A 72,089-nucleotide genomic window follows, 5' to 3' on the forward strand; every position below is an offset into this window, starting at 1 on the left:
TAACTTTGTATCCTGAAACATTACTTATTGGTTCCAAGAGGGTTTTTTTGTTTTTTGTCAGTTCTTTCAGTTTTTCAGCATAGGCAGTGATGTCATCTGTGAACCAAGACAGTTTGATTTCTTCCTTCTCAATCATTATACCTTATTATTTCCTTTTTTTGTATTATTGAAAATACTAGGGCTTTCAGTATGATATTGAAAAGGAGTGGTGAGAGGGAATATCCTTGCTTTGTTCTTCATATTATAGGGAAAACTCATTTCTTACCACTATTTATGATGTTAGATGTAGGTTTTTGGAAACATTCTGTATCAAGTTGAGTAAGTTCCCCCTCTAATCCTAATTTGCTGAGAATCATCAGGAATGTGTTTGATTTTGTCAAATGCTTTTTGCATCTGTTGATATGATCATGTGATATTTCTTCTCTAATCTGTTGTTGTACTGAATTATATTAATTGATTTTTGAATATTAAACCAGCCTTACATTCATGGGATAAATCCCACTTGGTCATAGTATATAATTCTTTTAATACATTATATTTTGTTGAGGAGTTTTGCATCTATGTTCATGAGAGATATTGGTAGTTTTATTTTCCTTGTAACATGTTTTTCTGGTTTGGGTATTAGGGTGATACTTATCTTGTAGGATGAGTTAGAAAGTATGCCTTCTGCTTCTATATTCCTAAGAAACAATAGGTAATTGGTGTAAATTCTTCCGTACGTGTTTGGTAGAATTTATTAGCACACCTGTCTGGGTCTGGTGATTTCTGATTGTATAGTTATTAATTATTTATTCAATATCTATAATAGACACAGTCCTATTCAGCTTGTATATTTCTTTTCTTGTGAGTTTTGGTAAATTGTATCTTTCACAAAATTGGTGCATTTCATTCAGGTTATCAAATTGTGAGCATAGAATGGCTCATAGTTTTCCTTGATTATATATTTAATGTCCACGGTATCTGTAGTTACTTTTACTGTTTTAATTTCTGATATTAGTAACTATTTTTTAACCTAGTTAGCTTAGTTAGAGGATGATCAGTTTCATTAATCTTTTCAAAAAATCAGCTTTTGGTTTCATTGCTTTTCTCCACTGACTTCCTGTTTTCAGTTCATTGATTTCCACCCTAAATGTTATTATTTCTTTTCTTCTCCTTATTTGGGATTTTATTTGTTCTTCTTTTTCTGGTTTTCTAAAGTGGAAACTTGGACTACTGACTTTAGATCTTCTATTCTAATATATGTACTCAATGCTATGATTTTCCCTCTGAGCCCTGCTTCCCCGCATCCCACAAATTTTGATATGCAGTTTGAATTTTCATTAAAATTTTAAACTTAAATATTTTTTAAATTGTAAGTTAAAATATTTTTAATTTTTCTTGATATTTTTTTCTTGGTTCATCTATTATTTAGAAGTACATTTTTAAAATTCCATGCATTTTGGAATTTTCTATCTTTCTGTTAAGGATTTCTAGTTTGTGTTCTGAGAGCAGACATTGTATGATATCTGTTCTTGTAAGTTTAAAAAGTTTTGTTTTATGGCCCAGAATGTAAGGTTTATCTTGGTGAATGTTCCATGGGAGCTTGAGAAGAATATGTATTCTGCTGTTCGATGAAGTAGCTTATTGATGCCCATTATTTCTAGTTAGTTGATGGTTTTGTTGAGTTCAACTATGTCCTTAATTTTCTGCCTTCTAGACTTGTCCATTTCTGATACAATGCTGTTGAAGTCTCTGACTACAGAGTGGATTCATCACTTTATCCTTGCAGTTTCTATCAGCATTTGTCTCACATAGTTTGACTGTTGTTAGGTGCATACATGTGTAAGGATTTTTATGTATTCTTGAAGAATTGGACCCTTATCATTATGTAATGCCCTTCTTTAGCCCTGATAATTTCCCTTGCCCTAAAGTCAGCTCTTCTTGAAATTAATAGAGCTACTCTGCTTTTCTTTTTATTAATATTGGCATGGTATATCTTTCTCCATTTATTTACCTTTAATCTATTTGTATCTTTATGTTTAAAGTGAGTTTCTTGTATGCAGTATATAGTTGGGTCTTGGTTTTGATCGACACTGATGATCTCTCTCTTTTAATTGGTGTATTTATACACCTGATGTTAGAAGTTATTATTTTATATACTTGGCTTAATGTCTGCCATCTTGTTTTTTATTTTGGGATTTAAGTGAGCATTTTAAGTAATTACATTTTTTTCCTCCTGTCTTACTATGTGGATTATATTTCCTTTTAAAGAAATTGGGGTGGTTGCTTACAATTTGCAGTGTATATTTACAATTAATCTAAGTCCACTTTCATATTATACTATGTCATTTCACAGGTGGTATAAGTACCATAAACGACCAAAATAATTTTAACTCTTCCCTTCCATCTTTTGTATCACTTTTGTCATTTATTTTATTCATACAAAAACACATATAAACACATTTAAGTCTTTTTTTATATTGACACACACACAAATGCTTATACAGTCAAATAAATTGTTGCTATTATTATTTTGAACAAACTGGTATCTGTTAGTTCAATGAAGACTAAGAAAGGTAAAAGTTTCTATTTTACCTCCACATATTCCTTCTTTGATACTCTTCCAGTTCTTTATATACACCTAAGTCTCAAACTATTTCATTGTCCTTTTCTTGGAAGAACTTCTATAAACATTTCTTACAATTCAGATTTGTTGGCAAAAAATTTCTTAAATTTTTGTTTATGTGAGAAAGTGTTTTGTCCTTCACTTTTTAAAGAGAATTTTGCATAGTACAGTTTTTTTCCCCTCTCAACAATTTAAATATTTCATTCTACTCTCTTCTTACTTGCATTGTTTTTTAAGAGATGTTGATGTTATTATCTTTACTGCTCTGTATGAAAGGTTTTATTCCTCTGAGTTTTTACAGGATTTTTTTCTTTAGGTTGGATTTTTTGTAGTTTGATTATATACCCAGGTAGTATTTTTGGCATTTACTCTGCTTATTGTTCTCTGAGATGCCTGAATTTGTATTTTGGTGTTTGACATTAATTTGGGAAAATTCTCAGTGACTGTTTTCAACTATTTCTTCTTTTCCTTTCCTTGTTCTTCTCTTTCTAGAAGTGCCATTTCATGTATCATACATCTTTTTGTAATTGTCCCATTGTTCTTAGATATTCTGTTCTGTTTTATTTTCTCTTGCTTTTCAGTTTGGAAGGTTTCTCTTGAGTTATCCTCAAGCTTAGAAATTCTTTCTTCAGCTGTGTCCAGTCTATTAATAAGCCCATCAAAGGCATTCTTCATTTGTTACAGCACTTCTTATCCCTATCATTTCTTTTTGATTCATTTTTAGAATTTCTGTCTCTCTGCTTGCATTAACAATCTATTCTTTCATACTGTCTACTTATCCACGAGTCTCTAGCATGTGTGCTTTTAAATTCCCAGTTTGATAATTCCAACATCTTTGCCACATCTGAGTCAGGTTCTGATGCATGCTCTGTCTCTTCAAATTGTGGGTTTTGCCTGTTAGCACATTTTGAATTTTTTTTCTTGTTTACTAGACATGATGTACTGAGCAAAAGGAACTGCTATAAATTGTCCTTTACGAATATGGTGGCAAGGTGCTGGGGAGAGAGAAAGCATTCTCCAGTCCTATGATGAGGTCTCAGTCTCTTGGCTGTGAACTTCACAAGTACTTCTTGTTTACCTCCGCACCCCTTTCAGTGGGACGGGATGGCTAGAGGGAGATGGCGTTTATTGTATCTCTTCCCCAGTTCAATTAGGCTTTGACAAAAACTGCAGCAGGTTAGGTTCTGGTTAGATAGTTTCTCTTCGGGTCAAACTTTGTGAAGAACAGAATGCTCGTGTATTTCCAAATGATTTCTTTTCTCTTCCTCTGCTGGCAGCATGAGGGGATTTCTCTCTGATAGTCACTAAGTGCACCCAGTTAAGCCCCTAGAGGTAAAACTCATGAAAATATGAAGGTCTCCTACGACTGGATCTTGCTGGGATTTTGACTTGTCCACACTGAGCCTCCAGCAATTCTTCGATTACACTTCAGGTTTTCCTATCTTGCACTTGTTTCAGTGGAATTTTTTGCCTGAGGGTTTATGCTCTTGAGGCAGGCGATAGTGGGATGCAGGCAATAGAGTTCAGGGCCCCTGTAAGTTTCAAGAAGTTTCAAGGCTCTTGTAAGTTTCAAAAAGCTCCAATCCAACTCAGCCATTCAAAAGTACACTTAGATAGCCCTCTGCCCTGATTGGTTATGTGCTATGCAAATGAAGGCTTGTACTTTCAGCCAATCAGAAGTGAGTTGTGATGTTACTAGTTTAGTTTTCTATTAGGTCTGTGGGGCAGGACTTCCTCCCTTCAGGAAGCTGCATAAACCCTAGACACGGTAGCCTTGACAGCATCTTCCTCTGGAGCCCCTCTTGAGGAGTAGGATACCTTTTCTTTTCAGTCCTCATTACAGGAACTTGGCTGGTTGCTCCATACTCTTGTCTGCTGGCTTCAATTTTCATTGCCTCTGAGACACAATCCTGGAAAAAAAAACACTGCAGCCCATACTACTCCAATTAGAGTTGTTTCTTTGTATTTGCCTGTCTATCCAACTTGGGGCAGTGGCTTGCCTCCTGACCTTAAATCTCTTCACCAGTCTTCCCAGTGCTCCCCTCTGGCAACCACTAGTTTGTTCTCTGTGTTCATGTCTGTTTTTGGTTTTCTGCTTATCTGTTTTATTTTTTAAGATTTCACACACAAGTGAAATCATACGGTATTTAGCATAATACCCTCTCGGTCCATCCATGTTGTTGCAAATGTCAAGATTTCACTCTCTTTATGGCTGAGTAATATTCCACTGTGTATGTGTACCACAACTTTATCCATTCCTCTATTGACGGACACTTAGGCTGCTTCCATATCATAGCTATTTTAAATAATGCTGCAGTAAACATATGGGGTTCATATACCTTTTTCAGTCAGTGTCTTCATTTTCTTCATATAAATATCCAAATATGAAATTACTGAATCATATGGTATTTTTATTTTAAATTTTTTGAGGAAACTGCATACTGGTTTCCATGGTGGCTGTACCAATTTACATTCCCATCAACAGTGTTCAAGGGTTTCCTTTACTCAACATCCTCACCAACCCTTATTTCTTGGCTTTGTGATACTAACCCGACTGGTTGCAAGGTGGTATCTCCTTGTGGTTTTCATGTGCATTGTCCTGATGATTAGCAATGTGGAGCATCTTTTCATGTGCCTGTTGACCATCTGTGTGTCTTCTTTGGAAACATGCCTATTCACGGCCTCTGCCCCTTTTAAAATTGAATTTTGTATTTTTCAGGTGATGAGCTGTATGAGTTCTTTATACATTTTAGATATAAATCCCTTATTGGATAGATCATTTGTAAATACATTCTCCCATTCAGTAGGCTGCTTGTTCATTTCATTGATGGTCTCCCTTCTTATACAGAAACTTTTTAGTTTGATGTAGTCCCACTTGTTTTATTCTGGTTTTATTTCCCTTGTCTGGAAAGACATATTCAGAACAAAGTCCAAGAGTGCCTATGTTTCCATGTTTTTTAAATTTTGACTTGAAAAGATTATTCTTTCCCTAGTTACTTGACGACTTATTCAAAAATTAATTGATTATAGAAATTATCTGTTGACTCTTTTGTTCCATTGATATATGTCCTTCCTTACCCCTGTAGCCCAGTATATTAATTGCTATAGTACCATAATGTCTTTAGATTAAGTAATATAAATACTGTAACAGTATTTTTCTATTTCAAAATTATTTCCACAATTCTAAATATTTTGCTTATCTACATATATATTTTAGAATCAGTTTATTGGTTGCTAAAGAAAAGGAACTGCTGAGCTTATAAGTAGGATTGTATTAATTCTATAAATCAGTTTGAGGAGAAATGACATCTTAAAGTTATTGAGATATCCAATTCATAAGCATGGCGTATCTCTCCGTGTTTTTAGTCTTTAATTTCCAGCAATGTATTCTGCTCATGAAAATCCAGGTCAGAGAGCCCTACCAGATTGGTTCCTCATTTTATTGCCTGTTGGTCTCTGAGCCCAAAAAAGACAAAGGTCAGCTGTGACAGCTCTTAGTTCACTGGGATTCTTGCTATGGCTCTGTCAGTGGTCACAAGGGTGCCTAGAACTCTATGCAGAAGCCAGTCTTTTGGGAAAGGGAAGCCCAGAATTTCCCCGTGTGTCACAGAGTGATGGTAAGTAGGACCACACCTATTCTTCCACTTTGGTTCCCAGGCCCAGGTATTCTTTACATTGGGATTTAGGACCATCTAAAGGTCTTGACTGAATGTCTGTTCTTCATCGTGGAGAATGGTGGCCCCTCCTCACAGAACATTGCCTCCAAGAGAGTGCTGATGATAAACTTCATTCAATTTTAGGAATGAGACATTTGGAAGATGTGAGATCCAGTTTATTTTCAATTTGCCCTGACTCCTGCAATATAGTTTTCATAATTCCAGTCTATTGGATTCCCCATCACCAGGCCCTGAGTTGTAACTTTGTTAGGCTAGCCTGGAAATGCTAACAGAAGTTCTACTCAGCTTCTAGCCTTTTATGTTCTCTTCCAGAATATGTCACACTCAAATACATGTAGCTGGTAGGCCTCAGAGAATAACAGGGAAATCCTTATGATTTCTTTCTTTTGGGTTTTCTTAGTTTTGTGCCGCTATGAGGTGGTCCTCAGTAAATACCTGTGGTTATTGTGGCTTCTTGCTTCAAGTGATTATTGGGTCAGTATGGCTAGAGGAGCTACTTGTTTCATAAATTAGAGATAACACCATGTAAACAATATTGCATGTTTTGGTTTCCAGCTCATTAAAATGCAGCCTTTGAGAAAAATCCAAGAAAATAGGGAAGAAAGGTCTTAACATGAAAGTTATGTCATGATTTTAAAGAAGCTGATTCTGAATATCAACTTAGAAAATGTGACTCTGGATGAAAATATCAGACTAAGAAAATACAAAGCAATTAATATTCTATTAAGTGCTAGGCCATACGCTAAAGAGATTTCCTGAGATAATTGTTATTCATGGTGGATCTGGGTTTATTAATGCTCATGACAAGCATTTAAGCTTGGTTGCGTCCTCCAGGTCCCTTGCAGAATTCCGTGGCCTACTTTATTAGGGCCTATTTGTTCATGAGTTTGTTTATTCAATACACATTTATTTAATACCTAATATATTACAGGTACTTTGAAAGATATTGAGGAAAAAGAATATGTAATGAATGCAGGACTTGCTAAGAAGGAGTATACAGTGTAACACAGCAGATATTATTTTTAATTCAGTAAAGAAGATATTAAGTGACAGGTTGCAAGAGTGTATGAACCATCAAATAAAAAACGTTGAAAAGTAAAGCAGATGATATATCTATCTTACATATTGTAAGGTCATTGAATATTTTTGCTGTTTGTACATAGTAGACACTCCATAGATGTTTTAATGACTCACTAGTTTTCTAACTATTGTGGTGATAACACAATCATGTCTAAATCTTTAGTTTTTAAAAATTAGAGCATAAGTCATATACACAATCTAATTTAAATCTTTTTTCTTTCTTTCCAACACTTGTTGATAACATTGATATCCTTGTCTATTCTCATAAACTAATAAAGAAATGGTTTTACTGCAATTTTAGATTGCAAACTTCAAGAAACATTTGAATAGATTCCAATTATATAACTCTATAGTTATGTATGTGTAGATTATATATGTATGTATGTGTAGATATATATACATGTGTATGTGTGTATATAACATACATATTTTCATATACAAGTCTTTTGTTATTGCATTATTTCCTTTGACCTGCAATGTTCCAAATAGACGTGAGTTGAAATTTTGAGAAAAATATATTCTTCAACTTCCAAATTCTTAGGTATGCTCACAGCAGCTCTTCACTGCAGGGAGTCTCTTGAAAGATCGCCTGGACTTTGGAACTGTCAGGAATGTTGCCGCCTCTTTTAAGCAAAAGTTTAGATTCTATTCACTTGACACACATACTATTCCAAGTAGTTGCAGATCAATCCAGTTACATCTGAGCCACTTGAGGTCTCACTGAATAGTGAGTGCTAACTAACCACTTCTTGTCCCATGTTGTACTAAACCAGGGGGTATTTTCAGAAACATTTCTGAGGTTTCTCCCATCTGAAAAATGGGTACCTAAGTCAGCAACTTGGGCATCTGTCCTTTTACTGTGTGTAATGTATAAAGCAAGGCCGATATTACTTGCTGTCTATTTTGTAATTAAATAGCAAGAAAATGTTATCCAAAGTTACTTACTTTTTTCCCAACTCATGCTCCGTAATACTCAGCAACTTACACTCTTTTATCAAAAGGCAGAAAACAAGAGAAGCAGTAGCCAGCAGCCATTGTAACTAAGCTGATAATAGGCTGACTTATCACCGGGTGCTTTTAGGCCCCAGTACCTGTCGTGTGTGAGGCGCGAGGCTGGGCCCGGAGAATCCTAAACTGAGTAAGATATAGCTCTGCTTTGAGATGTAGCTTATTCACTGATGGCCTTCTTCAAGGAGTTTGCCTGTTTTCTGACATATTTTTTTCCTCAGAGATTTAGAGTCCATCAAATGTTTAAATCTTTGAGACTAGTTTTTGTTGTTTTTGATCGTAAGTGCCTATCAGCCAGATCAGATGGGAAGGGAATTTCCAGGCCAGGGAAGCTCTTCACCTGTTGCGGAGGAAGGAACGCAGTGCATTGTTTTTTTTGTTGTTCTTTGGTTGGTTATTTTGTTATCACACAAGAAATGATGTGCATTGTAAAATTTTTTAGAAATACAACTGTGTAAAAGTGGAAAGCCTCTATTTTTCCTCACTTAAGTGTTTAATGTACTTAAAGGCATCTCATTAAAAGGAGCAATCAGATCAGTTGGGAAGTCCCAGGGCATTCAAAGGCTGGGGAGTCCAGAAAGCACCGGGGAGCCCCAGAGGAATGGCTTGGCTTTACTCCTGAGGAAGAGGGAGCAGTGAGAATACTTTCTTGCCGTCCAATTGTTGAAAGGTCAGCCAGCAGAGGGCAGAGCAGTCTTGCACCAGGCAGCTGGGGCCGACTTGTGTATGATGGCAAGGGAATCACATTTCTGTCCTGCATGAAGAGATTATCTTAACAATTGGTGCTGCCCAGTTATAGGGTGGGCTGCCCTCTCATAAAGCGTATGCTGCACATGGGGTACACCTGAGGCAGTACTAACTGGCCGTCAGCAAGGACACTGCAGTAGGGTTTCCAGTTGGATATGAGGGTAGGTTTAGGGGATTTCATCTTACAGTGAATTTCTGCTTTCTCTCCTTGGTTCTGTGCTTTTTCTCTCTCACTTCAAACATCTACATTCAGGTTGATAGACCCCCAGCAAAGAAATATGAAATAAGTAGTTGGCTTATGAGCCATGGCCAAGAGAATGTTACGAAGTATGTTCAGCACTTTATTAAGGGAACCTCAACCCTCTCGAGAGGAGAGCCTTGGGCACCCTCTTCCCAGAACAGATGAATACAAGATGTTGCATTTCTTTCGCTTTGATTAAGATGATTCACATCTCTTTAATGTCCAGGGCCTAGGGCCATTATGCTCAGCTTAAAGCAAACAAATTTTATTGTCTCTCTACCACATAGGAGTATCCCATTTTTCTCAGAAAAATTCATAAGAAATTCTTGAATAAATACAAACATATCTGAAATGCTATTTATACCTAATATTGCCTGCATATTAAAAAATAAAGCATATGAAATTTTGTTATTCTTGTACTTACTGATTGCTTCCTCCTCCACTTCTAATTTCAGTTGAAGAGTTTTAAAAAGAAAAAGAAAAATAGCAGAACAGTATGAGGAGACAGATGGCTATTCTGATGACAAAATCCATTTGACTTTTACCACACTGGGAAATGGAGAAGCTTGATTAATAGTTGGTCAGCCAGTGAACAATATGGAAAGAAAAGCTACTTGGCAAAATGTTTATCGAGTGAATATAAATACCTTATAATTGCTTGACTTAAATGTTCCTTGTGGAATCACCATTTTACATCAGTCTTGCTAAATATGCCTGCGTGAACTAGCTCAGACCAACATAAAAATGATTCTAGCATTAAGACTAGAACATGAGCCATTATAAATGTATTTTAACCACATCTACTGATGAGGTGAAAAAGAAAATGCTACTGGAAATGTAGTGCCTTTCCCTGGATGGCACTGTAATTCATTACAATTACCAAAGAGAAAAAAGATCAAAGAAAGTCTGCCTATACAGATTATTCTTGGAAAAATAGAACATTAGAGTTGGAAAGAGCCTGAAACTTCTAAGCCAATTACCTTTTTTTTTGCAAATGAAATTAATGAGGCTCAGAGGAATAAAGTGATTTTGCTGAGTGATTCACATAGTTTTCCAGCAAAACTTACTCTAGAACCTTAGATTTCTAATCTTCTCATCAATATGCTGTATCCTTTGCACTTTATTTTACTCTGTGTATAGTCAGTTTTTCATTAATGGTGAGGTTATTTCATCTTTTTAAAGTTGGAGGGACACTGAAGATTCAATTACATGTGTCTGTGCTGTAGATGTGTATGAAATTCACGTCATGTATCTCCAAGTAAACTTGTGTGAATGGCATTATGTAATGTCATTAGAAAGAACCTAACTCCTTGTAAAAGCCTGGGACACATTATGATATGTATGAATTTTAACTACATTTATTTCTAAATATTGGTCTAGAAGGGGAGAGAATTTTCAAGTCAACGATTCACTTGGGACCATTGACCAAATTGTTGTTATTCTTGAGTTTTGTGAACCCAATTGTCATAGTATGGGAGAAAATAGCCAATAATAGCCAATAGGGGCAATGACTATAGAGCAGATGCTCCTTTGAGCTAAAATTTTCCAGGGTAGTAAATTACGTGGGAAAAAATTGCAACAATTTTAGCTTCAAATTGAGAAAAATGTTCAAAATGTTGTGGTGGTTATTAAACAGTGGTATATTATGTGGATGATTTGAGGGGAGTTTTCTCTCTCTCTCTCTCTCAGTATTATTTGACTATACTGGAGTGCTTTACTATTTTATTCATGGTATTTCCTCTCATTTCCTTGAGAGTATGCTACACACACACACACACACAATGTTCTGTCTATAACTGTACAGTGTCAGGTAATATCATTTGACATATATATAGTACAAATCCGTATATGTGGCATTTTTCTTAGGACATTTTGTATAGTTTATAACAGAGGTTCAAATGTATGGTGTGTCAAGTCATGTCTTCTGTGTTATATCAACTGAATAAAGGAAAAGGTTGACATGATGTAATTAGCTTAATTGTATAGATTACATTTGTCCTTACTTAAAATTGATTCTCATATTTTTGAATTGAAAGTTATTTATAAAATTGGATAAGCCAAATGATTACACTCCCAGCTGTCCATTCTAAAGGCATTTTTATATTTTTAGTAGTTTTTTTCTGTATGAGAAACAGTTAATGACCTGTTTATAGTCCCTAGACTATAATAAAAAAATGCTCAATGTATATTTTCCTGAATTACAGTGGATAGTTGTATTAATCAAAAATAGATATCACTCATAACTCATTAATGGTACACTTTAGATTAGCGTATATTACCGTATGTAAAGTTATCTCCCTGTAAAAATTGTGCCCACATACAGTTATTTAACTCTACTTGATGCTATGCCTGCTGAAGCATTTAGAGGCAAAGTGCACTGATTTCTGTGTTATTTTGAGATGCATCAAAATAAAGATGAATGTGAATATTGATAGTTCCATAGATTAACAGACATTTAATAAAGCGAATGTGGCAAAATATCAATTGTAGAATCTATGAGATGATAATTGGATATTCACTGCAGTATTGTTTCAATATTTCCATATATTTATAATTTTTCATAAAACTTCTGGAAAAATCTAGGTAGGCCAAGTTGTGGCTACTATTTGATAGTTTCCTTCAAATATCTCCAATCTTAGAGACAACTTTACAATTCCAGTAAAAACAGTCAACTCAAATTTTATCAAAAAGGACTCATGACTCAACCAATTTTTAAATTTAAGGATTATGGCCTCAGAAACAAATGACATAGTACTTCAGGTACAATGCATTCCATGTTCATTCACTTCTAAACACTAGTTTCAAAGTGCAAGTTGTAGACTCTAAGTAAGTCTGAAGAGCAGGTCAGCTTCTCCCAATAGCTGGGGACATAGCAGATATGCAGCTCAAGCTGACGGCCTTCTAGGAAGCTGGAGCCGGTAACTCTCGCTCTTGAACATTATGTCCCTTGCCGTATGGGAATGCCGGCATTTTAATTATGCGTTGGTTCACATTCTGGAGCAAATCCCTTGTCACTCTCTGGTAACCCCTTGGCCTACCTTCCAGTGCAGTGCAGTGGTTTTCCACCCTCTTGACAACATTTGTCAGATCATTAAACTCTCACTATGGAATGTCAGCACAAACACTGTGATAGCATATGAATACACCCTCAGTGCCTGAGCTCCACAAATGTTTCACATGTATTTTCTGTGCCAAGCCTTGTGCTTGGTCCCCAACACCAAGAGGAGAAAAACGCAGTGAGATATCAGGATTTTACCAAACTTAATAAAAATGTTAGTCATTCAGGTCCTGTCTGAAAAAAGGATTTAAGAAAGAACTCTAGGAGAAAGGCATCTATTCTACTGGATTCTCAAGTTTTAATTTAATTATCAAGATAAACAATCAGATGGCCGCATAAATGGATATATTGAATTTAAATATTAATCTTTTAGGTTTAATCAAGGGAAATAAAATAATTTAAAAATTGCTTCTATCTTGATGCTAAATCTGATTCCAAAGGCAGAGTACATGTGTATGTTCCCTGTAAAGTCAAAATAATCAATTATCTTTATAATTAAATATTAACAAAATTTTGAATGTAGAAAATTTGGTATGCTACTTTTATCAAACAATTAAAGTCACGTAATCTGTTTTTGCCCAGACTTCCAAGAAATTCAAAGTGAAATGAAATGTTCAGTAACTGTAACTATATTGCTTTTCTGTTCCCATTTTAACAATCATAATATATGAGGATTTTAAAAAATGTGACTGGCCAAAATCATTTTTTAGGAAGAGATTGATCATAAAAATACATAAAATATAAGTCTCTTGTATTAAATACGTATGTTCTGCCAAATACATGTTCAAGATTTTGGATTAATATGTTGAGTTGTATTTTAATATATTGCATTGATATTAATGTCATCCTATACTTTCTGACTATAGAGTACTTTCACATTGTTTAAAAGCCAAGGCAAAAATACACATGAAAATAAATTAAAGTCTTAAAAATAAATTATTGGCATCATCTTATAGGGCAGCAAATCACATGTGTGTAGGCCTCCTCAAGTTAAAAGAGGGTCACTTATTTATATCTATTGGTGGGTGTGGTGATGGCTTTTTTTCTCCTTTCTGTGTATCTTAAAGAAAGTTGAAAAATTAGCTGCATTGCTTCTGATACAGGTCCAGGAAATGAGATTTGAAAAGAACTGGACGCATTTTCCATGAGAAACACAGAGCTTCTAATTCGTTTTAGCAGTGTCCTTGTCATTCATCTGCAGGGTATTGTATAGCCTCCGATATGCAAGCCAGGGAATGAGGGCCAGAGAAGAAAAGGGAGAGCGGGGGTGGGCGGGAGGGGGAGAGAGAGAAGAAGATGTTTTATAAGGGTTTATTTTCCCATCCTTTTCATTTGGATTTATCTACTATTCCAAAGGTGCTGGGTTGATTAATGAAGTAATAGTAATGGTAAGACTCGGAGTCTCTCAGAAACTGTTATGTTACTTTAAAATTTTATTATTGGCTAAATAGCAGTAACAACAATCTCTGAAAAACATGGTTATTGGTTGATAACTGGTAAGCAGTCCCTTTCTCTTTAGGTAAGCGTGTGCCGCTTACAGAATTTGTTTCATGATGGCATTGAAATGTCGTCATTTCCCCCAAAGATGTACATGTCACCACTGAGGAAGTCCTTAAGGGTCTTGTATCTCAGGGAATGAAAGCCAATATAATGCTGCATTAAGTCTACATATACAATCTAATTATCAATTAATTATAAATGACTTAATTCTATCTATGCTTATTATTGTGGAACATGTGGGACAAAGTTCACTTATTTTATTCCTTATTTAATAAATTTCAGAAATATAATACTAATCTCAAAATCACTAGCTGTATGGCCACAGGTACTATTTTATTTATATCAAGACAACCTTTGGCTCTGGCATTGTAACACGTTTATACTTATTCTCAGCTGAAGCCTCCCAGTCCATCTCTGTTCTCCCATCCTTTCCTAGAGTAGACAATTTTCAATATTTGAAAGTTTATCTTCACTTCAAATTACTTTTTTGGTGTTTTTGGCAAAACAGAATATCAAGTGGTAATTATTGCCAAAATACTGCTCTCATAATCGTTTAAATTATTCGATGACTGCTTGGTTAGGGAACATGATATTTTATTCAAGTTAAATAGATACACAAGAAGAGAGAACGTATTTGGGCAACAGTAAAGCACATTTAACTCTTTTAGAGTCTATGTTTAATAGAAAACTATTTTTTCAAGAGTTTTATTTTACTCGCTTGGTAAATTAGTGATTCTTTTACTATGAACAGCAGCAAACACATTGAAATGCACAGACTATGTACTAGGCACCACCTTTTCATATACCATGTATTAACTCATTTAACTTTCACAACAATCTGTTAGGTTAGTACTCTTGTTATCTCCATTTTATGGATGAAGAAACTGAGGCATGGAATGTTCAAGTAACTTGGCCAATGTCCTAACAAGTAAAATGAAGAATTAAGAGCAGAACCCAGGTAATTTCCTCTAACATCCATGCTTATAATACCTTCCAAAATGTCTTTTAGGGAAACGCATAAGAATAACTTAAAGAATCAACCATGTATCACAAAAAACAACTTCATGAATACCTTAGTGGAAATACATTTTAAACGCAGAAGCATGGGTTGTGTTTTCTTTAAGCACAACTGAGTTAAAGATGCCCACAATTTTAAAATCAAAATACCAAAAACTGAATTGGGTCTTGGTATTTAGAATACATTTAAACATTTTATGCTTCCCCATTCCATATTTTATCTTCTCCACTGCTAAAAATGTTATACAATGAACTCCCATTACAAAAAATTAAATTTGCACTTTATGCAGTACACCCTATCCAGTATTTTTAGTTAATCAAGCATAAACAACATGCTCTCTGCTTTTGGTGAATTTATAATCTAGAGGGTGGAAATGCAGGACCTCTGGGGGGTAAATATACATTGTGAAGTCAGATCACAGAAGCAATTCCTTACCATCATGAATAAACGTGAGCAAATGTGCAAGCAAAGTTGTAAATATTACACACGGTGGTCTCTAGTACATCATGGCAATTAGAAATGGCGCTGAGGCACGGGTCAAGTTAAACAGAGAATTTTTCAATAGTATGTACCAGTTAGGGGGGACTCAGAGAGACGGTGGGTACAAAGGCAGCCCTCAGAAGTACACGTACCAAGGCAGGATTTCAGAAGAGAGCCATCAGACACTAGCTACTTTTGCAGGATCTTGGATTACAGTTGGTGGAAAGTTAAAGGTTAAAGAAAGGAGATGTCCCCCTACCTGTACGGAATTGACCCTGGTAATAGCCTGAGACCAGAAAGCTTGGTTGCAGGATTCCAAGAAGGGCTGCCCACAGCCACAGACAAGCTCCTGTGGCTCTTGAACCCTCTGTTATCTTCAGATTGCAGAAAAGTTGATAGAGCAATCTAAATCAAAACTTATGGTGGAAGAAAAAAGAAGCCTTAAAAGGCAGAGAAAGGACAAAAGAATGTTCAACTGTATTACATTAGATAATAAGGAAATGTGGACATATCTGTCTAAAGAATAACAAAGATGAAAATCCCTAATACAGCCACTGTGCCAAACCAACAAGTAATAAGAACAACAGAAAAGAACACAATGCAAATGGGGGAGAAAAGGAGAAACCAACTTGTAAGAAAATGTAACTTCAGGAACAAAAGAAAACTTTCTCTATAGTATTCCTGTGTAATTTTCCTTACAGAATATCTTTATAAAAAACGATTTAAATGAGCAAAAAGTGAAAAATGAGACAATAAAACAACAGTTGAAAAGAAACAGAAGCCCTAATTAGTTTCACTGTAGAAACAGAGAAGAAGAGGGAAATCAGGCTGGAAAGGGATCAATGCTATTGAAAATCAAATTACTCACGTGTTACAAGTCTTCAGTTAATCACATTATAAGCAGAGGGGAGGGGAGAGAATTTTAGTAATAGAGGGAAGATGATAGATGTGGACACTGTTGAGGGTGACCTTGAATAAGGATAATCGTGACTGACTGAGATGAAGAAATTTCATTGTAATGAAGTAGCAGACAATTTTCCTAGAATGAAGGAAGAACTTAAAATGCATTTCAAAGGGTTGCACTTAATTACAGGAATGATACCAAACTGGACTCTGAGCCTGGTTAAGTTCTTGAATTTCAAAGATTAAAAAGAATAATTTTTAGACATGTTAAACAGACAAAAGCAAGTTACCTCTAGGCTGGCATCCATGGGAGTGTTCAATTCCATAAAGCAATAAAGCAATGTGTATAAAACGCTGAGGTGAAGGTGGGTCTGGAGCATCATGGTCAGCCAAGCTGTCGCTCAACTACATAAGAATAATACACATTCTCGCACGTAAAAACCCGGCTGATTGCTGTCTTCTCTTCATAAATGGGTGTCCATCAGATCGAAATGACTTCCTGTGGGAAGAAGCTGCCTTCATTCCCGTGTACATAGGAGCAACGGACACAGGACTAGAAATGAGGATGGTTCAGAAAATTGGAGCACAATGGTTTTTAAAATGTATTTCCTTGACTAGCAGAAGCAGAATCACCTGGAAACTTGTTACAAAAGAAAAATTTGGGGTACCCCCTCAGACCCCCTGAATCATATTTCAAGGGAAGGGACCAACATCTTGCTTTTAATACACCTTCCAGGTAATTCTGATGGTCACACAAGTTTGGGAACCACAGTGTGAGTGTATTCCTTGTATGGGCAGGTATTGATATGCAGGGTTCAAAGGTCAAGAGCAGTTTAGTCTGTCCTGGATTGGGATTTCAGCAACATCCCTAAGACTAGACGGCCAAATGTAGCATACGGGGACTCTGCAACCAAGGTTATTTGCCAAGTTTTACATTTATTCCTTCAGTAGCTACTCCTGCCTATGAAAGAGGAAATGGATATAATGGAATGGGCTGTCTTAAAACAGTTTTCTATGACCAGTTAAGTCCAATAACTTCATGAAAAGTAACTGAAGAAGCAGATGGCAGATGAATTTGGAAATAGGTAATAGAATATGTCAAAAGAATGACAAAAAGTGGCAGAGACACACAAAGTCCCACCGGGATTTCTATATGCATCATGGCTGCAACCTTGAAATGAGCTGACATGCTGAAGGGGGTCTTTATGGGTGTTGTGTGCCGCTGGTCTCAAAGTCAGGGCACTTTCTCCTAAGAGACACAAAAGATAAATACATGTGTGGAAAAATACTGTGGTTTATCTATCACAAACTATAAATTAGTACATGATACCATAGATAGATATAAACTGAAAAAAAACCAGAGGCTATGTGTGCATACCTCTTGAAGACATTTCTTGATGAAATCTAGCCAACAGTGAAATGAATAAAATGTCGTATTATTGAAATCTTTTAAATGAAGAGTTAAGACCAAGCGACTGGAATAATTATGGTTGTAAAATGCAGAGGATTATTTACCTTCACAAAGAATGTATTTACTGTACAATCACCATGGACTGGAATTTGGTAAGACTCATGGTTGCTGCACTGCACAATGTCAGGGGAAGTCATTCCCCTAAGATAAAATGTGAATGGTGTTCCCTGTACTTAAACAATGCAGGAACTTGGGGAGGAAGATTGTGGGAAGTGTGGGGGAACCAATCCCTTATCGAGTTTCATACTGGATAATCAGCTGACACGATTTAAAATCGAAATATAAAATTGAAAATACATAGTGACTCTACATTTAGCAATTTTTGTATTCATCTTTGGAAAACTATTTTTATGTACCACACTCTCTTTCATAGAAAAAAACTGAAATTTATTTAAGTTCCTTTAGTTTTTCATTGTTTTCTTTCTATTGAATGAATTCAACTAAAAAGAAATTCATATTTTACTTAATAATAGCATGCATTGTCAAGTCCCACTTTTAGATACTTCCCTGTGAGTGATTTCTTGTGTTCTTTCTTATTTTGCTGGAATTTTTAATAATGAGCATTTACCAAAAAAGTCATTGTTAATTTTTTATAAAAAAGGCAATGTCCTTTTTGGCACTGTGACTTGTCCTTCGTGTGGCCTCATGTTTTCACATTCACAATGAAGGCAATGTAGTTTTATTTTGCCAGTCAATGAATACTTTGTTGTAAAACCATGAAGTTAATCTTCTGCTCAGTTATAAATACTAAGCCTTAGTCTCAACACTTTCTCTCCATCTTAAATTTACACAACTTCGTATAACAAAAACAAAATGAACAGCAAGAACAGTCATTGCATTCTTCTTTCTAATGGATCTTTATGGACAGACTAGAATTTATATATGCTCCCATCTTAAAACTTCTCTGTCAGACCAATGGGTCAACATGCATACACACACATGCACAATTTTTGACTGCTAATATTTTTGGAAAACATTTTATGATAGCAAAATATGAGTAAAGGAGGTTGAGTATTTACAAGGAAAAAATGAAAAGGTGATACACTGGGTATTAATTCTCAATTCATAATGTACGCCACACCCCTTGAGGAAGAAAATCCTATTTATCTCAATGTATACATAATATATAAACAATCTTGATTAAAGGCACATGCACTGATGCAAGGACTACAAGGCTGTTCTGTAGTAGTTTTGTAGAGAACAAAAAAGAGACCTCAAAGCATCAGGGTAGAAATCTGAGGGTCATTAGCAATGCAAGGCCTAGCCATCATTTTTATTGGAATTTTGCAGTTAAGTGTACTTTTTTCCAATTTAGAAAATAATAACTATTCACTATGAAAATTTTAGGGGAAGAAGCCCATTGAAAGTAGAAAAAATGAATAAACAGGATCAATTGTTTTGAGTGAATGGAATTAGGTATCAATTATAAATGTGACCAAGGAAGTAAAGATCTGAGTAAATTTCCATGTTTTAAACATTTAATATGGGACAGGACGTTGTACTTATTTGATCTGTTTTAACATTTAAACAACCATACATATCTTATATCCCAAGATGAGTAAACCAAGGCTCAGAGAGATGACGTAAATTGTCTAGGATCCCAAGACCAGTTAGATGCAGAGCTGGGAGTCAAACACCAGCTCGGCATTTCCTAAAGCCCACCTTGGAACCTGCGTATTAGTAGTCTCAATCCTGGTTGCATATTACAATCTCACAAGAAACTTTTTAAAAGTCTTCAGGTTCATACAGAGATTCTGATTTGATGGGTCTGGAGTGTGGCTCTGCTGTGGATCATTCTTGAAGTCTTCCAGGATGAGCAGCATGTAGTCAAGTCCAAAGCAGGTCCCGTGTCAAGCTCCTTCATCCTTTGGTGAAAAGTCCAGTAGCTCTCAGATCCCAGCCCTTTGCCTGTGACCCAAATTATAGTTTGCCCTTGGTTAGAATTTTTAGTTACAAATAAAGATAGTGGACATTTCTATTCCTCATGTCAAACATATTAATTGTCCTGACAAATTTTAGTAAAGGGCATGGGGACATAGGAGAACCTATTAAATTCTACCTGATATATGTCCTGACAGTACATATTCTAAAGATAGATTCACTATCAGCACATGCAGCTTTGCCCTCCATCCTACTCCACATATTTTGAGGATAGGGAGACTGTATTGAAACAACAGTTGTCAGATTTGCATTTTATTGAGATTTTTATGTAATGCCAGGTTAAAGTATTTTATTCATATCAACAAAGACTGGATCAATTCACTTGGAAAGCTTTTCACTTAAATAAGAATTGGAGTGAATAAAATAAAGGGACACATCTGCTGGAGCCTGGAACAGCTTGTGGGTTGATTTTTGCCAGAAGAGGCAGACCTTCAGTTAATCAGCTCTGCCCTTACCAACAGATGTCACTGCAGTCAAGAAGAATTAACTGGTGAGGCGGTTGTACTCTGGGCAATGTGATGAGATCAAGGTACTAAAATTCAGTGACTCAGTACGCAAATGTTAATGTTTTTCTGTTTTCCTTTTATACACACACACATGCACACAAACACAGGTGTGTGTATGCCAAATTTAACTGATTATCATTTCTTTGCTACCGTTCTCCACTTCTCATTCTTTCCCTCTGAGATGTTTTTGCAGAGGCTAGCCTTTGTGTGGAAGAACGTTGAGAAAGCAGAGGGTGCTGGGATGGCAGCTGACTTGGAGATACTTCTCTTGGATCCATGTTTCTGATTTTCAACTTGTATACTGATGATTATTAGTGATGTGAATTTTTATAGGTGAACAAATTGTCCTATGTCATTGAGACACGCAAAGCAGATAGCCATCCTTAGCTAGTCCAAGGAGTCCTAAGTGACAAAAAGGACTGAAACAGAGAAAAGAATGTGACTCAAAGAAACTCAGAATTGGAGGAGATAATGAGATGGGTCTGACAGCACAAAAGCATACCTAGTCGCCTACTCTCCATACCAGCATGTGCCTGGCAGCTGGGAAAGACGAGGGTTGCAGAGACAGGCACCCACAGCCCACGGGCATGTCAGCCCACAAGGAGGAGCGATTCTCCTGCTCCCTGCCAGTGCTAAGGCTTATTCCATGATGGCTTAAGCCTGGGAAACCCACAGACATCCATGGATATGGATCATGTCTGGAAAATTTCATTTCTTCATGTCTCAAGATATAAACTAATTAAGTATAAAAGAAAGATTTTCTTGGAATTCAAACTCTTTGGTTTTACAATTGAAATCAAATGCTTCAAAGTAGCTCTCAGAGCTTCCAGATCTTATTGGAAACCACAGTTGTGTACAAACGACAAACAAATGTATCTTTGGTCTGTCTCCTCCTTATATGCTACATTTCAGCAAGACCAATAATATAAGCAATCTTATTGCAATATTTTGAAGTGCCTTAACGAAATGATCAATGCATCAAAGCTATCAAGCACTTTAAATATCCACTAAAAAGTAGAATATCATTCTGAAGTTATTTGTTTGTTTTAGTAGGCAGGAGAGAAATGTCCTTTGTATCAATGTATTTGTTTATGAGCTGAATGGTACAAATCAGAGAGCCCATACCACCCGACATGAGGCAGAATCAGGAGGTATTATTTCCCTCTCTACAGGGATGTTCAACTTTCAGTTACTGCAACATTTCTAAACAGAAGAAACATGCCAAATGGTCTTCATTTGCCTCTGAAAGCCTATTTTGACAGAAAGCCTGTAGTAGATGATTCTGCAAGAAATGATACCCTGACAGCTATTGACAGTCGGTACCATTAAAGGGTATTACTAGGCTAATTCAATTCAACTGTATCTTGCATTAAATAAAGATAACTCTTCATCATGTTGTAAAGTCAGGCATTGTAATACCCTCAGGGCACTGGGAAAGAGTGGTATTTTTAAAACAAATATAATACATGTTTGCAACTCCAGAAATATAATGAACAATACCTTGTGGTGCCTTTAAAACATCAGTGTCTGTACTTACGGACATACAAACATACAATTAAGTAAACAAAAATCCTAAATTCACAGCTCAACCTCAGATCATCTGTTACGACTAATCAGTGTGGTGAGATCTTTAAGCTATCATATAACTTTTAAGTGAGAAGAACATCAGGAAATTCACACAAAATGATATTTGGGAACCATGGTGCAGGTCAAAATACTGATGGGGGAGCGAATAAAGTACAAGGCAGTTTTACTGAACTGATTTATTATACATCTATGCAAAATTGGGGAAATAATGTCATATTTCACCGGGATGAACTAAAAGATTATTGAACTCTACAAATCTCGATATATTTGGAACTCAGGGAGTTCATTATATGCAAGAAAAAGAACCCTTAAGCAAATGGACTGATGAATGCAATGAGAATATTTAACTCTGAGTGACTTTTTTGGTGTTGAGTTGTATGAGTTCCTCATACATTTTGAATAGTAACCCCTTATCATAGATCATTTACAAATATCTTCTCCCACTCGTAGATCGCCTTTTCATTTTGTTGATGTTTTCTCTCCTGTGCTAAGCTTTTTAGTTTGAGGTAGTCCAGCTTGTTTACTTTTGGTTTTGTTTCCCTTGCCTGGGGAGATATATCCAGAAAAAAAGCTAAAACCAATATCCAAGAGTTGACTGCCTATGTTTTCTTTTAGAAATTTTTGGTTTCAGGTCTTATACTTAGGTCCTCAATTAATTTCAAATTTATTTTTGTATACGGTGTAAGACAGTGGTGCAGGTTCATTTTTTCACATATAAACATCCAGTTTTCACAACACTGTTCATTGAAGAGACTGTTTTTTCCCCATTGTAGGCTCTTGCCTCCTTTGTCATATATTAATTAACCATATAGGCATGGGCTTATTTCCAGACTCTATTCTGTTCCATTGATCTATGTATCTATTCTTTTGCCAGTACCATATTGTTTTGGTAACTATAGCTTTGTAGAATAGTTTGAAATCGGGGGAGTGATACCCCCAACTTTGTTCTTCTTCAAGATTGCTTTGGCTATTCAGCAGCTTTTGGGGTTGCATACTGATTTTAGGATTATTCTGGTCTGTGAAAAATGCCATTGGTATTTTGATAGAAATTGTATTGAATCTATAGATTTCTCTGGGTAGAATTTTTTTTTTTTAAGTTTCCCCTGGAGCCAAGGCTTCTCTACTTTTTTGAAGTCATACAAGGGATTATATACAAAGTTGGGTTTGAAAACCACTGACTAACCGTATACCTAGACTGTATGGGTTATGGTAAGTGGCAGGAGATACATATATAATCAACACTCAGTTCATTTCCACAAGGAACTTAGCAGAGAGTAAGGCATAGGAAATAATATTATAGCAATGATAGTGATACTGCTATCATTAAGAAATATGCATAAAAACTGTGAAACTTCAGAGACAGATACAGCTAATTCTAGAATCTCAGAAGAAGAAACAGGAAACACAGTGTAAATGTTAAATCATGATTACAGAACAATTTTTCACGCAGATTGTAGGGAAGAGAGGATCTCCTAAACATGAACTACATCTGTAAAATAGACCGGTGATCTGATGACCTGTCCAGGCAAAATCAAGCATTTAAAAGTACTAGAAAGGTGTGTGTGTAACAGACATTAGAAGTTCATAGATGATGAGTGACATAGTCATTGAGAAAACTCTACAGAATGGAGAATGAATTCAGTGGAGAAAAGAACAGAACAGAAGGCCATTTAAGAAGCTGTTAAAATAGCCTGGATAAGGCTTGATTAAGCACTAACCTTTGACAGTGCAATGGAAGCAATGAAGAGAAATCAGATTTAAGGGCTATTTTGGAGTTAACAGTGGCAATGGCCTGATAGCAATCAGGGTATGGTGTTATAAAGTAGGTGGAGAAGTTGAGTATTTTTATTAAGGAAGAAGATGGATGATACGCCAAATACTGAGAGAATTTTAGAAAGTCATCAGTTTTAGAAATAAGTGAATCTGTTATATAAGGCATGAGGAGCAGGTTTTGAGAAGCAAGGCGTATCTTCTCTATAGCATCCCTGTTTGATCCAGAGTAACTTGGAGTAGACAGAGGTAGGTTGGCCTTAAAAGGATTTAGAGATTTTATAGACCACCAGCCCATATGGGGCTGACAAAACTGTGATCTCCACCTGGTCACAGAGAAGGAATCTTGCAGAAGTTAATCCATGAGCCTGAGTGTTACAGTAACCTCATTTAATTCCTGCCAATTCTAGCCATGACTGACCCACAATTCCATGATAAGCAATGCTGAGCTTTTGAAGATTTAATGCAGTGAAATATCAAATATATAAAGGCAAGAATTGAACATATACACTGTTAGAAATATGTATATATATGTGTATATATACATATATATTTCTATTGTTACATAATTGTTTAAATTAGGATTCTATAATCATTTGGCACTTAGATTCCAAAAGCTCCTATTCAGGCCCAAATTGCCTTATTTATATTTTCATATCAGGAAGTGGAGTTTATCTCAGAAGGCCATGAAATAAGATGAACAAGAAAAATAGAGAGGAAAAAAAATAAAGCCATTCTAAATCAATTAGGTGGTTCCACAGAAGGAAGAGTAAACCATGACATTATCCAGCTGTTCAATCAGTAGCGTCTTTCACCTGGAAATGGACAAGTCTGCTTTCAAAAGCTTTCCGGCCTCTCTGTCTACTTAAAGTCAATTCTGTTTGAATGAAGTCTTTCTTATGAGTGAAATGATAACTCCAAAACTTCCACCATTTCAACCTTAACTAATTAATAATCCCCAAGTACAGTGATGTTGGAAGTCTTTTAAGGTATAAATTTTAGTCTCTGTGGTGATGTGAACAGATGAGATTGTCTAGGAAAATGGAACTGAAAGACAAGAATGGATGACTTAAACAGAAGCCTGAAGAAAAGCAATATTTACTGGTGATTAAACAAGTACTGTAGATAACCAATCCAAAGTTAGGGAAGGAAAGCAAGGAGACACCAAGATCTCAACGGGAGTGGAAGATGCTGCGTGTTCCTTACTCAAACCTTAACTACAAGATGAGTCATTTTCTGGTACTCCGAGTATGAGCTGTTACCAAATTAGAAGCATGCCAGACTTTTTAAAGTACTGAATATTATCTTAATAAATACTTCCCACACATTCTGCTACTGAAGGATTGAGGTACAAGGCCTTCCAAAGCGTCACTTCTTTGAATAAGAGAAGATGACGTGAGGCCTTTTAGCTTGTATGAGTTGAAGATTCCTCAGGTGATTAACAATTATATCCTATCTTGACTTATGCCAACAACTGCTCAAATTCTATAGTGTTAAGATATGAGCTACAGGAAATCTATATAATTTAGAGTAAATGTTTTACCCAAAGGGGTAGCAGTACAATCTACTGCTATTATATATTATGTATTATATGTTACATGTTATATATTTCATTATTATATGGGCACAGGAAACTAGTGTTCTTGCTTTGCAGATAGTTGAGGCCTATAGGAAACTGTTGTGAAAGTAAGACCTCTAGGATCCAGAGCTTGGAGACCAAGAGTAGAGTCAAAAAGAATTTTTGGGGAGCTGCCTATGGTCCTGGAATTTCAGAAGACTACTGTAAATAAATATGAGCCTGCACTGGGATGAGAACCATCAGAGAAAAAGGGAGACTGAGTGTGAAAAGACAAGGGATCATGTAAACAAAATTGCCTTATTCATTAATTACATTAGGAATGGTCCTGGGCTAAGTGTATTTGATTATGCTCACCCTTAATTTGGACTTCAGATGGCTGAAGTTATTAATTGACATTAACTTAATTAGAACACGAGGTATAATACAGTATTGTTAACTAGAGTCAGTGTGTTTTACATGAGATCCCCAGAACTTACTCATCTTATTGCTGGAAGTTTGTACCATTTGGCTAACATCTTCTCATTTCTACCATCCCCTAGCCTCTGGCAATCACTATCCTATTAATCTTTCAATGAGTTCAGCTTTTTTAGATTCTACATATAAGGGAGATCATATAGTATTTGTCTTCCTTTGTCTGACTTATTTCACTTAGTATAATGCCATCCAGGTCCATTTATGTTGTCACAAATGGCAGGTTTTCCTTCTTTTTCAGAGCTGAATAATATTCCTGTGTGTGTGTGTGTGTGTGTGTGTGTGTGTGTGTGTGTGTGTGTGTGTGTGTGTGTATACCAGTCATCTTTATCCATTCAACCACAAAGGGACACTAAGGTTGTGTCCATATCTTGGATACTTGTGAAGGTACTATAATGAGCATGGAAGTGCAGATATCTCTTTAAGATCCTAATCTCATTTTCTTTGGGTATAGACACAGAAGTGGAATCAGAGGATTATAGGACGATTGTATTTTTAATTAGTTCTTACATGTTCTTACATTCACACAGAGGTAATTATGTGAGGTGAGGAAGTATCACCCAACCCTATTTCAGTAATCATTTTGTATGTAAATGTACCAAACCATTACATTGTAGACCTTAAACTTACACAGAGCTATATGAGAATTAATCTTCAGTAAAGCTTGGAAAAGGGGGGGGGGAAGAACATATGGTATAAATAAAAAAATTTCACTAAATGCTCAATTACATTGAGGTAATTTGCTATAAAGAAGAAATTTTGAACACTTCTTTTTTTTGTTTCCTGGTCTAAAATATCTCTTTGCTTTGTTGCTTCTCCATAATGTACAGCACACTGTCTTACAAAGGCCTTCCCAACTTTTAAAATTTGCAAATAATATATATTTCCTTGGACACTAGAAAATGCAGGGAAACAAATGAAAATCGCCACCAAAATTGAAATATTCAGTAGTGTTGTCAAATGAAAGGAAAAATGTAGTCAATAATATTCCTGCATAATAATAATGATCATCTATAAAAATGAAGAAGAGGTCCAGTTTGTCATAGAGCATACACATATATAGTATTTCATATATATATATTGAACCATATATTAATATTAAACATTAATATTAAACCATTACTATGGTTTAATATTAATGTTAACGAGATGTTTGTGATCTATATAAAGAACACTAAGAAATTATTGAGAGGTTTAATGTAAACCTCAATAAGTACAGACATATAACATATTTCTGTTTGGTAGAAAGACTTAAATATTTTTAAAAGGTTAATTATTCCTATTTAAGAATTTAGTGTTATTTTAAAATAAAATCCCAAAAGATTATGAACTATTGGTACCATATAGGGATTTCTTTTCTGAGTTTCTCATTTGTGAAGAAGGTAGAGTGAAGGAAAAGAGGTGAACATTCTAAGTTTGTTTACCAATTGCAAGTTTTAAGATAAAAATACAGAAGTAAATCTGTGTACCTGCTAGCTAGAGTTGAATGCAAAATATTTTAGTTTCTAGTGTTACAATGAAAGTTTTCACATCGATGACGCACATAGAAAATGATATTCTTTGTAGGGCAATCTGAGGACAGTTAACAAGGCTATTTATGGCAAAAAGCTACCAGTTTCCCCAAGGGTTGAAAAAAGATCACTCTCTTGGCATAACTGTAACCTACATCCCACATACAAGGGTGTCCTGTTACACATCAGTTGAAAATCTCCAGCTAATGTACTGAACTACCCTGGATTTTCTTATAAAAATGACTGAATTTGGGACAACAGGCATATCAGAAGCAATCAGTGTAGGAAACAAGAAAAGAAATATTGCCAGTGTAGCTTATCCCCCCTGGATTACCCTGACCTTCAGTTTCTACCTCGAGGGGAAAAAATGACACAAAATGGAATCAAGGGACAAGGGAAAACTAAGAACTGTGAATTATCTGTGTCATCCTCCTATTATTTTTAATTAAAAAATATTTTATTTAACTTACTTATGTATCTGTCTCATCTTCTCATTAGCAATGAAGTCCTTCAGTTCTAGATCCCTATTGGAGACAAACTGGTATCCCTCACAGATACTATGTGTTTAATAACTATGAAGGGAGGTCAAGTGAAAGAAGAAAGAAGAGATGAAAAATAAATGGAGGCTGAATAAGAGAAAGAAAATGGAGGGATATAAATTTAAGACTTTTGTATAGGCTTAACAAAGAAATTACAAATTGACGTGAACATTTATCCATAGGAACCATGAATCCTATTTATTTAGATAACTTCTTTTATTTATCACATTGCTAGTCACAATAGCAATATGATAGTTATTAGAGATAAGAGGCAGAGAATACAGAGAACATGGGAAGGGGGGGAATTTTTGACTCATTTGATTTAAGAACCATCTATTTTGTGAAATATAAGCCTACTGCCTAGACTGAAATACAGACTTAGAAATAGACAAGTTTATAGTACTTTGCAAACTGCTGTAAATTATTGGTGAAACAGCTTGGTTCAATATTTCTTCCAATACTCATTATGGATGAGTCCTTACTCTTTCAATAGTAAAGTTGTCACAGTAGCTTTGTATCAATTCTCTGTTACTTAGTTCTGCAGTGAATCCATATTAGCCAATATTGGATTGATTTATAAAGAGCTGATAGATACCCCACCAAAAGGCTTTCACATCTAAAAAGAAATGGAAAGCAACAACTTTGTCCTTGACTGATAATGGCAATTTTTTGTAAGAAAAAGAGGGGGCACTTGAATATATTATATAACTGTGTATTAGCTTTTTTTTCCTCTGCTCTTTTTATGAGTTACAATATTTAAGTAAGGTAGAGAAAATTCACACAAGCACTTTCTCAGCATATAGAAATTATGTCTTTTATTCTTTATTTTCATTTACTTTCCTTTATTTAATAAGACTATGTGTATTTCCAAATGATGATTAATTCAGGTATATTAATTAAGAATGAACTCTTCCTTAGTTCATTCTTACATATACACCTAATTCTAGTAAGTGATTTTATCAATTCAATATAGAGTTCAATACTGTAGCTCTGGGTGGAAGGGTGTTCCTGGCCCAGGGTGAGTCCCCCTGTGAATCTGATGAAACTGAAATGTCAAGGGAAAGGGTAGTTTGGAAGAAAGGCTTTTATTTCTTACAGTCATGAGCCATCTCCAGCTCCAGCTGACTCAACCAGCTGCCGCTCACACTCTAGTCCCCCCACGTGCCCGTTCCCACAGGAACTCCACGGGGGCAGGGGCTGTGGTGACTGACTGCCACCAAACCAATTAGGTACCAGGAGCAGAGAGAATGACTGTTTTCTCTCCACCCCTTACTCTGGATTCACCAGAGGCTGAAACACCCATTGATCTGCAAATGGACTAAGACCAGGCAGGAGATTCTGGAAATTCTGCCATCTACCCTACAAATATATTTTTAAATAAAGTACGTTGGAGATCATAGATAATATCTCTACAGTCCAAAGTATAAAAAATGAACTATCTCAATAGGAGCATTAGAGAAGTCATATTTTTGTCTTGAATAGATTTACCATAATTTAAAATATTATATAGCTTTTATCACTATTCAAACTAGTCAGACTGTTGAAAAAATCAGTAGTTGTTATAACTATTATTTGCCATGATCAAAACCCATAATCAGTTGTTTTTTTACCCCAAATATTAAATGTTTAGTGTAGGTGTATGAGCACTGCTGAGACAAGGTGAAAATTCCTATTCAATATTAACTAATGTAGAGAACTGATTATTGAGTCTGAGAATGTGTAGTGGTGAATATGTAAAAATGTATTTCATGTGATCTTTATGTTGATTCTTGGATGAGAGGAAATTTAACTTTGTGAGTTTTGTGTTAATTCATCTCAGATATTCACAATCTATACTTCCTAAATATAGTCATGGACTGAAGCAAGTGTTTAAAAGGTACAAATAAATTCCTACATTAAGCAAATAGGGATACACACATGCATGCACCACTGTCCCTGGGACTTGGAGAAGCTTATTGACATTCTGATATTTTTATATAATATGAGTATATGGCTCATCTTCCAGTAGTTGATCCTTCACAATAGTTCCCTCTTCTGTTTTCAATCATGAGAGAAGAACATAATCATGACCGAATAGACCTAAATGTAGAAAACTCTAATGAGGAAGCCGGGGCTTGTGAACTCTACAAAATGACTCATGGCCAGTTATCTAACATAATCTAAAATTATGTCCCTAGTATAAATGCAATCCTTGAGGATGTCTACACCTCCTTTGTATCCTATCTTCATTTGTATAGAATTAGGGTGCAGGTGCTCCATCAAAGCTAGAACTTGTCTACCAAATTTGGGGTGAGGATGTGGACTAAAACCTGCTGATATATTATATATTATGGAAATAATACAAAAAGATATATGGATGTCAGCCAAATAGGTGGCAATATTAGAAAAATATATAGACAATTTCCTCTAGGAATTGAGGCTATAAATTTTGTGTAGCAAAAAATACTGTGATGAGCATAGTCAGCAACCATCAACATGTCAACAAATAAGAAGCACATTTTGAGCAGCTGTTGTATATGATGATGTTATTGACCCACCATCCGTGGGGCATGTACTAGGAGCTGCTTGGGCTGAAAGGGATGATGGATCTGAGCTGATGTGCCTGGATTTCTTTAGGAACAGCAGAGCAGAGTAGAGAAACAGATTCTTCTTGTTAACTGAATCTATGTGACCTGAACTGGCCTGTACTGAAGGATTGCCTTTACTGGCCTCATTCTTATCTGGTAGCAGTGTGAAATAAAATGTGCTCACAAGTTTAGATTGTACTAGTGGTATTATAACTCATGTTGTGGAAACCATTTTTTATTTAAAGACAATGGGTTCCTTCCATCCTCTTGGGGGAATAGTGCCCTTTCAGCCAGCTAGAAAAGTGGTGTTTGCTCAGCCACCTGCTCCCTACAATTTCCACCTCATGTAGACTGACTGGATAGCTGTGTGCTGGGAACAGTGACTACAGTGTTATCAAAGGTTTTGTGTTTCTAAAGAAGTTTTGTAAAGACTTCAGGCAGTGGAGTTATGTGGACTAGGTTCTGAATCCCAATATCCTAATATGGTATCCTAAGCAAATTAGTGAAATCTTCTGTGCCTGAGTTGTATCCTTAATAAAATAAGAATACTGATATAAAGAGTATAAATTAGACAAGAATACTAATACGTTATTTCACAACGTTTTTGTGGAGACTGACTGATGATCTGACTCAGAGTAGGCACCAGGAAGTTTTAGTTCATGTATTCATTCACCCAACAGTATCAACTGAATGCCTGTTTTTTCCCCCCAAGCACTGAAGCAGTACCAGGATTGGTGTGGTAAGCAGCACAGAGTCACTGCTGTCACCTGAAGCTTATGTTCTAGATCTCTGTACCCAGTCCCTACACATTTCTCTTCCCTTCTCTAGTATTTAGTGTCAGTCATCTATATGACAACAATGAGAAAATCCTTCAGAAGTATCTCCCTCAAAATATGAGTCAAGAAATCCAAAGCGAATGATTTGACGAAACATTTCCTCTGGGTAACATGATTTTGGAACTCCATTGCTGTCACTCATAATGTAATGCCTGCGGATATATTTCTGCAATCTTCTCACCATAGTCTAAGTATCATGGAATTTGTGAATTTCAGGAAAGTCTTTTACAAGTGAAGATAAAATAATTGAAAAAAAATAGGAAAACTTTTGGGAGATACTAGCTAGAATGTGGTGCAAACTGTATTTTTCTTTGTCTTGAAAATGTATTAATATAATAAAAGGTAAATCTAATTTTGGTGATGTGAGAACCAAAGGATAAAGCAACCAAGCATTTGCACAAACTTACTATGTGTCAGATAGTGTTCTAGATGCTTTAACATATTCATGTTTTTAAACCTCAAAACAACCCGATGAGGTAGATATTATTAATATGACATGTTGCAGGTAAGAGAAATGAAGTACAGAGTTTAGGTGACTTCCCTAAGTCACAGATCATGTAAGTGGCAGGACCAGGATTCCAACACGGGATGTAGGACTTTCAAAGGCCTTTGTCATCTCTAGTAAGGCAACTGTAGGAAAAACAGCAATGCAACAATGCAATCAACTATCACCTTCCATTCTCTATGTACATATCCACATCTTTCAAGACAGTCATGCTTAGAAAAGAAATTGGGGAGAGTTGTAATTCTTCACTTCAAGTTAGCTTGAGAGATTGGGTAACCCCTAGCTCATTCTATGTTCAATGTAGAAGCCTCCTCACATGTCCTAATTTGGGCTTCTTCTTTTGGGTATGATTCTCTCACACAAACTGTGCCTTCTGTTCCCCAGTGTCTTTCTTACTGATGCTATAACAAATAACGACACACTTAGCAGCTTAAAACAACACACATTTATCATCTCATGTTTCTGATGGTCCCAAGCCCACCACAGGTCTTACTGGGCTAAAAATCAAAGTGTCGGCCATGCTGCCTCCCTTGTGGAAGCTCTAAGAGAGAAAGCAGCTCTGGAGGCTGCCAGCATTCCTAACTCGGGGCTCTGTCTTTCACCTTCAAAGCCAGCGATGTAGCACACTCCTGTGTCCTGCTCTGACTCTGGGCCTCCTGTCTCCCTCTTAAAAGGACTCCCATGAATTTATGGGCCCACGTGGATAGTCCAGGATAATCTACCCGTCTCAAGGTCTTTGACTTAATCACACCTTTAAAGTCCCTTTGGCTCTGTAAAGAAACTTACTCCCAGCTTCTGGGGATAAGGAAGTGAACTTCTTTGGGATACACTCAGTCTACCAGACTCAGTCTTCCTGAATTGGTTGATGGGATATTGTTTGATTTATGACATCATTGCATTCAATGAGCTTTGTTCAAGAGAAAAGCAATGTGGCCTTCGGTGGCTCCAGTGGGCTTATTCATTCTGTCACTGCTTCCTCAGATAATCCTGATGACTGGGGCCTCCTTTGTAATTAAGACCCTCTGGTTGGCAACACCAGGGGTTATATTAAAAAATTCTCTTATGCCATTGAAGAGAGTATTCATTATGTAGTCCAAATCTATATAAAACTTTTTATTAGTCTCCTTACCAGTTTTAACTAGAATGATAAATCTGACACCCATTCAACCATTACAGCTGGGAATGATAGTTTCTCTAAATAATGGTATGCACATCTGTTACAGAATTCAGTTTATACTTTCATAAAACCTAAACCTAAGTCTTCAGAATTCCCACTATATGCTTGTTTCAGATGAAGTAAAAACTGCACTTGGCCCTTAGACCTGCATATTGCTGTATGCCAAAACTATTACAAGTAGTATCTGATTTAATCCTTAGAACAATTATTTGAATTAGGTGAATTCTGATTCGTCTGTGACCCTACTTCCTAACCCTCTCTGAGTGGCAGCCAGCCTGGCCTCCCTATGATGTCTCAAATACACAATCGTGCTCTGTATGCAGGACCTTTTTACTTGCTGTCCCCCAGAAGGCATAGGGCTTCTGCATCTTATTCATGTGTGCTCACATGCCACTGATTCATGAATAATTGCTTGACAATTCCATTTTTGGTAGTCTTCAAAACTCTATCCTCTCACTCTTCTTTTTCTTTTAAACACCTGTCAGTAAGGCCACTATATATTCTTCTAAATTTTCCTTAGCACTGCCAGCTCATCAAGGATCCCGCTATTCTGCAGTGTGGCATGCCATCTATCACCAGTTCCTAGAACCATGCATGGCATCCAAGAAGCAGCCAAGAGGGATTTTACAGACCCCCAAAACAGATTTAGCAGCCTGAAGCAACAATTCCAAGGTCCCACTCTCTCCAAATATATGTCTGATATCTTTCATTATAATTGTTTCCAAAACGTGGTGCTATCTTACTGCCTCCCTCCCTTTGGATGTGTGAGTACTGCCTAAATCAAACATAAACAAAAATATATATAGACCTTTGGCTAAAGAAACTCGCCAACTTACATGGCTTTTTCTGATATATAAAATATTAATAAGGACCTTAATGCTTTGATAGCAATTAAATCTGTCTCTGTGAGTGCCACTCTCTGGCCGCTGCTGTGCCAGGATCCTGTTATCCCCCCTGACACCAGGGAGCCTAGTTCTAAGGCAGCACCCCCTTTGGTCAGCTGTGTATACAGAGAAACAGCCAGCCTTCCTCACAAGCTGCCTCCTTTCCCTTGAGTTGAAGGCAGTGCTTTCCTGTGAACCTGAGTCTGGTGCTGGGGTCTCCAATCTCACCTGTTAAATCCATTCTAGTCTCTTGTCTTCCTGTGTCTTCTGAACTTTTCAGTACTCATCAGGTTTCTGTAGCAGCTCCTCACTTACCTGAGGTCACTGAGCAAGCTTCAGAGGTCCTCCCAGCAGTGTACGGATGTGGCAGAAGAACTCTAAGAGGGGCTGCCAGACACCCTGCCTCACGGTCTTCTTGCTCTTGTAGAATCCTTTCCACCTGACTGTGAGCAGAAATTCTCATGGACTTGCAACCAATAGATTATGGCTAAGATGATGGGATGTCATTTCTGTTATGTCATATAATGTTCTCTCCATTGCTGGCTTAGGTGAATCAGGTAACTGTGTTGTGAGCTGCCCTATGAAAAGGCCATATGACAACCAATGGAGGGAAGCTGCTGGCCATCGGCCAACAAAACCTGAGGCCCTCAGCCCAGCAGGCCACAAGGAACTGACTTCTGCCAACAGGTGCATAAGCTTGGGAGTAGATCCTTCCCCAGTCAAACCTTGAGATGAAATTGCAGCCCAAGTTAACACCTTGGTTGTAGCTTTGTGAGTTTTGAAGCAGAAGGAGCAGCTGAACTATGAGTCCAGACCCCTACCTATAGAAACCAGGATAATAAAAGTGTACTATTATAAGCTGCAAAAGTTGTGGTAGTTAGTTACACAGTAATATTTATCTAATATTGAGGCCAGTCCCAAACACCTTTGCCGGAATGCAGTCTCCTATGTCCGGAATAGTGCTCAGATGTCAATGACTTTTCCCCTATTTGAATGTGTCTCCCATACATCCTCAGCTCAACGTCTTCAAAATGCACTCTGCTTGTTTCCACCAGTACGCATAAGTCAAATCTTACAATCCTTTGTAAATGGATGCTCTCAGAGCAGAAAATACCTTCCATGCTTGAGCTGAACTGTAGTTATTGGCCTGCAAGCAGGGAGGGGGTGGAGGAAGAATATTGAAGAGAACAAGTTTTATTTTTCATGGCCCCTTTCTCAGGTCGGGTCTTCTTAGTGTCTCTAGATAATAGGAGGCTGCTTGCTCATAAAGATGAAGAGGGAACTGTTCCCATTAACCCAAAGGGTAAGGGCAAGTCAGGCTCGGAGTTTAATGATATCATTTGATCTGCATCTCAAAGTCCCACTGTCTTCTAGTGCACTAAGTCTCATACTTGATATCACTTCGGGTTCTGCTACCCTGACATTCAAATCCTGAGACCTTCTTGACTTGACAGCATGCTTTGGGTTTGATAGATGCCTGACCTAAGCCTGCCATTTTATTTTTTTAAGGCTTTCAAAGCATTAAGGTAGCTACCTCCATAATGCTTATGCTTATCATTGACCCCATAATGTGCAAGTGCCGCAGCTGCTACGCAAGCCAACGCTTCACTCTCCCCTGTCTGTCATCCCATCCTATCTTCTCATCATCATGAATTTTCTGAATATCATGGATTGACACTACCCACCCTACATCAGCCAAGTTTAAAGCAATACCTCACTGGTGAATAATCCAGTTCCAAAGTGTCATCATGTGTTTGTTTTCCACATTATTTGATACTTTTCTAGTATCAAATGTCTTAGCCTGAGTTCCCTCTGGAAAGCAGAACAGGAGAAAAAGGTCTTGCCTAAAGCAATTTATTTTGACCAACGATCCCAGACAATGGTGGTCCGCAGACACCAACAAGAGACGGAAGTTGAGTTAGTCACTATCGTGGGCAACTGGGGTTTGGTCCCTCTGGGACTTCCTATGAAGCTGTTAAAATGTATTTCAGAATTGTTTACCTGAAGGATGAAAGGGAGAGGATTCTTCCATCGTCACCCATCCCCAACCAGTAGAGGGTAAACCGGTGGGGTGTTACCTTTCCAGCATTCTGAGTTGCCATGAAACCTGTGAGTGCCCAGCAGGCCCACAGATACTCCACGCCTTGGAATGAGACCCCTGCTGGGAACGCAAGCGGTGTAGACCACACTGGGATGGGATGCCGTAGAGGCGGAGCCGGGAGTAACACGCTTGGGTCAAATGATGTCAGGTTCAGAGCTTTGTTGCCAGGATGTCCCCGGCTATCTGGTGTTGGATGTTAGTATTGAGAAAGAGGAATGTGCTGGATGTTTCCAACTTCCGGGAAACTCATTTTAGTATCTAGATACTTTCAGAAGTCTGTCTTTATCTTCGAATTTTAAATGTCATTACCTTTCCTGGAACACAGGGGGCCATATTCATCTGCAATTTCTATTCCTCCTTCATTTTAATTTTTTAAAATAAATTTGAATGGTTTTGATAGTTTTGATGTGTTCTCTACTTTGGCAAATTAATTGCCATGAAATTAAATTATTTCCTGACTTTCTTATTATCTACTCTCAATTTTGTTTTAGTCTTTTAATTTTCTACAATTATCTGCATTCATGTTAATTACACCAAGCTTTTCCTCTGTTACTTTACAGTTTATAACCATGCCCGTTTTCTAATCAGATTATTTTACTGTTGAATTTTGAACATTCTTTATGTGGTCTAGTTAACAGTCCTTTGTCAGACATATGGTTTACAAGTATTTTGCCTCAGGAATTACCTTCTCTTTTTGTCCTCTGAACAGGGCAAAAGAGTTTTGATAAGATCTAGTTGATCAGTCTTTCCGTTTATGAACTATTTCATGTCTCTCTTCAGTTGTAGGAATTAAGTAGGTGGATATGCTTACAAATGAGTTAGTAAAATGGGAGACATTGACGATATAGGAGAGATTTTGATGGATGATCCCTGGGTGAGAATCTGGCTCAGATTCAGAGCATGATGAGATGGACTGGCTATGGGCAGGGGAAGTAAAACAGGAGAAATCTGTATTAGGGAGGGCACATTGTTACTAGCTGCAGGAATAGACAAGTTGAGAGAATGATCATCTTGCGGCCCTTATTTTCTTTGAATTAAAAGCTGTGGTCTTACCCTGAGAAAGATCCAGTAGGCAGTTCTGAGGTATGACACAGGCTTAAAGTAAATACTAAGAGATGTGTGTGAGGGTCCTTAGGGTTACCTGGGAGGCAAAGAAGCTCCCCTGGGGCTTAGGCTAGGATTCTCCAAAGCTTCAACCAGCAGACTTGTTTTATTAGGCTGCTTTAGGGAAACATGATCATTTAAATACCATAAGAGTCTTGAACTCATCGATTCTACCTAGGCCCTAACATTCCTTTGTCTTGTGTCTTGTCTCATACATTAGAGTTTGAGAAACCCTGAATGAGACCAAGAGGCTGCCCTGGCTCCGATGACTGGCAGGAATTGGGGCCTTTGACCTTGGCTGTTCTCTCTTCTGGGTCCTACCGTGAACTGCAGCAAGAGTTGTCTGTTACCTTAGTCGGTTCATAAGGAAAATGAGGTTTATGTATCTTGTTGAGACCCAGCCCCGACTGAGTGCAAAGACTAGGCTCTCTAATATTTCCACCCTACCAGCTGTTGCCCATAGAAGGCATTGCTATTTTACTGGTTATTTTTAAGTAGAGTGCATTTGTGTTTAACAATTCAAGCTGTCGTGTATATATTTTTGTCACCAAATTTGTTCACTATCAATAGGACATATCATCTTTATTAGAAAATAGGGTACACATCTTAACTGCATGGACAAAGCAAGTGTCCAAATTCTTTGTTTTATCCAAATTGGTGCAAAAATAGCAGAGTGGCAGATGGAGATTTCTGTAGCCTTCACAATAGAGGAATGAATGAGGAAAGCATATGTCCAAAGCCCATACTCTCTGATGGGAAGGAGATTAACTCAGAAAAACATATCTGCAATATTACTGAATAACTTTGAAGAATGTAATTTCTTCCAAAAGCAGTAAGTATCAATCTTAAAGTTCTCAAAAAATATTTCAGGATGCTGTTCTTCTGAATTACATCTACAAAACTTCTTTTTTTGGAAATACAAGCAGTCAGTTCTTGTTGAGAATGCATCGAATGTACCCACAAGTAACAACTGAGCACTGACTTGGCTTTTATAGATAAATAATTTCAAGGCAAGAATGTGAAACATATTTCCAAGTTCCAGTGGACAATATCAGAATCAGAAGTTGTAGAGCTTATTATATGACCTAGTTAACACTAGGAAATTCTTAACATTTCAGGGTGGTGAATTAAACAAAAGGGACCACAAGGGTTCCTGTTTCAATTTGAAATATGAATTTAATAGAATTTGAGCATTAGTATCATTCCTTACATACTCAGCAATGCAGGAATTTTATTTTAAATGCTTGAAAACATGCAGTGATTTTTGTAATTCAAGACATGCGGGGAAGTACTTAACTCTTTACCCAGTTTATAATCTAGATAGTTTCTTCTTCTATTCTCTTAACTTCCTTGCAAAAGCAAAGACGTGTCTGTCAGAGCAATGTCCTGAGGTCACCTAGAAAACCTAAAATGACTGTGATTTTTATCCCATGGGGATACTCCCAGGTTTCTCCTCCATTATTAGTATCTCATGATGGAAAGACTATTCATTGTTTTAGAAAGCAGCATTTTATTTTTTCATATAATGGATTCAACCATACCTTAAAATAAGTGTTCAATAAATACAATTGTCAAACGAAATAGAGTAGCAGCAACAGATGTGTAAATGCTCTCCTTTCCCCCGGTAGCTGCTCTCCTTCCCTCTTCCATGCCCACCACGGTCCTCCAGGCCCCCATCCTCTAGCAGACCTCCCATTACCAGGCCCAGCCAGAACCTTTGCTCCTCTGGCCTTCAGAACTCACTCAACCCCTCTACTACTGCACAATTTTGTGTGTTTTTTTTGGTGAGCACTTTTTTTCTCTAAAATAAAATTGCAGTCTGTTCAAAACACAGAGATCATCAGAGTAAAATGGAGACTTTTCTCAAATAAAAAAATGTCTACTTCTATTAGAAGACTTTCAGTTCCTTTCAGACTGGAGAGGAATCGGTGTACATATATTCATTTGCTCATGTATTTAGTCTGTAAATATTTCCTGAGTACCTGTTATGAGATGAGCGCTGTTACAGATCTTTGAGATACTGCATTCTCCCCAGGACTTAATACGTACATCATTTTGTATGTTTTAGGGTTTTGGTATCATTGAAATAATGAAAATCAATTTAATGGAATCATTATAATACTAAATTGCTTCCAAAGGTGAAGTATTGAGATGCTCAATTTTCTCTGAATATACTTACCACAAAGGCAGGTTTCTAAACTAGTAGTCCGATAGTGTAGAGGCCATTAAAAAGCAAGAAAGCTTTATGGGGGAATATATTATCTACCTAAAGTATTTGGGCAAGAATAAGAAGTTTTCTCTTTTCTTTTTTGAGGTATAGAATTTTGAGGAGTCTAAGTGGTTGATCTTAGGAAAAGCAGGCTATTACTTTGAGGACCTCAGAAAGAAGAGATAAGTATACCCAAAATATGAGAAAAGAGCAAAATAGGTAACGCTGGATTGGCAAAGATTCCACTGGCCCTTCCTAAGCTCTTGTATGCTCACCTGTGTCTCTCCAACAGTCCCCGTTATTCTTGTAATAATCAGAATCCAGGAGACCAGTAGGTGGTAGAAGGGCCAATAGTCAAAAATGACCCTAATTCTCCCATTATTTCTCTAAACATTAGCAGCTGGCTTCCCAGGACATAATAAAAATAAAATGCTTTATGAGGAATCATCCAGGAGTGATTATGAACTGGTAAACTTATTTATGGAAACCATATTTATTTACAAATATTTGTTATTATAAGGTCAAATGAACAATTTACAAATGAAAGAATTTCATTTTTAATCATAATATGTTATTGAAAATTGATGTTTTTTACATAGCTTGTATTTTTTATTAAAAAAAAGGACTACAGATTGATCAATCCATTTATACAGCTCCTCTTCTCAGGTAGCTCTATTGACTCAGCATTTGTTCTCAAGTATTTTTGATCATTGGCATTTTTGGCATTGCACTGGGCACTGGGTTGACAGTCTCTGCTCCTCTACTACCTTTGTCTCCCTACACTCTGTCCCTCATATTTTAATTTATTGGTTTGCTTTTAAAAGTGGATTCAAAGAGTAAAATGACTTCAAAGACTACATCATCACCCCAGACTTCCTTGGAGCTCCAGTTATGCAAGCCGAAATCTCCCGACTCCTCTTTGATTGCTCATTCTCTCTTACGTTCCATATTCAGTTCATTAGCAAGTCCTGGTATGTTCGCCTCCTAAATATATCTCACATCTGTCCATCTCTCCATCTATACTCCCAACACAGACATCCGAACCCCGTCTTTGTTACTGTGTCTTCCTACACAGTCTCTTACTTCCGTTCTTGTTCCCTCCATGCTATTTTTCAGAAGGCAGAATAATCCTAAACATAATAAATCAGGCTACATTGCTACCCTCCTTAAAACCCAACACTTGCTTCCCGCTTTTCCTCAAATAGCATCTAAACTCCTGTTCATGGCATTCAAGGACTCTGTGATCTACCCCCTTTATGTGTCTTTCACTGTGTCTTATTTTATCCTCCTCTTCCACTTCTATGCGTCAGTCACAGATGCATTATTTTATTTCTTATCACCCACAAAATTTCTAAAAGGAAGAGGCCTTGGCTTGTTTCTATCTCTCTCTCTCTCTCCTGAAACTGAGCAGAATACCTAGAACCCTGGAGATACAGAGGTAATATGGAATAAAAGAATGGGGGTTCCCAAGTCATTGAAAACAGATGCTTGAAGCTGAGTGCTCTTTAAACATATTCTCTAGAAAGGCCTGAAATTCATACATAATAAGCAAATGAAGAATTATTATAAATTACAGTGCAAAAGGACAGAGATGAGAAGTTGGAGAAAAGTTAAATAATAGTACATATCCAGAACTTTATCAGTCTAATAGGGGTTTTAGGAGAAAAAAAGAAAATGGAAAAAAAATTGAAAGAATTACAGACATAAATAATGGGAAACAAATTCTCATAGTTGAAGAAAAATAGAAACCTTTCCACTAACACTTCATACTTCACAAAGACTCAGGGCTGGAGACACAATCATGAAATTTCAGAGTCCTGAGGATAAGGAGAAAAATCCTAAATACTCCTAAAGAGGAAAAACAAACAAGCAATCAAAATTCAAAAACAGTCTTTCCAAAAAGAAAGAAATATCACATTAGCATCGGATTCCTCAATAATAATATTGATTTCTATTAAAAAGGAGAGTGTCACCCACAAAGTTCTGATGGAAAAAAGATTCAAGTTCTGAACAAATAGGTTTAATCAATTGACATTCCTATGGAAAGAAAGCAAAAATATTTTCAGACAAGCAAAGGTTTATTTTATCCCCAATAAACCTCTGAAAAATATTACTTAAGAATGTATTCTAGTAAAAGAATAAAAATCCAAGATAGTGAAATGTGGTAAGAAACATATGAAAGCTTAACTGAAAGACTGAAACTTCTATTTGGTTCAAATTAATTTTTAATGCTTAAAAAACAAGACCAAAAACAATGACATAAAAGTCTCAGGTGATTTTGATATAAAATGGCAGTGGTGTCTATTGTCTCATTTAGAAATGAAGTTAGAGGATATATTATTTTATAACCCTGAACAGTTTTTTTCTAATATTTAACTCTGTGTGTTGAAGTGTTCTTGATAAGCAAGAATTGTATGAACCTTTTACAGTAAGATTGCATTTATAAAGAATATGGTAATTTCAGAAATCAATATTATACAAGGGGAGAGACGAGATGAATTGGATACAGACAAAAATAAAGCTGCATGGTCAGATAACATGGAGACACAGGGTCTGAGCCTTCAACTTTCCTGCATAATCATCAAATAAAATAATGCAAAGGTATCTGAGGTATGAAGCTTTGTTTTTTCAACCTTTGCTTTCATTTTATCTGACCTTGGCAGGCAGGCAGTAAAGAAAGGTGTGAGAAATACCCTAGGACTTCAAGCTAAGTAGGGTCAGATGAATAAAACCATGCTAGTCTTTATTAAAACCCAGGTGCATAAAATGTATATGCTTATAAAGGGTAAATTTATAAAGCCTCCAAAAACTTCCTATCAAATGTTCACTGCCTGGTTGTTGGGTCTCAACAGTCACAGTTCTGAAGTATATTCTGTAGACCATTATATCATTGTGTTTCAAAATCATCCTTTCTCTCATATGTATTTTTTTTTAAGATAAGGAAAGGCACATAAAATAGAACAGCTTAAAGAAATTAGAATTTTGCAATACTCTGGAGGCTGAAAAGTTGAAAAAGGATTTAGTTTTCCCTGTTAATGATTTACTGATCATCATATGAACTGATGAAACAAAATCTCTCCCTTTGAAATGTAAATGGAAAGCACTTTAAAGTGTATAGCGATATGCTATTGTGTCTCAGAAAACACTAAGACAAATTCGCTTTGGACTTTCGGGGAGGAAACATTAAAACTAGTATGTGTTTCTGTATGATACTCTTTGGGGTGCATCCTGCTAGATTCACAAATATTTTCTGGTAATCTGGCTCTCCTTCAAGAAAGGATTTCGTAACAACAAATTCACTTTTTGATTTAATTATGTTCCTCAATTCTCGTTTTCTTTTTGAAAATGTTCCCTAAGGACTTACTACGGGCAGTAGTCTTTGCAGCTGTGTTGAGAAATGTAAGGATGGATAAATGATCTACCCCGAGCTTAAAGAGAAAAACAACCAGACAAATAAAAGCATGCTATTTGAGGCAAGGTGAATACCACATGTGCTGCTTCCTTGCATGATCTGTCCTTTCGCAGACAGGCACAAAGAATTAGAAACAGTCATTTCCTGGGCAGACCAGAAATTTGCTCACTGCAGCTGTTAGTTTAAAACTCATCAGAGTATTTGTGGTAATTATAAATTATGAAGTACCTACAACCTGTTCTCCTATGATATAGACAGGGAATCTTTTGTAAGAATCCAAACTAAGACAAGGAGAAGTGGAAGACTGAAACAAAAAATCATGAAAGAGTTTCCACAGAATAATTAGATGCCTTTGACTATCTTTTTAACTAGACAGAAAGCAATTTAGTCGGTACCCCAACCTCTAGCATTCATTCATTAGTTTATCTGCTGCATTAGCAAGAACTTGAGCATGCTCTGAAGGCAGTCCCTGCCTGCAGCCCTCCTCTGGATGTTCCTTTATACATAGGTCCCAGTGCTCCATTCTGTCATCTCCCATTACTCAGACTGAGGGAACTGGGAATGGCAATCTGACCCAAGTCAGACCTACAAACTGTCATATGCTTGGAACAAGAGTGCTGCTAAACTTTGACGACTTTTCACTCAGTGATGACTGGCTGAATGAGACCCCTTCTTGGGGACTTTAAATATAAAATACCTGAGGTACCTGAATTAAGTAAAATTGCACAGAAGCAGAGGCACACAGGGAGTCTGCAATAAACATGAGGCACGAGAAAGCAGGTACCATAGTGCAGAGGTAAGGAAAGAATGTGGAGTCACCAGGGAGATGGCAGCCGGCCCAAAGGAAAAAGAAGAGCTGAGTATCTATAAGCATTAAATACCAAGAAATGGAGTGTCAGGGCTTCTCTGCGGGGCTAGATCGCCGCAGAGGAAGTTAGAGGTTGACTCTTCTCTGTTCTGTACTCTCTGAACTGAGAGTCCACCGAACTTCCTACTGCCTGTCAAATCCCGTAGCAAGTCCCCCGCCCCCACCCACGCAGCCATGTTAATGAAGGTAACCTGAGACTGCTTGTCTCTCTCCACACAGGGGGATCCTTCCCATGAAAAGAAGTGGCCTGAAACAAGATAGGAATGTATCCACAGAAGGGTCATTCCAGGCCTTTTTCTCCACCAAATACGCAAATTGAAGGATTGATGGAGAATGGTTCTACAGAGAAATACTTTTAAGAGAACACAAGGTATTGCCTGGGCACGCACAGCCCTCAGGGCATGTTTTCTGCAGCACCCTGCAAGTGTGCTTCCCTGCCCACGTGACACAGCCCTTCACTGGTGGGTGATGGTCATACACCACACAATCCCATTCACAGTTGTTTCTGAGTTTCATAAATGTTGTTTTTAGGAACAATCTACATGAAATGTCAAAGAGCAATGACCAGGAAACAATGTTTTCCTTGACAAAATTTTGCTTGAAAAACTCGTCACCCCTGGTCTATTTACCTTTTGTTTCAAAAGTGTGCCTAATCTCATCAGGTGCATATCCCAGACCAAATGATTCTGATTCGTTTTCAATCAACATCTTCCTTTTCTTATCTTTAATATCGCTTAACACACTGTTTAAACCTCTTAGTGTCTTTTTATATCAGGAAAAAATCCACAGGACAGGTGAAATTTTGTTCTCTTGGTTTCATTTCATCCTAACACAGTATTGATTATCAGTACCCGAAAAAGAGGGACAGAGACGCAGGAAATGCTATCTGAAGATTATGTAATGATTTGTCAGTTCTCAGCAGCATTTTCTAAAGAATTAATAAGGAACTGTACCACCGTGAAGCCAGGAGAATATGAGGTGGGCATGCTCCTACTGTCTAGCTTCTTCATAGAACTTCTGTCAAATTAAGAAATTACAAATAGATCAAAGCAGCAAAGTCATGATTATTCTAATGGGTACCAACAATTTCTGATAATCATTGATAATAATATTCCTAGGTTAAAAAAAGATGAACTTATTTCAAAATTATAGAAACCTTAAAGCATTATAGTGATAAGTGAAGAAAGCTTTCCCAAACTAGAAAATAAGGCTTCCTCTAACTCATCTGCACTGAAATAAAATGCAATGCTTTGCACAGGAGAGAAAAAGAAATCGAGATTACAGAAATAGTTCCAAATGTACATGTACTTACATATGACTCAGATGTCATTAAAATGAGTTATATAATGCTGGTGATATTGGCATAATTGGTTATCCATATGGAAAACTCTAGATTTACACCTTGCTCCTTTTATAAAAATGAATCATTGGATTGGTTAGAAATGTAAAAATAAAAAATATAGATAGATAAAAACAATAAAACGCAGGTATTTAGGGACTTCTTAAAAGACAGTACATTCAGAAGACATAAATAAAGAATATTAAGGACATTCATTTGGTCAACAAAGATTTATTGAACACCAACAGTTATTGGCCCTATTCAAGATGCTAATGATTCTTGAATAAATATGGCAGAGTCAGCCCCAGCTTTTCATGGAATGCACATCATATGATGGAGGCCAAACAAATAATAGGATGATCTTAGCAACCTTTTGAAAAGATAACAATATTGAAATGCATTACAGGATAAGTAGGAGATAGGAAGCTAATATAGATAGTCTGACCAGAGAAGCCTCTTTGTGGAGACGGCATTTCAATGGAGACCTAAAAGATAAGGAGAAAAACATAAAAAAGTCTAGAGCAGGGCATTCCAGAAAGAGAAAACAGCCAAAGTCTGCACAAATGCATGCATGTGGCATGTTAAAGTATTGAAAGCCGTTGATGTGGTGAGCAAGAACATAGTGAGTGAAGAGGGGATTAGTAAAAAGACGAGGGGATAGGTAATCAAGGGTGATGTTGTTTAGGTCCTAGTCTGTCTGGACAGGATTTGAACTTCATTCAGTGCAGCTGGAAAATGTTGGAAAGTTTTAGTCCCAAAGTAAATTGCTGTGATTTTAATTGTAAAAGCACTGCATTACACTCATATTTGCAGAATGGATGGTGTGGGGGACACAGGGATGGGGGAAGCCAGTTTTGTTGGCTGTCACGCTAACCCAGATAACAGCTGGTGGTGCTTTGAGTTAGAAGAATAACGACAGATATTGAGAGAAGATAGGCACAGAATGTATTCTAGAATTAGAGTAATGGATTCAATGAAGGATTCTAAGGAAAGAAGGATTCAGTGAAGGATTCTAACTAAGGAAAGAAGAATAAATGCCTCAGGATTTTGCTGTGAGCTATTGAGTGACCCAGGGTGCCTGCAATCTACTCAGATGGGGAGGGACAGAACACTGGCAGGGAGTGTGTGGCACAGCTTGTAGAATTCTCTTCTGGACATGGGAGTTTTGAAGTGTGTATTCTATATCTAAGGGAAGATGTTCAGCAAACAGTCATGCAGACTGGTCCAGAACTCAAGGAAGGGGTCGGGGCTGGAGACACACACTTGGGAAACATTAACATACAGATGATATTTGGGGCTACAAGACCATCTGAGATCACTAAGGGAGAATGTACAGATCAAGAGGAGGTCACAGGATACATATTCCTGCAAAAAAAATTTAAGTATCTGTACATGAAAAACATGAAAATATCAAACTGAAAAAATACATCTAGTATAATCAAGCCAAGGGTTAATATGTCTAATTTTAAAAGCTACTATAAGAACAATAAATAAAATATTTAATTTAATTTTTGTTTCAATTGTTATTTCAACTTGAGTAATACAGAAATCCACAAAAGTAATCAGCACTTACCCACAATAGAAAAAAATGCATAAAGAATATAAATGGACATTTCATAGAAGAAGAAATTCAATAGGCCAATAAATGCATGAACAGATGGGCAACCTCACTAGCAATCAGGGAAATGCAAATTATAACAACTGGATATAATTTTCCATTTATCAGATAGGCAAAAGTTAAGGAGAACATTAAGTCACTTGCTGATAAGGATTTATGGAAATGGGTACTCATAAATTGCTATAGGAAATACAAATTTTATAGAATTTTGGGAAAGAAATTTGGCCTTACCTATAAATTAAGCATACATATACTCTGACTTAGCAACTTTCAATACTGAGAATCTATTTTAACTGTTTTTAAACATGCTTATCAGGATTTTGGTTATAGTATTTTTAGTGTGGCAAAATAAATTGAATGTTCAGCATAGGGGAATAAAACATAGAAAGCTCATACTATTGAATATTAGACAGTTATAAAAAAAGTTTTAGATATTTGCAATAAATCTGTTTTCAAAAAGGGAACTTGGAGTCTGTTTAAAAATGAAACCTGTATGTGTGTATAAGTATATAATATTTTGCTTAAAATATTATGATATCAAATGATCACATTTATTTTCATCTAAGGAATCTGGAATTGTGGGTAAGTGTTGATTACTTTTGTGGATTTTTGTACTACTCAAATTGAAATAACAATTGAAACAAAAATTAATTAAAATATAATCAGTATTTTAAAGAGAGAAAGTATACAATTATTTTAAAGAAAAAGGAAAAAATGCATTTTCAGAGCTGGTTGGTATTCATAAATTCTTCTGATCGTTGTCTGTTACCATGATGTACACTTTCTATTTAACTGTTGAGGTAGAGGAGAGGATGTTAGTAAAGAGGGAGACAGAAACAATTACAATATTTATTAGAATACAATCTTTGTCAGCAAGACAGTTCATCATTGTGTACAGATGGGCTCTGTGAGAAAATTCTGAGGCTTGAAAACTAGTTTTTAGTGTACAACCTGTCTTGAAATGGTTGTTAAAGAAAAGCCTTGTTGTAGATTGGGGAAGGTGCTACAAAGACTAACCATGTGGGCCATCCTAATTTTATAATAACTATAAAATATCAGATGCTAAGACAAGAGCAGCTTGCAAATTTAACCTACACAGTTGTCTACCAATGAATTCGTCCAAGCCTCCTGAAGAGCAATTTAGCACAAATAGGAGGGCCACTGCAAATATATTTCAGTTTTTGAAATTTTGAGACAATTTATAAAGAAGTGCTCCCTTGTAAATGTAATATATGCCAGACTAATGTAAATCTAAAGGGATGACTCTGGAATAACTGTAGATGGCCAGAGATAAAGACCAAAAATGTCCTTAATTTTCCCTTATACTAAATCAATGCCTATTGAAAAAAGCTGTGAAAAATGTAACCATAAAAATAAAACCCATGGGGGCAGAGCCAACATGGTGGCATGAGTAGGACAGTGGGAATCTCCTCCCAAAAACACATATACTTTTGAAAATACAACAAATACAACTAATCCTAAAAGAGAGACCAGAAGACACAGGATAACAGCAAGACTACATCCACATGTGTGAGAGCCCAGAGCCTGGTGAAAGGGGTAAGATACAACCCCCGGCCCAGCAGGACCCAAGTGCCCCTCCCCCCAGCTCCCAGCAGGAGGGAGAGGGAGCGCAGGACTGCTATACACCCAGCCCCAGCCACCCGCACCAGAGCACAGACACGGTGCATGCGTGCAGGGCTGGAAACTAGGGAAACAGGGCAGCAAGACCTCTGAGTGGGTTCCGAAGCTGATGCCCCTGTGACAAAGAAAAGCAAATGCTTTTTGAGAGTCTTAAAGGGGCAGGGACATAACAGCTGGATGGAAACAACACAGGTCACAGCCCAGTGGCTGGAAATTACAGGGAAAACTGGGCACACTGACCCCCTGAGCAAAAGCTCTGAGACCCCTCACGGAGGTAAACAGCCAAACAGCCCCCCATCCATTACCCCTCTGGGCGCTGGAAAGCAGAGAAACAGCCTAAGGCAGAGCACACCCTCAGAAAGGGAGATTCCTCCATATCGGCCGGCAAGACACAAAGACCCAGTTTACACGCAATTACCCAACACAAGCCACTAGGGGTCGCAGTTGTCCCAGTAAAGAAAGGCCAATAGCAAGTGAAACATTTGGCCCTCCCAGCTGACAGTCAATAGCACCTGTCAACATGAAAAGGCAAAAAAATATGATCCAGACAAGACTAACCCAGACAGCTTCAGCATCTGCTACATCTTCCCCTGAGAAGGAACCTGGGGAGATAGATTTAACCAGTCTTCGTGAAAAAGAATTCAAAACAAAAGTCATAACCATGCTGATGGACTTGCAGAGAAATATGCAAGAACTAAGGAGGGAGAATACAGAAATAAAACAAGCTCTGGAAGGACTTCAAAACAGAATGGATGAGATGCAAGAGACCATTAATGGACTAGAAAACAGAGAACAGGAATGCAGAGAAGCTGATGCAGAGAGAGATAAAAGGATCTCCAGGAATGAAAGAATTCTAAGAGAGCTGAGTGACCAATCAAAATGGAATAATATCCGCATTATAGGGGTACCAGAAGAAGAAGAGAGAGAAAAAGGGATAGAAAGTGTCTTTGAAGAAATAATTGCCAAAAACTTCCCCAAACTAGGGGAAGAAATGGCCTCTCAGACCACAGAGGTACACAGAACTCCCATGACAAGGGATCCAAGGAGGGCAACACCAAGACACATAATAATTAAAATGGCAAAGATCAAAGACAAGGACAAAGTATTAAAGGCAGCCAGAGAGAAAAAAAAGGTTACCACCAAAGGAAAACACATCAGGCTATCATCAGACTTCTCAACAGAAACCCTACAGGACAGAAGAGAATGGCATGATATACTTAATGCAATGAAACAGAAGGGCCTCGAACCAAGACTACTGTATCCAGCATGAATATCATTTAAATATGAAGGAGGGATTAAACAATTCCCAGACAAGCAAAAGTTGAGAGAATTTGCCTCCCACAAATCACCACTACAGGGCATCCTACAGGGACTGCTCTAGATGGGAGCACTCCTAAAAAGAGCACAGAACATAACACCCAACATATGAAGAAGGGAGGAGGAGGAATAAGAAGGAAGAGAAATAAAGAATCATCAAACCGTGTTTATAATAGCTCAACAAGCGAGTTAAATTAGACAGTAAGATAGTAAAGAAGCTAACCCTGAACCTTTGGTAACCACAAGCTTAAAGCCTGCAATGGCAATAAGTACATACCTTTCAATAATCACCCTAAATGTAAATGGACTGAATGTACCAATCAAACGACAAAGAGTAATAGAATGGATAAAAAAGCAAGATCCATCCATATGCTGCTTACAAGAGACTCACCTCAAACCCAAAGACATGCACAGACTTAAAGTCAAGGGATGGAAAAAGATATTTCATGCAAACAACAGAGAGAAGAAAGCAGGTGTTGCAATTCTGGTATCAGACAAAACAGACTTCAAAATAAAGAAAGTAACAAAAGATAAAGAAGGACATTACATAATGATAAAGGGCTCAGTACAACAAGAGGATATAACCATTCTAAATATATATGCACCCAATACAGGAGCACCAACATATGTGAAACAAATGCTAACAGAACTAAAGGAGGAAATACAATGCAATGCATTCATTCTAGGAGACTTCAACACACCACTCACTCCAAAGGACAGATCCACCAGACAGAAAATAAGTAAGGACACAGAGGCACTGAACAACACACTAGAACAGATGGACCTAATAGACATCTACAGAAGTCTACATCCAAAAGCAACAGGATAGACATTCTTCTCAAGTGCACATGGAACATTCTCCAGAATAGACTACATACTAGGCCACAAAAAGAACCTCAGTAAAGTTCAAAAGATTGAAATCCTACCAACCAACTTTTCAGACCACAAAGGCATAAAACTAGAAATAAACTGTACAAAGAAAGCGAAAAGGCTCACAAACACATGGAGGCTTAACAACATGCTCCTAAATAGTCAATGGATCAATGACCAAATTAAAATGGAGATCCAGCAATATAAGGAAACAAACAACAACAACACAAAGCCCCAACTTCTGTGGGACACAGCAAAAGCAGTCTTAAGAGGAAAGTATATAGCAATCCAGGCATATTTAAAAAAGGAAGAACAATCCCATATGAATGGTCTAATGTCACAATTATCGAAATTGGAAACAGAAGAACTAATGAGCCCTTAGGTCAGCAGAAGGAGGGACATAATAAAGATCAGAGAAGAAATAAATAAAATTGAGAAGAATAAAACAATAGCAAAAATCAATGAAACCAAGAGCTAGTTCTTCGAGAAAATAAACAAAATAGATAAGCCTCTAGCCAGACTTATTAAGAGGAAAGGAGAGTCAACACAAATTAACAGTATCAGAAATGAGAAAGGAAAAATCACGTCGGACCACACAGAAATACAAAGAATTATTAGAGACTACTATGAAAATCTATATGCTAACAAGCTGGGAAACCTAGGAGAAATGGACAACTTCCTAGAAAAATACAACCTTCCAAGACTGACCTAGAAAGAAACAGAAAATCTAAACAGACCAATTACCAGCAACAAAATTGAAGCGGTAATCAAAAAACTACCAAAGAACAAAACCCCGGGCCAGATGGATTCATCTCGGAATTTTATGAGACATACAGGGAAGACATAATACCCATTCTCCTTAAAGTTTTCCAAAAAACAGAAGAGGAGGGGATACTCCCAAACTCATTCTATGAAGCTAACATCACCCTAATACCAAAACCAGGCAAACACCCCACCAAAAAAGAAAGCTACAGACCAATATCCCTGATGAACGTAGATGCAAAAATACTCAACAAAATATTAGCAAACTGAATTCAAAAATACATCAAAAGGATCGTACACCATGACCAAGTGGGATTCATCCCAGGGATGCAAGGATGGTACAACATTCGACAATCCATCAACATCATCCATCACATCAACAAAAAGAAAGACGAAAACCACATGATCATCTCCATAGATGCTGAAAAAGCATTTGACAAAGTTCAACATCCATTCATGATAAAAACTCTCAGCAAAATGGGAATAGAGGGCAAGTACCTCAACATAATAAAGGCCATTTATGATAAACCCATAGCCAACATCATACTGGACAGCCGAGAAGCTGAAAGCTTTTCCTCTGAGATCGGGAACTAGACAGGGATGCCCACTCTCCCCACTGTTATTTAACATAGTACTGGAGGTCTTAGCCACGGCAATCAGACAAAACCAAAAAATACAAGAAATCCAGATTGGTAAAGAAGAAGTTAAACTGTCACTATTTGCAGATGGCATGACAGATGACATATAAAACCCTAAAGACTCCACTCCTAAACTACTAGAACTGGTATCGGAATACAGCAAAGTTGCAGGATACAAAATTAACACACAGAAATCTGTGGTTTTCCTATCCACTAACAATGAACCAACAGAAAGAGAAATCAGGAAAACAACTTCATTCACAATTGCATCAGAAAAAAAACAAACCTAGGAATAAACCTAACCAAAGAAGTGAAAGACTTATACTCTGAAAACTACAAGTCACTCTTAAGAGAAATTAAAGGGGAAACTAACAGATGGGAACTCATCCCATGCTCGTGGCTAGGAAGAATTAATATAGTCAAAATGGCCATCCTGCCCAAAGTAATATACAGATTTGATGTAATCCCTATGCAACTACCAGCAACATTCTTCAATGAACTGGAACAAATAATTCAAAAATTCATATGGAAACAGCAAAGACCCCGAATAGCCAAAGCAATCCTGAGAAAGAAGAATAAAGTGGGGATCTCACTCCCCAACTTCAAGCTCTACTACAAAGCCACAGTAATCAATACAATTTGGTACTGGCACAAGAACAGAGCCACAGACCAATGGAACAGACTAGAGAATCCAGACATTAACCCAGACGTATATGGTCAATGAATATTTGATAAAGGAGCCATGGACATACAATGGCGAAATGACAGTCTCTTCAACAGATGATGCTGGCAAAACTGGACAGCTACATGTAGGAAAATGAAACTAGACCACTGTCTAACCCCATATACAAAAGTAAACTCAAAATGGATCAAAGACCTGAATTTAAGTCATGAAACCATTAAACTCTTGGAAAAAAACATAGGCAAATACCTCTTAGACATAAACATGAGTGGCCTCTTCTTGAACATATCTCTCTGGGCAAGGAACACAACAGCAAAAATGAACAAGTGGGAGTATATTAAGCTGAAAAGCTTCTGTACAGCAAAAGACACCATCAATAGAACAAAAAGGAACCCTACACTATGGGAGAATATATTTGAAAATGACAGATCCGATAAAGGCTTGACATCCAGAATATATAAAGAGGTCACATGCCTCAACAAACAAAAAACAAATAACCCAATTAAAAAATGGGCAGAGGAACTGAACAGAGAGTTCTCCAAAAAAGAAATACAGATGGCCAACAGACACATGAAAAGATGCTCCACATCGCTAATTATCAGAGAAATGCAAATTAAAACTACAATGAGGTATCACCTCACACCAGTAAGGATGGCTGCCATCCAAAAGACGAACAACAACAAATGTTGGCGAGGCTGTGGAGAAAGGGGGACCCTCCTACACTGCTGGTGGGAATGTAAATTAGTTCAACCATTGTGGAAAGCAGTATGGAGGTACATCAAAATGCTCAAAACAGACTTACCATTTGACCCAGGAATTCCACTCCTAGGAATTTACCCTAAGAACACAGCAATCAAGTTTGAGAAAGACAGATGCAACCCTATGTTTATTGCAGCACTATTTACAATAGCCAAGAATTGGAAGCAACCTAAATGTCCATCGATAGATGAATGGGTAAAGAATATGTGGTACACATACACAATGGAATACTACTCAGCCATAAGAAGAGGGAAAATCCTACCATTTGCAGCAACATGGATGGAGCTGGAGGGTATTATGCTCAGTGAAATAAGCCAAGCAGAGAAAGAGAAATACCAAATGATTTCACTCATCTGTGGAGTTTAAGAACAAAGGAAAAACTGAAGGAACAAAACAGCAGCAAAATCACAGAACCCAAAAATGGACTAACAGGTACCAAAGGGAAAGGGACTGGGGAAGATGGGTGGGTAGTAGGGATAAGGTGGGGGAAGAAGAAGGGGGTTATTAAGATTAGCATGCATGGCAGGGGTGGGAGAAAGGGGAGGGCTGTACAACACAGAGAAGACAAGTAGTGATTCTACAACATTTTGCTATGCTGATGGATAGTGACTGTAAAGGGGTTTATAGGGGGGACCTGGTATAGTGGAGAGCTTAGTAAACATAATATTTGTCATGTATGTGTAGATTAATGATAAAAAAAAAGAAAGAAAAGGGGGATTACTCTCTGACAGGATAAAACTAACTGTAAGTCAATGATTAATGCATGCCTTAAATATCCTTAATTTTGACCACTTAAAGGGTGTCAGATGATCGGCTATGGAGGTACATTTTTCTGATAATATTCCTTTCTCTTAAAAAAGAAAGGCAGTTCCTGTGTGGTGACCTCCAATGAGTTCTACACAATGGTATAAAGGGCATATAAAAGTGTATGCAAAGGGTCTGTTTGTGTTTATACAGAGGATCAAAGCCTAATTTGGCTATCCACAAAATGAACTAAGATACAATATGAAAAAGAACTTCCAACATCAGCACTCTCTGGAAGACTCATACCAGAAGATGATCATCAGAAAACCCCAACAAAGATCCACACACTGCTAGAGCTGTAGATGCACTCATCCCACCGGTTCCTGGACTTGCCATGGGAATGAAGAAGGAGATATCTAAGCTGGCCTGTGCATACAGTAAAACAACAAATTTGACTGGATCTGTACTGTTGGAACTCAACCACAAATTAGGAGAAGTGCACATTGTAGCGCTTCAAAATCTTACAACTACAGACTATCTACTGTTAAAAGAGTATATGGGATGTGAACAGTCCCCAGGAATGGGTTGGTTTAATTTGTCTGATTTCTCTCAGACTGTTCAAGTTCAGTTGGACAATATCCACCATATCATAGATAAGTTTTCACAAATGCCTAAGGTCCCTCACTGGTTTTCTTGGTTTCACTGGAGATGGCTGGTAATTACAGGTCTGCTTTGGTTATGTAACTGTACTCCTATTATGTTAATGTGTGTGTGCAATTTAATTAGTAGTTTAAAACCTATACATGCTGAAGTTACTCTACAAGAAGATATGTCAAAGAAATAATCAATCTTCCCATGTTTTCTTCCGTCTGCTACTTCTATAGCTTTTCTTCTTCCTCCCTAATTACATCCCTTAAATAGAATTCGTGCCTCATATCGAATTTACTGAGTATCATAATTCTTCCAAGTGGTAAAGATACCTCATGACAAATGCTGGGCATAGAAGCCACAGGGCATAAATATGCAAAGAAGTAAAAAGCTAACCTTTTCAAACAATAAGGCTTCTCTCTCACTTACCGACTTAACATTTCCCTGTATGGCCCCGGAAGATGACTGGTTAGCCAGAGATGGTAAGATTCCTCAAGGGAGGAACAACCTAAGACAGGCACAGTCGCAGGGGGGCCATCAGGTGAGAAAATGGGGATCAACAGAGGTGAAGCTTAGAACCTCACCCCCCCTGTTCTGAGAGAAATCTTCTGCATCCGTGGATGTTTTATTGGCCTTGTCTAGCTTGGATTAACACATAGTCTACAGGCACACACCTGATCATCTACATTTGCTCTCTTACAGCACTAAACTATGTTTTCTACCTTTATCTTGCATCTACCTACCACTTCAGCATTTTATTAAAAATAATAATAAAGAGAGAAATGTGGTATCCACATATAAATCAAGTATAAAAATCAAATGAATATTCATATTTGAACTGATTGTTTATAGTTAATAATGCATGAGCAAAACAAAGTTTCTGTGATGACTTCCCTTGTACTGTTCACCATGTAACTTATTCACTATGTAAGAATTTGTTCTCCATGTAAGAACTTGTTCGTTATTCTTCAGAAGATTGGAGACTGACGAAAATTAGGCTTGGGGTGGATTAATGATTGTGCATTGAGCATTGACTCCTGTATACAGAATTTTATTGTTGTTAACAACCATTTGGTCAATAAATATGAGAGATGGCCTCTCAAAAAAAAAATACAGACTTCCAATTGTAAAATAAATAAGTAACCGGGATGTAAGGTATAGCATAAGAAATATAGTCAAAATATTTTAACAACTTTGTATGGTGATAGCTGGTAGCTAGAATTATCATGTATATAAATGTTGAATCACTGTGTTGGACACCTGAAACTAATGTAATACTGTGTGTCAACTACCCTTCAATTTAAAAAAAAAGGTAGTAATTCAGGATAATGTATCACAAAAAAAACCCCAACAATGTGTTTTGCTGTGGAAGGAAGTTCACCATGGCCTGAAGTAATAAGACAATAAAATTTACTGTCTGTTTGGAAAAAATAAATAAATAAAACCCATACGTATTTCTGGAAAGAATAGTGGCATATGTATATTTGTACAGAAAGTGGGACTATTCATAGTGCTCTTAAAATAGAGCATATAACTATAGATCTGTGCTTACCTGCCTGGAAATGCATCTAGGAGGAAAGGAATTGTTTTCCTTCTCCTCCTCGGTACACGAGCCGTTTGTACTTGCTGAATTTGATAGAAGGAAGTCTGTACCGCTCGCTGCATTGGCCTTAGAATGTTCAGAGGGAAAAAAAGTCACAGTCAAGGATTTGGGAGTCATGCAATTGTACTTGGTCTGAAAATAAAGAGTATCTTATCCAGAGGTAAAAACAATTAAATTAAGGTAAGTCAAATAAAAAATAAAATGGAAATAACATGGGCTTTAGAATCGGAGAGGATTTCTAGCCATGATGTTTGGTGCTCTTCACCTTCAGAAACGAGAGCAGAGAACGAAGCTCATGGGGGTTCTGTTTCCCTCTCCGCCAGGGAGTCAGGCCGCTGTCTGGGAGTCATGGCTATTCAAACATCACAGCATTGCTTCCTTACTTCCACGCACTTGTAATTACACAGAAGAATTATTTTCTAGACATTCCCCATGTCTGACTGCCCTGGTTTTAATTCTGGCTTTGCCATTGTCCAGCTGGGTAACCTTGGGCAAGTTGTTGAATGACTCTTTGCCTTTGTGTCTTTGTCTCCAGGCATGGACAGTGATGCAGAGCCTTATTCTAATGTGAGATGATGTATCTGGCACATTATAGTAGCAATACTAATAGCTTAATAACAACTATAAGGTTACTGAGTATCTTTACCTCTCTTAGTACTTTATATTTATTAAATACTTTCCTCTTCACAACCTTATGGCATAAATACTTAGAAAAACAGTGATATTGTTATCCTCACTGTACAGGTGATGAGATGCTCGCTCGTGTAATGAACATACATAAAGTTACACAGCTAACATGTAGAGGCGCCAGAACGCCAACAGGAGCATTATGGCTTCAAGCCATTCAGCTCTCCACTCCCTCCTAAAAATATCTCTGACTCTCTGTACATTACCTCTAATGCTTACAGCCTGTTGGATGAATTAGGGTCAAAAACAAAATAGCTCAAGTGAAAAAGAGGAGAAATCCATTCATAGGTTATGTGTACTGTCCAAAGTTCACACATTATTACTTAATCAAGTATGATTTCCCTCTGTTAAGTGTCTCATATGCATGTGTTTTATCTCTACAGTGAGATAACCTTCCTGACAGCAGGGGATATTCCAAAGTTCTTGATTTTTGCTCGTATGGATGGGTAATTAAGAGATTACTCATATTCCATGTGTACCCCCTCTCTGATCATATACCAAACAATCAATGCGTAGATATTCACCTGAACTCTCAATTGTAGCCATGCCTTTCCAGTCTGCCAAATTGATGGGCATGCATTTCAGATCAGTAAGATTTCAGTGGGGTAGATGTCATTTATAAATTCCCATGGGCTGTCTCTTGCCACAAGTTTTCCAAGTTCCTGAAGATGTCTGTTGGTAGGAGGAAAACTCAACTCTTGAGTTGAATGCAGGCAAAGTACTCCTCGAATTAGACAGAAAGTACAGAGATCCTTTGCAGAGCAGTTCCCAGGAGCAGCAGGCTTATAAATAATCTTCACCCTGACATAAATACAATCATAAGGGATCCAAGGTGAATGGTGTTAAAACCTGGGAAAACAAAGGCAGATGGACAGTTTGCCCCAAATGGTCTCCTGGGCACAGGCACAGAAAAATATGCAAATAGTGGCAAGAAAGCACAAGTCTGCTCAAGATGTAATTTTACAAGCTGATGGAGTCCCAAAGAAGAAAACACACATTGCGCTGGAATTTTGAAGGTCCTGTTTGGTGTCACCTAGTCATTTTTCTTTGCCTGCTTTTAAAAATCATGTCCATTTGTTGCAGATATTCAACCTCTGCATGCCCTTGCTTTCCTGAGTTAAAATCTTTTTTGATACAGTAAAGCAGGAATATTGCAGGCTAGAATATTGCAGTAAACTGCTTGCTAAACTGTCATTCTTCTAAACGCAGCTATGCAGGGAAAGTGCTGACAGCTCAGTTACTGTGAAGAGGAAAACTGAGGAAGTGCCTTTTGGAGAAGGCATTAAACCTGCCTACCAAGAGACAAATGCCTTGTCAAACGCTGCCCAACACCTGTCTACACTGAGGAGACCTGATTATGTGTAAAGATTCGCTATATCATTAGTGTGGTAAACACTTACAACTTCAGGGAATATAGCTTATAGAGGATAGGACCGATGCTCTTGCAGAAGACCTCTGTTCATCTTGTGACCTTGTGTATCTCCAACCATTGCCTCTGATTTATACACTCATTCCTTCACTGAGCAAGCTTGCATTGAGGGCCAGCTCTGTGTCAGGTCTGCTAAGAATGTTAGGGATGTATGGGAAGAAAAACAGTGTTACTACTTTCATAGAGCTTATATTCCAGTGGCAATAAAACACAACAAAAATAATAAATAAATAAATGACATAATTTCAGATATTACTATTTAATATGAAGGAAAGAACCACTGTGATTCAAAACTAATTAATTAGTGTAGATGAGGCTACTGAAGACTGGGTCATTAGGAAAGTCTTCGCTGAGCAGGTAACATCTTTATTTTTAGTTAATTGAAGTATGCTTGACATAAAATATATTTTAGTTTCAAGAGCACAACATAGTGATACAACAAGTCTATACATTACTAAGTGCTCACTACGGTAAGTGTAGTTACCATCTGTCACCATACAAAGATACTACAATATAATTGATTATATTCCCTATGCTGTGCATTTCATCCTTGTGACTTATTATATAATTGGAAATTGGTACTCATTTACCCCTTTTAAATATTTTCCCCATTCCCCCACAGCCCTCCCCAATGGTAACTACCAGTTTATTCTCTGTATCTATGAATCTGTTTCTGTTTTTTTGTTTTTAGATTCACACGTAAGTAAAATTATACAGTATTTGCCTCTTTCTGACTAATTTCACTAAGCTTGATGCCCTCTAGGCACATCCATGTTGTCATGAATGGAAAATTTTCATTCTTTTTCATGGTTGAGTAATATCTCGCACACACACACACACACACACACACTGCACCTTCTTTATCCATTCACCTATTGATGGATACTTAGGTTGCTTCCATATCTTGGCTATTTTAAATAATGCTGTCATAAACATAGAGGTGCATCTATCTTTTTGAATGTTTTGTTTATTTTAGGCAAATATCTGGAAATTGAATTGCTGGGTCATATGTATCTTTATTTTTAATTTTTGGAGGAACCTCCATCCCATTTTCCATAGTGACTGCACCTATTTACATCCCACCGACAGTGTACAAGGGCTCCTTTTTCTTCCCATCCTCACCAACACTTGTTATTTCTTGTCTTTTTCATACTAGATATTTTTTACTAGTATTTGTCACTGACAAAATACTAATCAGTATTTTGATACTGACTGGTGTGAGTTGGTATTACCTCATGGTGGTTTTTTTTTTTTTTTTGCATTACCCTGATGACCAGTGATGTTGGATATCATTTCATATGTTTGTTGGTCATTTGTATGTCTTCTTTGGGAAACTGTCTGTTCAGGTAATCTGCCCATTTTTTAAATCATATTATGTGGTGGTTTTTTTTGGGTTGAATTACATGAGTTCTTTATATATTTTGGATATTAGCCCCCTATCAGATATATCATTTGCAAGTATCTTCTCCCATTCAGTAAATTTCCTTTTGTTTTATTGACGGCTTCCTTTGCTATGAAGAAGCTTTTTAGTGTGAGGTAGAGCCACTAGTTCATGTTTGTTTTTGTATTCTTGCTTATGGGAAGACAAATCCAGAAAACATTCCTAAGACTCATGTCTAAGAGTTTACTGCCCATGTTTCCTTTTAAGAAATGTATGGCTTCAGGGCTTACATTTAGGTCTTTGATTCATTTTTAGTTTATTTTTACATATGGTGAAACTAAGTGATCCAGTTTCATTCTTTCACATGTAGTTGTTCAGTGTTCTCAGAACCATTTATTGAAGAAACTGTCTTTTCCTCATTGTATATATTTGCCTCCCTTGTTATTGGCCACATAAGCATGGGTTTATTTCTGGGCTCTCTATTTTGTTCCATTGATCTATGTGTCTATTTTTGTGCCAGTACCATAATGTTTTGATTATTATAACATTGTTGTATAGACTGATATCAGTGAACCTGTTACTCCCACCTTTGTTCTTTCTGATTGCATTGGCTATTCAGATCTCTTGTGGTTCCATATAAATTTGAGGATTATTTATTCTAATTCTGTGAAAAATATTCTTGGTATTTTGATAGGGATTTCATTCTGTAGATTGTTTTGGGTAGTATGGACATATTAGTCACTTTAATCCACAAGCATGGGATATCTTGCCATTGATTTTTGTCATGTTCAATTTCTTTCAGTATTTTAGAGTTTTCAGAGCACACATCTTTTATCTCTCTGGTTAAATTTAGTTCTAGGTATTTTATTCTTTTTGATTTAATTGTAAATGGGATCACTTTTTAAATTTCTGGTAACTTGGTATTAGCATACAGTGTGTATTTTATCATGCAAATTTACTGAATTCACTTGTTAGCTCTAAAGTTTTTTGGAGGAGTCTTTAGGGTTTTCTGTATGTACTATCATGTCACCTATAAATAGTGACAATTTTATTTATTATCAATTTGGATGCTTTTTATTTATTTTTTCTGTTTGCTGTGGCTATTATATTGAATAAAAGTCAAGAGAGTGGACATAGTTACTTTGTTCCTGAACTTAAAGAAAAAAATTATTGACTTTTCACCATCGATTATGATATTATCTGAAAGTTTGTCAAAAACGGCCTTTTTTATTTTAGATATGTTCCTTCTAAACCCACTTTGTTAAGAGTTTTTGTCATTAATGGATGTTGAATTTTGTCAAATGCTTTTTTCATCTATTAAGATGAGCATATGGTTTTTTTCCTACTTTTTATTAATGTGGTACATCATGTTAATTGATTTGTGAGTATTGAACCATTCTTTCATCCCTAGAATAAATCCTACTTGATCATGGTGAATGATCCTTATTATACACTGTTTAATTTGGCTTGCTAATATTTTGTTGAGGATTTTTGCATCAGTGTTCATCAAGGATATTGGTATGTAATTTTTCTTGTTTATTAGTGTCTTTCTGTGTCTTGGTATCAGGGTAATGCTGGCCTCACAGAATGAACTTAGAAGAATATCTGCCTCTTCTATTTTTTGGAATAGTTTGAGAAGGATAGGTATTAATTCCTTTTTGAATGGTCAGATTCAGCTGTAAAACCATCTGGTTCTGGGATTTGTTGGTGATTTTTCTTCTTTTTTGATTGAAGTATTGTTGATATATAATCTTTTTTATTTTTTATTGTAGTATCATTGATTTCAAGTATACATTGGTTTCAAGTATACAACACAGTAGCTTAACAGTTTCAAGTATACAACACAATGGCTTAACAGTTGCCCATATTATTAAATACTCTCCCCAACTAGTGCAGTTACTATCTGTCAACATAGGAAGATGTTAGAGAATCATTGACTGTATTTTCCATGCTGTACTACTATCCCTGTGACCAACTTACATTATGACTGAGAAGTTTTGTGCCACTTTTATCTTCTCAGCCTCCCTACTGGGAATTTTTAATGGTCAATTCAGTTTTGTTACTTGTAATCAGCCTGTTCAAATTTTTCCTTATTTAATTTTAGAAGATTGTGTTTTAGAAATTTATCCATTTCTTCTATGTTATGTAGTTTTTTGACAAATAATTTCTCATACTAATCTCTTAGAATACTTTTTTATTTCTCTGATGTCAGTTGTAACTTCAAATCTTTGATTTCTGACTTATTTGAGCCCTCTCTCTTTTTCCCTGATGTGTCTGGCTAAAGGTTTATTAATTTTGTTTGTGTTTTTCCAAGAACCAGCTTTTAATTTCATTGACCCTTTCCCTTTTTTTAGTCTCTATTTCCCTTATTTCTGCTCTGATATTTAGCATTTTCTTCTTTCTATTAACTTTGGCTTGTGTTTGTTCTTCTAACTAGTTCCTTTAGGTGTAAGGTTAGACTGTTTTAGACTTTTCTTGTTTCTTGAGGTAGGCCTGAATCACTATAAACTTCTGTCTTAGAACTGCTTTTGCTATACCGAGAGACTTTCACCATTGTGTTTCTATTTTCATTTGTCATAAGGTGTTTTTTTCATTTCCTCTTTGATTTCTTCACTGAATCATTAACCAATGGGTTTAGTAGTATGTTGCTGAGCCTACACTATTTGTGTTTTATCCAGTATTTTTTTCTTGTAATTGATTTCTAGTTTCATACAGTGAGAGTCAGAAAGATGCTTCATGTGGTTTCAATCCTCTTAAATTTATTGAGATTGTTTTGTGGCCTAGCATGTGATCTCTCATGGAAAGCATTCCATGTGTACTTTAAAAAATGTGTATTCTGATGTTTTGAGATGGAATGTTCTGTATATATGTTATAGCCATCTGGTGTAATGTTTCATTCAAAGCCATTGCTAATTGTTGACGCTGTATGATCTATCCATTGATGTAAGTGGGGTGTTAAAGTCCCCTACTATTACTGAATCGCTGTCAATTTCTCCATTTATATCTACTATATTTGCTTTATATACTGAGAATCTCCTAAGTTGGATACATAGATAGTTGCAATTTGTTATATCCTCTTGTTTGATTGATCCTCTTTGATTGTGTAATGCTCTCCCTTTTTCTTTTATAGTCTTTGGTTTAACACTTATTTTGTCTGATATAAATATAGCTACCCCAGATTTTTTTCCTCTTCTATTTGCTTGAAATATATTTTTCTAATGCTTCCATTTTCAGTCTGTATGTGAGGTCTAAAGTGAATCTTTTGTAGGCAGCATATAGATGGTTGCTGTTTTTTATCTGTTAGTCACCTTATATCTTTTGATTGGAGCATTGAGACCATTTACATTTAGAGTAATTATTGATAGGTGTGTATTTACTGTCATTTTGTTTATTGTTTTCTGGTTGCTTTCTATCCTTGTTATTTGATGATTTTCTTTAGTGCTATGCTTGGATTCCTTTCTCTTTAATATTTGTGTATCTATTATAGGTTTTTGGTTTGTGCCACAAGGTTCATATGTAAGACCCTAAGTATATAACCATCTATATTAAGTTGATGGTCATGTCAGCTCAAACACCTCATGAAAGCACTACATTTTTACTTCCCTCTCATGTTTTAGGTATGTGATCTAATATTTCACATCTTGTTACCTTGTGTACATATCCCTTAACTAATGTAGATATAATTCATTTTACTACTTTTATCTTTTCAACTTCATATTGGCTTTTTAAGTGATTAATTTACCTTTACTCTATGTTTGTCTTTACCACTGAAATTTTTCCTTTTATAACTTTCTTCTAATTCTGGCCTTTTCTTTTCTACTTATACATGTCCCTTTCTTCTAAGTCCATTTCTTATAATGATAGCTTAGTGTTAGTGAACTCATTTAACCTTTTTTGTCTGGGAAACTGTTCCACTCTCCTTCAATTTTGAAGGACACCTTTGCTAGGTGGAGTATTCTTGGTTGTAGGTTTTTTTTTTTTCTTTCTCTTTCAGCATTTTTTAACCTTTTGGCCTGCAAAGTTTCTGCAGAAAAATCAGCTGATAGACTTGTGGGATTTCCCTTGTACATAGGCAGTTGATTTTTCTCTTGCTGCTTTTAATGTTCTCTTTTTCATCTTTAATCCTTGATATTTTAATTATTGTGTGTTGGTGTAGACCTCCTTGGGTTCCAATTGTTTGGGACTCTCTATGCTTCCTGGACTTAGATGTCTGTTTCCTTCATGAGGTTAAGGAAATTTTTAGGTATAATTTCAAATTAATTTTTTGCCCCTTTCTCTCTTCTCCTTCTGGTACCCCTATAATGCAAATATTAGTATGCTTGTCCTAGATATTGTCCCAGAGGTCCCTGAAATGATCGTCATTTCTCTTTATTATTTCTCCTTTCTGTTGTTCAGCTTGAGTGTTTCCATTACCCTATCCTCCACATCACTGATGTGTTCTTCTGCATCTTCTAATCCAATGATTCTCTCTGGTATATTTTTTATTTCACTTGTATTCTTCAACTCTGATTGGTATCTCTTTATTGAAGTTCTCACTGAGTTCATCCGCTTTTCTCTCAGGTCTGGTAAGGGTCTTTATAACCATTACTTTGAACTCTTAATCAGGTAGATTGCTGATCTCTATTTCATTTAGTTCTTTTTCTAAAAGTTTGTCTTTTTCTTTTGTTTGGAGCATATTACTCAGTCTCATCACTTTGACTTTCTGTGTTTGTTTCTCTGAATTAGGCAAAACAGTCTTGAAGGAACACACCCTGTGTGTACTCTATGTGCCTGGCAGATTCGGGCAGCTGGCTATAGCTGTGACTGGCATCAGCTAGGGGCCCTGGGGTGCTCCACACCGAGGCTGTCCTGGAAGGATGGCTGCAGCTGAAGTGAACATGGGCCAGGTGGTCCTGGAGCGCCCTGCACCCAGGCTGTCTTGGTGAGCTGGCTGGAACTGTAGTTGGTTCTGGCCAGTACGGTCCCCTCTCTGCTGGCCTGGTGCCACTTTGGTGGGATGGAGGGAGCTCAGGAGGCTGTTGGTTAGGGGGCTGCCTCAGGGCACAGCTGGAATTAGTGCCTGGGGCTCACTGAGGTAGAGGACCAGCTAGAGTGCCCAGACCTTGCTCCCACTGCACTATCCAGATGGATGGGGAGTGTAAGCAATGGCCTTCTGTAGCACCTCCATCACCAGAGTTCAGGCAGTTCTCCCACTGTTTGGCAAATCCTACAGGGTTAGTCATGGATTTCCTTCACTTTTATTCTAGTTGCCCTGTAAACTGTATTTTGTTTTCTGTGCCCCAAGGTAGGTGTGTTTGTATGCAGGTCCCTCAGTGATATCCCTCCCTCCTGTATTTCATAGTCTTAGGGGTTGATTTTCTGTAGTTACTGTGTCTCTGTGTCTCTTGCTGTTCTTGTGGTCTCTCTCCTTTGTTGTGCAGAAGCTGTTCAGTCAGCCCTTGGTTTTTTGGCCCAAGAAATTGCTCTGTATGTTTGGGTAGTTTCAGTATGTCTGCATGGAGTTGGGGGTAGTCTGGATAGAATTAAAACCCAGTATCAATATCCCAAATAAGAACTAAACTTGTTGAACTGGACATAGGTTGATGAAGTGTGACTAAGGATAGGAAAAATGGGGAGATTGTAAGGAATTAACTCCAGATCATGATGGCATTTCAATTTTATTTTATGATAGACAGCCATTAGAGATGTTTGAGTAAAGGGCTAACAACATGGTACATTTTGAAAAGATCAAGTGGGGAATAGAGGCCAAGAGACAAGTATACTACGTAAAAGGCATCATTCTAGGTGAAAGATCATGGTGAGTTCAAATAGAGACAAGAGATTCCACTTGCAGAAATTGTAGAGCAATTTATATGTTACTCTCCCACAGCAAAAAATTGTAAACAATGGAAATTTAAAAAAATAAAAGCAACTATTTGTAGGCACCAAAGATTGACCAAAAGCAGGTTGAAACTGGATGGCTCTTGAGAAAAAGGCACTAAACATCTTAGGATGTATTTATGCAACTTTTCCCTGAAATTCCCAGTCTGCATGGACTAAAGCAGAGAAGAATCTAGCAGATACTGTCTCTAAGGAGTCAGGGAATGGAAACTGGTGCTCCAGAGATATTGGAAATTGAGGGAGTAAATTTTGGAAAGAGGTGCCACCATGTGAAGGGGGAGCCCCACATCTCTATATAAATTCTAATCAAGCGTTTTTTTGACCATGGAGCCTGGGGAAAACTAACAGCTGAAAGGCAGAAAGAACCAAGAAGATCTTTCAGAAGCTGCTCCTCACAAAGGAGAAAGAATTCAGGGGTTTCATCCAGTTTGGTCAACTTCCTCTAGGACAAAACTCATTAATCTTCAGATAAAGGTAAGAAAAATCTAGAATCTCTATCATGCGTCTTCCACCATGTGTAGTATAAAATAAAAAGTCATTAGACATGCCAAGAAACAGAAAAAAATGTGACTCCTAAGTCCTATTTCTCTTACCCATAGACAACAGACAGAACAATTGAAAAACAAGAGATGTTGTAAACATCTGAATTAGGAGAAAAAGACTTGAAAGCAGCCTTTCCACATATGCTCAAAGGCTTAAAGGAAAGTAAGATCATAATAAATAAACAAAGTAACTTAGTAGGGAAATGTCAATTATATATTCTTACAATACAACCAAATGGCAAATTTAAAATTAAAATGGGCAATACTAAAAGAAAATTCACTGGGTAGCATCAAATAAGACTGCAGATGGCAAAAGGACCAAAATTTAGTGAAACTGAAAGTATATAAAATTAATCAATTTGAAAAGCACAAAGAAAAATAATTGACCTGTAGGACAATATTAAGTAGTTGTATATGTGTATAGTTAGTTTCAAATGGAAAAGAGAGAGAATGGTTCTGAAAAATATATATAAAGGAAAAAATTACTGAAATTATTCCAAATTCAGTGAAAACCATGAAGTTATAAACTAATAAACTAAAAGTACTGTGGCCTAAATTTATTGTAAAGTGTTACCTTAAAGATATAAAAAGTATTTATCCCAAGCAGGATAAATGCAAAGAATGCTATACTCAGGCACATTATACTCCATACTGCATATTCCAATAAGAGAAAAACCAATGATAAAGAGAAAAACTAAATTTGATGAAGGGGAATAGTAAGAATTCTCATCAGAAACTTGGGAGGTAAGAAGTGAATCCCTAGTGCTGGGAAAAAAAGTCAGCCCAGAATTCTCCATTCAGCAAAAAGTTCCTTCAAAAAGAAAGACAAAATAATGACATTTTATAAAGATGAAAAATGAGCTACTCAGTTGTCATCAGACCTACACTGTAAGAAATGGTGAAGTCATTGGGCTGGAAAATAATTATACCAAATACAAACTTAGAAGAAATTAAAAATACCGGAAATGATAAATATGTTGGGAAAAGTAAATGGGTATATAATTTTTTTCTCTTAATTCTTTAAAAACTAACTTTTAAAAGCAAAGTTATTGTATGGTTTATAGTGTATAAGAACGTGATGTATGACAACTGTAGCACAATGCATGACGAAGAGTGGGTTACTTGAAATATATTGTTTCATTTTATGTGCCACAGTACAGTGTGAATTCTACACAGACTGAGATAAATCAAAGAGGCACATTGTAATTCCTAGAACAGCCACACACACAAAAAAAGCAAGGAAGTAACTAAAATGTCAGTAGATAAATTATAACTAGAATTCTAGTAAAATATTCAAATAATCCAAGAAAGGCAGAATAGAAAGAACATAGAAACAGCAAACAGGTGGTATGGCTACAGAACAGCAAAATGCCTAAATTAGTTAATAGTGACAATTTTATCAAGTGTGAAAAGACTAAACATTGGATAAGAAAGTCATCTGGGAAATATATTAATTCCAAAAGACGAAGTTTGAATAGGAAGACACAGATAATTTGAACTGAAATTATGGTGTAGAAGATACATCATGCAAGCAGCACAATAAAGCGACTGGCCATATATTATTATGAGACAAAATTGATTCCAAGATGAGGAATATTGTAAGAGGCAATGATAAAAGGTAACTATGAAAAAAAAGTTCCATTCAAAAGGATGACTTAATGATCAAAATGTGCATACACCTAATAACAGAGTTTCAAAATGTGTGAAAAGGAATAAACAGGACAAAAGGAAGAGAAAGAAAAATCCACAATTACAGTTGGAGATTTTAATACCCTGTATCAGTATTTGGAAGAAAACTAGACAAAAAGATCACTAAGGATATAGAAGACTTGGAAAAAAACCATTAAAACCTCCCGTGACCTTACCAAGTTAAATTTATATATCACACATACAACTGCAAGATAAAAATCTTTTCAAGTTAACATGGAATATTCATCAGAAATGGACCATAAATTATAAAATACAAATGATTGAAATCTTATAGAACCCATGTCTGACAGCAAGATAATTAAAGCAGAAATAAGTAACAAGAAGGTATGTCGAAACACTCCCATTATTTAAGTATTGAGCATCACACCTCTAAAAAACTCATGGATCAAAGAAAATAACACAGGGAAATTAAAAAATATTCTAAACTGAATGGGATTGAAAATACATCGTATCAAAAATAGTGAGATGTACATAGGGCAGCAGTTATAGGAAATGTATAGAGTTCAGAATTTGTATTAGAAAAGAAGGTAAACCTGCCTTTCTATTTTTTCCTGTCCTTAAAATTGGGTGAGGAGGGGCAAAGACTTCTAAAGTCTGCATCTGTATTTTAGGGAAATACATTTCAGTGGTCCTGGCTGGCAGAAAAATTTAGCAGGAGGCAACATCTAGAACAAATACTTCACAGAATTTTTCCTATTTCATTAGTGTAATTTTATAAATATTTACATGAATCTGTTGGGCCTTCATAGCAAAACTCCCTGAACTACTCCCCATCTGAATGTGACTCAGTCTGCACCAAGCTCCGGGGCCAGTCATGGGAGGGCAGAAGGTATGGCAGGCATACTGCACTAACCAATGAGGCTTAGATCTCAGCTCCATTATCAAGGGACATAGTTTACGTCGGGCCAGGCTATTTCCTAGATGCTGTGATAATCTCCAAGGTACCCTGCAGCCTATTGCCTTTATAGCTGGAATAGCCCTAGAATTCTACCTATACCATGTTTTTTCCCTGTTAGGATGGGGGTCCTAAATCCTGTGCACTGGCTGTAGTTAGTGTTTTTCCCTAGACAAGGCCATCCATTCCCTAAAGGGAGGAGGTGAGAACAAAAGACGAATTGTTGTTGGAAATGATATAGAAAGATTATGCAAAGCTCATGTTTAGTGTCATAACCGAGGGCATGCAAACCTGTTCTGTTCTTCTAAAAATATCTGTTGTAGATTTAAGCAGCATCCACAAATTTGCACCTAGAAACCACACAGAAGTATTCCTGCCACCTACCAGATCTCTGACAAGTAGGAAGATAGTTCCTTTCTCACCAGTCAGAGAAACCTGGGACCCTCAGGCTTCCCTTGGTCCACTCTTTTCCTGGCCGCTTGTTTTTCCTGGAAGGACTCTCTTAAATACTCAAGACATTCCATCTACCCTTTGCCATGGTCTCCTAATAAGAGCACTGGCCTATTGACATGTAGGGTCTTTATATCTTGCAGGGATTAATGCTTAGAAGCTTGCAGTGGGCCCTTAACTCATGCCTTCCTATAGAGCTTTCCTTTCTTGGAAGGGGATCTTTACCACATCCCCTCTGGATGTTGCCATGTGAGAGTGCCATGTCATCTGTCATGATCACGGTTAAAATTTAATCCTATTATTCTCCCTTCCCCAAATTTCTTCTTCCATCAGAAAACTCATTTCTAGGAAGAAATAGAGTATATTTACCTTCTGCTCAGCACACTAAGATGCAGTGGCAGCAAAATCAGAGCTAAAGATTTGCCTTATTAAAAATTGCCAATTGCTTTTCTTTTCAGTGTAAAAATGTTCATGTTACATACAAAGCCTGGCAATTTGAATGCAATTAAAACACATCCAAGGTAATTAAAACATTACCTTGCAAGAATCCATGGCATACAAAACTAGTTTAAGTGGGCAAACAGACCCCCAAAAAGAATTTCAAGCACCAGTGGGAAGTAATTTCCTGTAATTTTTTAATAGTAATAGGGGCCAAGAAAATGTTATGAAACATCTTCTTTTTCCATGATCAATGGGGTAGTCTTCTTTGACACATTAAAAATATCTGGTAAGAGGTAAAAGTAACCCTTGGCAGATGAGGTTAGTAGTCTGTATTTTCAAAGTGTTGGTTGTGTCATATTAAAAAGTTTTTTTTTTTTCTGCTATTCAGCTTCAAAAATCTGCTTTGAATCAGCAGTCACTGCATGTCAACTTATAGATCCTTCTTTCCACTTAACATTACATTGCAGGCACTGTTGGGATTATGGCTTATTGCCTGTCACCATGGATGCCTAGGACCACTGCACCTCCAAGCTGCCTTTACAGCTTGTGACTCTTCTGACAATCCAAGAAATGTGGCTTTTCCTTCTTTTATTTCCTTCCATTGGCTATGATGTGAATAGGCTTGTGGCATGACCATATTCTTTAGGGGATGGAAGAGCATAAGAGAGTGGCTGACAACAAAAGAATATGTTTGTTAAAGTCTCATTTTGGGGGGTGCCTTGGAGGCAGAAAGCTGGGGATCAGAAGAATCTACAGATTGTTAGTGGATTTATTGATAGCATTTAAGTATTAGGCATGTTAATCTAAAACTATAGGTTTCTGGGAGGAACAACCTAAGACAGGCACAGTCTCAGGGGGGCCATCAGGTGAGAAATTGGGGATCAACAGAGGTGAGGCTTAGAACCTCACCCCCCTGTTTTGAGAGAAATCTTCTGCATCCGTGGATGTTTTGTTGCCCTTGTCTAGCTTGGATTAACACATAGTCTACAGGCACACACCTGATCATCTACATTTGCTCTCTTACAACACTAAACTATGTTTTCTACCTTTATCTTGCATCTACCTACAACTTCAGCATTTTATTAAAAATAATAATAATAATAATAAGGGAGAAATGTGGGATTCACATATAAATCAAGTATAAAAATCAAACAAATATTCATATTTGACCTGATTGTTTATAGTTCATAATGCATGAGCAAAACCGAAAGTTTCTGTGATGACTGCCCTTGCACTGTTCACCATGTAAGAACTTATTCACTATGTAAGAATTTGTTCACCATGTAAGAACTTGTTCATTATGCTTCAGAAGATTGGAGACTGTTGAGAATTAGGCTTGGGGTTGATTAATGATTGTGCATTGAGTCCCCTATACAGAATTTTATTGTTGTTAACAACCATTTAATCAATAAATATGAGAGATGCCCTCTCAAAAAAAAAGAATAAAATGCCTAGGAATAAACCTAAAAAATAAATAATAAAATAAAAAATAAAACTATAGGTTTATGGATTCTCTTAAAAGATCAGAAGCTCTTGAAATTACCGACTTGGGTGCTCAAACAGCACATGCAACTAACTCTTCCCTTGAGGCTGGTTTCTCTCTGCCATTGTCCTCCTTGTCTTTTTCAACCATTCGTATTTCCTAGGCACTGGGGACAGTTGTTTTTGAGATCTCTGGATAATGGCTTTTCTCCTTTTCAGAAAATAAAAACAAAAACATAAACAAAAGCAGTATCCTTACAGAGAAACACAATAGCTGAGACCTTATGACTCATATATAAATATGAGTGAGTTTATTAGATTGCCTTAACAATTTTACCTAGTATTATTAAACCTAGCAAGAACTTGATTAGGGAAGTAGTGACTTAATTGGGGAAGTTTTACAAATCATGAATGTCAAGGGTTTAAGACCCCAGATAATCATTTCTCAATAGGAAGAGGTTGTTTTCATTCAAATATCAGTTTTCTACTAAATCTTGCCAAAGGAGACACACATCTGCCTGAATCATCTGGGCAAATGCCTCACACAGTCAGATGATAATCCCAGGAAATGATTCTGGAGATCAAAAAGGTGTTTGTATGCAACTGAATTTTATTTCAGTAACAAAGCCACCCACCTTCAGATCCCCAGGGACACTTTTGTCAATGATCTCTGGCCATTTCTACAGCAGGGAAAACTTCGGCGTACCTCAAAATTCTCAGTCAGAATGGGTCTTCTAAGATATTCAGAGAAGCAGAATTTACTGTGGTTTGAGTCTCTCACAAAATAATTACAATCTCATGCCTTAAAATTTTACACTGGTCTGGTTATACTCCATGCTACTCTAGCTGACAATTCCATATTGAGTATTTGTATTACATTGTAATGCATACATGGGATTTCTAGTCAGAAAAAACATTCCTTTTACTCATGGCTCTATCACGTTTTGACTGTGTGACCTCAGGCAACTTGCCTGACCTCTCAGAGCTTCACCCATAAAATAGGCATAGTGCTGCTATTTCAGAGTTAGAAGGGCTACATAAGGTAATCAACATGACAGTGACTGACAGTGTCTGGCACTCATAGTCATTACATAAATATTTGTTTCCCCACTTGCCAACATCTACTAAAAAAATAAAAGAGCTGCTCTCACCCTTTGCTTTCCAGCATGTACTTGCCATACTTTTTTATACTGAGAACCAGCATCTCCACTTTTAT

The sequence above is a fragment of the Manis javanica genome, chromosome 14 (assembly GCF_040802235.1).
Source record: "Manis javanica isolate MJ-LG chromosome 14, MJ_LKY, whole genome shotgun sequence".
Lineage (NCBI taxonomy): Eukaryota > Metazoa > Chordata > Mammalia > Pholidota > Manidae > Manis > Manis javanica.